Below are 71,816 nucleotides of genomic sequence, written 5' to 3' on the forward strand. Positions count from 1 at the left end.
CTTCCTCTCAGCTGCAGGATTGCTTCGAAAGGACCAACTGGGATATTTTTGAGGATCAGGACTTGGAGGAGTATACATCAACTGTACTCTGCTACATTCAAAACTGTGTTGACAATGTCACCGTCGACAAACGCATCTGGTTGTATCCCAATCAGAAACCCTGGATGACAAAGGATGTCAGGTCCTCTCCTCAAGGACCGTAACACCGCCTTCAGGTCTAGTGATAGAGCTCTATACAGTGCTGCTAGAACCAACCTGAAGAGAGGCATCAAGGATGCCAAAGCGTCCTACAAGAGGAAGATTGAGGACCACTTTACCAACAATGTGTGTGAGTGGGCGGATACATGGCAGATGCAGTTTAATGTAGATAAGTGTGAGGTTATTCACTTTGGAAGTAAGAATAGAAAGGCAGATTATTATCTGAATGGTGTCAAGTTAGGAGGAGGGGGAGTTCAACGAGATCTGGGTGTCCTAGTGCATCAGTCAATGAAAGGAAGCATGCAGGTACAGCAGGCAGTGAAGAAAGCCAATGGAATGTTGGCCTTCGTAACAAGAGGAGTTGAGTATAGGAGCAAAGAGGTCCTTCTACAGTTGTACCGGGCCCTGGTGAGTCCGCACCTGGAGTACTGTGTGCAGTTTTGGTCTCCAAATTTGAGGAAGGATGTTCTTGCTATGGAGGGCGTGCAGCGTAGGTTCACTAGGTTAATTCCCGGAATGGCGGGACTGTCGTATGTTGAAAGGCTGGAGCGATTGGGCTTGTATACACTGGAATTTAGAAGGATGAGGGGGGATCTTATTGAAACATATAAGATAATTAGGGGATTGGACACATTAGAGGCAGATAACATGTTCCCAATGTTGGGGGAGTCCAGAACAAGGGGCCACAGTTTAAGAATAAGGGGCAGGCCATTTAGAACGGAGATGAGGAAGAACTTTTTCAGTCAGAGGGTGGTGAAGGTGTGGAATTCTCTGCCTCAGAAGGCAGTGGAGGCCAGTTCATTGGATGCTTTCAAGAGAGAGCTGGATAGAGCTCTTAAGGATAGCGGAGTGAGGGGGCATGGGGAGAAGGCAGGAACGGGGTACTGATTGAGAGTGATCAGCCATGATCGCATTGAATGGCGGTGCTGGCTCGAAGGGCTGAATGGCCTACTCCTGCACCTATTGTCTATTGTCTATTGTCTAATGACCCACGGCGGGTATGGCAAGGCATCCAGCACATCACCAACTACAAGACCAGCAACCGCACGACTGCCGACGGCGACGCCTCGCTGGCAGAGGAACTTAACTGTTTCTTTGCTCGTTTCGAGGTGAAAGCTGCAGTGGCAGACATAACACCCTCTCCAGCACCTGACAGCCACATCTTCACTGTGCAGGAGAACGATGTTAAGCGCGTGCTCAGAGCAGTGAATCCCAGGAAAGCTGCAGGCCCCGATGGTGTGACGGGCAGAGTGCTGAGGGAATGTGCAGACCAATTAGCTGAGGTCTTCACAACAATCTTCAACCTGTCCCTTTTAAAATCCACCATCCCTCCCTGCCTGAAGTCCGCCACAATCATCCCACTGCCGAAAAAGTCTGTCATCAGCGGCCTTAACGACTACCGTCCGGTAGCACTCACACCGGTCATCACAAAGTGCTTCGAGAGACTGGTCCTGCAGCACATCAAAGCCAGCCTCCCACCCACCTTCGACCCATACCAGTTTGCCTACAGAGCAAATAGGTCTACAGGGGATGCCATCGCCACTGCTCTTCACACTGCACTGACCCACCTTGAACACCAGGGGAGCTATGTGAGGATGCTTTTCTTAGACTTCAACTCTGCCTTTAACACAGTCATCCCGAGCAGACTGGTCACCAAACTTTCTGACCTTGGATTTTCCCAAATCATCTGCCAATGGATCAAGGACTTCCTGACCAACTGCCCCCAGACCGTCAAAATAGGCCCTCACCTCTCCTCCACCATTACACTGAGCACCGGCTCACCACAGGGCTGTGTGTTGAGCCCCATCCTTTACTCCCTCTACACTCACGACTGCGCCCCCACCCATCCCACCAACACCATCATCAAGTTCGCAGATGACACGACTGTGGTTGGACTCATCTCAGGAGGAGATGAGACAGCCTACAGGGATGAAATCCAAAGGCTGGCAGCATGGTGTTCAGTGAACAATCTTGTCCTGAACTCCTCCAAAACAAAGGAACTTATAATAGACTACAGGAAAACCAGTGCAGAACACGACCCACTCTACGTCAATGGGGTCTGTGTGGAAAGGGTACCCGCTTTCAGGTTCCTGGGTACGCACATCGCAGAGGATCTTACCTGGTCTACCAACACCATTACCACAGTGAAGAAGGCACAGCAGAGACTCCACTTCCTGAGGATCCTCAGGAAGACCAACCTGCAGGAGAAGCTCATGATGTCCTTCTATCGCTGCTCCATCGAGAGTGTGCTGGCATACTGTATAACCACATGGTAGCGCAGCCGTAGAGTTGCTGCTTTACAGCGAATGCAGCGCCGGAGACTCAGGTTCGATCCTGACTACGGGTGCTGCACTGTAAGGAGTTTGTATGTTCTCCCCGTGACCTGCGTGGGTTTTCTCAGAGATCTTCGGTTTCCTCCCACACTCCAAAGACGTACAGGTATGTAGGTTAATTGGCTGGGTAAATGTAAAAAATTGTCCCTAGTGGGTGTAGGATAGTGTTAATGTACGGGGATCGCTGGGCGGCACGGACTTGGTGGGCCGAAAGGGCCTGTTTCCGGCTGTATATATATGATATGATATGATGATGATATGCCAGCTGCTCAGAAAAGGACAGGAAGGCTCTTCAGAGGGTCATCACGACGGCCCAGAAGATCATCGGCTGCTCACTGCCCTCCCTGGAGCACCTGTTCAGCCTACGCTGCCTCAGTAGAGCAGGCAAAATAATAAAAGACCCATCCCACCCCGGCCACCGTCTGTTTGTTCTTCTGCCCTCTGGTCGAAGTTTCAGGTCGATCAAATCCCGAACAAACAGACTTAAGAACAGTTTTTACCCCAGGGCCATACGAGAACTGAACACTACTTTCTGCACTAGGCCACACTGTTAAAACTTTTGTATTTAATATATTTGTATTTATTTGTTTTGCATTTATTGCATATATGTTTTTACGCACCGTCAGGATTGCTATTTTTAATTTCGTTGTACTCGTTGCAACGACAATAAATGAATTTTATTATTATTATTACAGAATAGTGAAGATATTGACTAGCAAGTTTGCAGATGATACAGAAGTGGGTGAATTTGCAGATTGTGAAGATGATTGTCAAAAATTGCAGCAGGATCTTGATCGTTTGGCCAGATGGGCTGAAGAATGGCTGATAGAGTTTAATACAGATAAATGTGAGGTGTTGCATTTTGGGAAGTCTAACGTGAGCAGGACCCAGTGATTGGTAGGGCTCTGGGTAGTGTTGTAGAACAGAGGGATCTAGTCGTGCAGGTGCATGGTTTCTTGAAGGTGGAGTTGCAGGTGGATCGGGTGGTCAAAAAAGGCTTTTTGCACATTGCCCTTCATCAGCCAGAGTATTGAGTATAGAAGTTGGGAGGTCATATTGCAGTTGTATAAGTCATTGGTGAGGCCACATTTAGATTATTGTGTTCAGTTCTGGGCACCGTGTTATAGGAAAGATGTTGTCAAGCTGGAAAGGGTGTAGAGAAGATTTACGTGGATGTTGCCAGGACTAGAGGTTCTGAGCTATAGGCAGAGGTTGAGTAGGCTGGTACTCTAATCCTTGGAGCGCAGGAGCATGAGGGATGATCTTATAGAGGTGTAGGAAAATAACTGCAAATGCTGGGTACAAATCGAAGGTATCACAAAGTGCTGGAGTAACTCAGCAGGTCAGGCAGCATCGAGGAGAGAGGGAATGGGTGACGTTTCGGGTCAAGACCCTTCTTCAGACTGGTGTGTAAGACTTATAGAGGTGTGCAAGATCATGAGACGAATAGATTGGGTCTGTTGCTGAGAGTAGATGAATCGCGGTCCAGAGGACATAGGTTTAAAATGAAGGGGAAAAGATTTAATAGGAATCTGAAGGGTAACTTTTTCACCCAAGGGTGGTAGATGTATGAAACAAGCTGCCAGAGGAGGTAGTTGAGGCAGGGACTATCCCAACATTTAAGAAACGGTTAGACAGGTACATGGATAGGACAGATTTGGAGGGATATGGACCAAATGTGGGCCAGTGGTTCGTGTAGCTGCGACATATTGGCCGGTGTGGGAAAGTTGGGCCGAAGGGCACTGTTTCCACACTGTATCACTCGAATGACAATTAAAGGCCTGGATGGAGTGAATGTGGAGAGGATGTTTGCACTCGTGGAAAAGTCTAGGACTGGAGGCCACAACTTTAGAAAAAAAGGCTTTTTAAAAGGAGATGAGGAGGAATTTCTTTAGACAGGGTGCAGTGAATCTGTGGAATTCATTGCCACAAAAGGCAGCAGAAGCCGTCAATTATTATTTTTAAAGCAAAAATTGACAGATTCTTGATCAGCACGGATGTCAGGGGTTATGGGAATAAGGTAGGAGAATGGGGTTGAGAGGGAAAGAAAGATCAGCCATGATTGAATGGTGGAGTAACCTTGATTGGACAAATGGTCTAATTCTGCTCCTATAATTTATGAACTTATGACTACATGCAACACAGGACAGTAATTAGTGACACAAACCCCAACAACCCAGCACTGCCTGTGGGGCCACAGATTCCCAGCACCAACTGCTCTGCTGGACAGATAATGACAGTAACACCCCCTGCACAACACTGTGAAGTCACAGCCCAGGACAGACCATACCAAGCCAAGTGGGAACAGAGAGCTTTGCACCAACCACAACAACACTGGAAGGACACAGACTCGTACAAACCAGCTCTGGACTGCAAAGAGACTGCCCAGTACAGTTCCAGCACTGACAGCAGGGCGATGGACAAGGAAAAAACAACCACAGTCCTGCACCACAGACTGGTGCAACCTCAGCACGGGAGGGGGAGGTGAATCTCTGGAACTTTAACACAAATGGGTTGTGGAGACTGGATCACTGGAGATATTTGAAGAGAGGGGGATACATTGTTGTGGAAGTTCAGTACTAACGTAATGTGGAACTCATTGAGTCATAGGGCCAAACAGCACGGAAACAAGCCTGTCACCCCAGCTTGCTCGTGCACATTATTCCCACTTGCCAATATTTAACCCAGATCCCTCAAAATATTTCTAACCCATGTACCTGTCCGAAAGTCTTTCAAATGTTATAGTTTCTGCCTCATCTACCTCCTCCAGCAGCTCTTTCCAAAGACCCACCATCCTCTAGTGAAAAAGCAGCTTCTCAGATTCCTATTCTTTCCCTTCTCACTTGAAAGCTATGTCCTCTGGTTCTTGATTCCTATGCTCTGGGTGAAAGAACGAGCACAGAAGAGGAGTTGAGGCCTGGGACACATCAGCCATGATCACAGTGAATGGTTGGCAGCCAGATGGACAGCTCCAGCTCCTTGCTTTGTGGTAATGAATGGACACAGGCCTTTATAACACAGTGCGCCGCATTGTGATGACACAGACCTTTACTTTAGTTTAGTTTTGTTTATTGTCACATGTAAAGAGGTACATTGAAAACCTTTTGTTGCGTGTTAAGTGTTGCATGTTGCAACATAGAGCATTGCACTGTGATGACACAGGCTTTTACAACACAGAGCGTCGCACTGTGAGGACATAGGCCTTTACAACCCGGGGCGTTGCACTGTGAGGACACAGGCTCTTAAAACACAAACCATTGCACTGGAGGACACAGGGCTTTGCAGATCGCAGCAAAGTGTAGATATAAATGGCATCATCAGACAACTATAAGCTGAGGACAAAGGCTGATGCGATTAAGATCACCTAAGTGTGAAAGGATAAGGAGTGAGACTTTTGAAGTGCAGGAGATAGTCCATAGATAGTCTGAGTTTGATGGGGGAGTGCTGGACCTAATCCTAAGGAATGAAGTTGGGCAAGCAGATGCAGTCCTGGGAACCGTGGATTTTGAGGGATATTGAGGGATTGATTAAAACAAGAATCAAGTGTCAAAAGTGTTTTATTGTCATATGTCCCAGATGGAACAATGAAATTCTTAATTGCTGCAGCACAACACAATATGTAAACATAGTACACCGTAAACAATATGATAAACGAGAGAGAAAAGAAAAAAAAAAAAAGAATAAACGGAAGTGCACGGTAGATTTAAGAGGATTAGCGACTGGGGAGGTCCTTTAAGGTTACATAGAGGGTGGGGTTCTGTAGCATGAATTTAGGAGAGCAAACTGTCTTGAAATATTAGTGGCAGCTCAGCTTAGGGAAAACCTCACAGAGCCCGAGATATTTTGAAAACAAGAGGGTAGACAAAGAGTGAAGCTGTGAGGTACCAAAGTGGCAACCAATGCGGAGGGGCAGAGGGTCTGGGCAGTCATAGATTAATGGTTAATTTCATGTCATAGGAGCAGAATTAGGCCATTCAGCCCACCAAGTCTATTCAGCGATTCAATCATTGCTGATCCATCTTTCTCTCTCAAATCTATTCTCCTGCCTGGGCAGGAAGCACTAAAGCCTCAGGTTCCACACCACCAGGTTCAGGAACAGTTGCTTTCATACAACTCTCAGGATCTTGAACAAATCTACACAATCCTAATCGTACCTCGAGAATGGAACACTGTGGCACAACTCTTGCACTTTTATAGACTTTTGTTGTTGTTTTGGTTTTGCAGTCATCTTTCTTTAAGAATTTTATTTATTTTAATGTACAATAAATGTGCATTTATCTAAGCCTACTTGATGCTGCTGTAAGCAAGATTTTTTATTGTTCCAACAGCTGATTGTACTCGTGCATGCGATAATAAACTCAAATTGAACTCTATTACGCATGTCCTGCACTGGTTCAACTTTTGTCTTATGTGGATTTATCTCCGTTATCTGAGTTAAACTTCATCTGCTATTCCTTTGGCTACTTTCTCAGTTGATATATATTCAGTTGTAAACTTGTAAGATAACCTTATTCATCACCGATCCCTGCACAGAAAACTGTAGTCGCAACAGAGATAGACTTCCCCTAGTCATTAAATTTCACCCCATCAGCCAATACCTGTCCCAAAGGTAGGAAAAGGGGAAGTACAAAGAGATCTGTGTGTCCTTGTTCATCAGTCACTGAAAGTAAGCATGCAGATACAGCAGGCAGTGAAGAAAGCTAATGGCATGTTGGCTTTCATGACAAGAGGAGTTGAGTATAGAAGCAAATAGGTCCTTCTGCCGTTGTACAGGGCCCTAGTGATACCACACCTGGAGTACTGTGTGCAGTTTTGGTCTCCAAATTTGAGGAAGGACATTCCGGCTATTCAGGGAGTGCAGCATAGGTTCACTAGATTAATTCCCGGAATGGCGGGACTGTCGTATGTTGAAAGACTGGAGCGACTGGGCTTGTATACAGTGGAATTTCGAAGGATTAGAGGGGATATTATTGCAACATATAAAATTAAGGGATTGGACATGCTAGAGGCAGGAAACATGTTCCCAATGTTGGGGAAATCCAGAACCAGGGGCCACAGTTTAAGAATAAGGGGTAGGCCATTTAGAATGGAGATGAGGAAAATCCTTTTCACTCAGAGAATTGTAAATCTGTGTAATTCTCTGCCTCAGAAGGCAGTGGAGGCCAATTCTATGGATGCTTTCACGAGAGAGTTAGATAGAGCTCTTAATTATATCGGAGTCAGGGGGTGTGGGGAGAGGGCAGGAACAGGGTACTGATTGTGGATGTTCAGCTATGATCACATTGAATGGCAGTGTTGGCTCGAAGGGCCGAATGGCCTACTCCTGCAGCTATTGTCTATTATCTATTATCGCATACAATACATAATGTTCCGACGTAATGCTCCATTTCCAATGGGATCCTAACACTAGTCACATCTTCCCATCTCCACCCCTTTCCGCCTTCCGCAGAAACCGTTCCCTTCACAACTCCCTGGTTATCTCATCTCTTCCCACCCAAACCACCCCCTCCCCAGGTACCACCTGAACCTACCTGATCTCCCGGTTGCTAAACACTTTAATTCTCCTTCCCATTCCGACACTGCCCTTTCTGTCCTAGGTCCCCTCCATTGTCAGAGTGAGGCCAAACACAAATTGGAGGAACAGCATCTCATATTTCGCTTGAACAGCTCACAGCCCAGAGGTATATTGATTTTTCTAATTTCAACTAACCCTGGCATTCCCTCTCTCTCTCTATCCCTCCCTCACCCAAGTCGCACCAGCTTCTCGTTTTCACCCAACAAACAGCTAACAATGAATGGCCTGTTTCCTTTATCATCGTTACTCACTGTTCACTGCCCGGCAGGCAGGAAGAGAAGACCCCGATGTCCACAGTGGAGGAGCAGTCAGGCCCACAAGACTCCACCAGTCAGGCCCCAGATCCACACGGGAATGGCAGAGAGCAAGGACCAGCTCGTCTGATACAATCGCCGCTTTCTCCATCTCTCCAAACCAGTCTGCAAACCACAAGAGCATCCGTGAGATCACCTCTCATTCTTCTCAACTCCAGCAAGTACAGACCGACCCCACTTCAGTCCAGTCCTTTACCTCAGGCTCCACCCCCGGGCCCAGGCCCCTCCCCCCCGTGGGCCTCGCCGCCGCCCCGCGCCCCGACCGGCCGGTTGCCGAGGGAACGACGTCAGTGACGCTACAATGTATCTGGACGTAATGGAGCAAATGGCTCGCCGAAGTTGTGTCGCATCACGTGACAGGGGCGGCCGCAACCTGGGGGGAGGGGCAAAGTGAAGTGAGCTGTCTATCAGTCACTTTTTCCAGGAGGGAAACTGATCTGCCAACAGTCATAAAACATGATATTGGATATTGAGTTGACAGAAACTGAATATATTAATAATTGTAAAAATAATACTGTCGTCGGTAGGGGTGCCAACCTCACTCCCAAATGTGGAACAAATGACGTCCAGAGTGTTTGGAGCTAAAATGTCGGAAAACTCGATTGTCTGGACCGAAACTGTCCGGACCTACAACGTCGGGGCCTGCAGCGTCCAGGCTTACATCACCACCACCCCCCCCCCCAAACACCCCCCCCCCGGCCTAATACGGGACAAACCAATTTAGCCCAAAATACGGGATTTCCCGGCTAATACGGGAGAGTTGGCAACCCTACTGCCAACAGTCATAAAACACTAGATACATGAAACATGAAATTAAAGTGATGAGTGGAAAGGGTTGGGGATGTGCAAAGATTTGAGGGTGGGGGGAGGTGAATCAGTCTACCCCACGACAGAAAGGGGAGGAGTTGCACAGTTTGATAGCCTCAGGGAAGAGGGATATCCTGTGGCGTTCTGTACTGCATCATGGTGGAACCAGTCTGTTACATAGTGTGTCATTGAGTAGCATCCTCCCCTCCAAGACCACCTCCTATGAATCCACTTCCGCTCCCAGGATGGAGCCAGATGAGTTTGTGAATTCTGATGGTGTTCGCGGCCTTTGCCCTGCTGCCCCAGCACACAACAGCGAAGAAGGTGGCACTGGCTACCACCGTTTAGTCCAACATCAGGTGATTAAACCGACACCACTCAACAAAGGAATGGAGAGATTTCCGTCCCCTGTGGGGCCCCCGTGTTGCTCACTACCTTGTCCGAGACACAGTTCTGTTGCCTGACATTAGACAATAGACAATAGACAATAGACAATAGGTGCAGGAGTAGGCCATTCAGCCCTTCGAGCCAGCACCGCCATTCAATGCGATCATGGCTGATCACTATCAATCAGTACCCCGTTCCTGCCTTCTCCCCATACCCCCTCACTCCGCTATCCTTAAGAGCTCTATCCAGCTCTCTCTTGAAAGCATCCAACGAACTGGCCTCCACTGCCTTCTGAGGCAGAGAATTCCACACCTTCACCACCCTCTGACTGAAAAAGTTCTTCCTCATCTCCGTTCTAAATGGCCTACCCCTTATTCTCAAACTGTGGCCCCTTGTTCTGGACTCCCCCAACATTGGGAACATGTTATCTGCCTCTAATGTGTCCAATCCCCTAATTATCTTATATGTTTCAATAAGATCCCCCCTCATCCTTCTAAATTCCAGTGTATACAAGCCCAATCGCTCCAGCCTTTCAACATACGACAGTCCCGCCATTCCGGGAATTAATCTAGTGAACCTATGCTGCACGCCCTCCATAGCAAGAATATCCTTCCTCATATTTGGAGACCAAAACTGCACACAGTACTCCAGGTGCGGTCTCACCAGGGCCCGGTACAACTGTAGAAGGACCTCTTTGCTCCTATACTCAACTCCTCTTGTTACGAAGGCCAACATTCCATTGGCTTTCTTCACTGCCTGCTGAACCTGCATGCTTCCTTTCATTGACTGATGCACTAGGACACCCAGATCTCGTTGAACTCCCCCTCCTCCTAACTTGACACCATTCAGATAATAATCTGCCTTTCTATTCTTACTTCCAAAGTGAATAACCTCACACTTATCTACATTAAACTGCATCTGCCATGTATCCGCCCACTCACACATCCTGTCCAGGTCACCCTGCAGCCTTATTGCATCTTCCTCACAATTCACACTACCCCCCAACTTAGTATCATCTGCAAATTTGCTAATGGTACTTTTAATCCCTTCGTCTAAGTCATTAATGTATATCGTAAATAGCTGGGGTCCCAGCACCGAACCTTGCGGTACCCCACTGGTCACTGCCTGCCATTCCGAAAGGGACCCATTTATCCCCACTCTTTGCTTTCTGTCTGTTAACCAATTTTCTATCCATGTCAGTACCCTACCCCCAATACCATGTGCCCTAATTTTGCCCACTAATCTCCTATGTGGGACCTTGTCGAAGGCTTTCTGAAAGTCGAGGTACACCACATCCACTGACTCTCCCTTGTCAATTTTCCTAGTTACATCCTCAAAAAATTCCAGTAGATTTGTCAAGCATGATTTCCCCTTCGTAAATCCATGCTGACTCGGAACGATCCTGTTACTGCTATCCAAATGCTCAGCAATTTCGTCTTTTATAATTGACTCCAGCATTTTCCCCACCACTGATGTCAGACTAACTGGTCTATAATTACCTGTTTTCTCTCTCCCTCCTTTGTGGTCGTCCAGTCAGGTAGTTAGTGATCCAGGACACCAATGGTGCATCCACCCGCATCTCCGTCAGTTTGCTGCCTAGAAGTGCAGGCCGGATGGTGTTATGCACTGGAGAAGTTAAAAAAGATGACTCTCATAGTGCTTCCCGGCTTCCGGAGACATTTTGGTGTCAAATGTGCAACTGGGGAAGCGAAATAGAATCTGTTGTCTCAAGGCAGAAACTTGAACAAAATAAGTTGTTTCCAAGACAGAAGCAGTGAAAAAGATCAGCGAAAAATTAATGAAAGAGATAAAGGGCAAAGTAAGAGGCGAGAGATGCAGCCAGTCAGAATCGTGTAAAGAGTAAGCGTTTCTGGTGAGATAAAATAAAATAGAAATTTATTGAGAAAGTGAGCGGTGATTCTGTGCAAAGTGAGTCTGAGGGGCAATGGTGGTAAATTGTTGACAGCAGAGTGAGTGGGAATCACTGCCAGGTAAGGAAGGCGAAAATTAGACGGGGCCTGAGTATTACACTCAGAACGTGGTTGCAATGTGGGATATGGTGCCTGAGACTGTGGTGGATGCAAGAACAATCACACAAGTGAACAAGTATCTGGGAGAGCACTTAAAGCGTTGCAGTGTTGAAGGTTATGGAGCAAGTATGATAAACTGGACTGGTACAGTGGGGCTCTTGATCGTCAGTATGGAGGGCCACATGGGCTGTCTCTGTACTGCACAATCCCATGAGTCTGTCAGAGTCACTACAGAGGATACAATGAACCTCGCAGAAATGGCTGTAAATCAGGAACTGGAAGTTAGGGGAATCCCTGAAAAATTGCAATCAAAATTGTTATCTAGACAACTGTTGGAGCTGAGGGCAGACAAGTCTCTAGGTTATCTTCTCATCATTCCAGAGTTATAAAAAAAGTTGGTGTTGAGCTGGCATTTTAATTTTTTTTCCAAATATTCCCAAATTAGGGGCAGTATCCTTCCGACAACAACAAAGAGTACAATTCCATACCAACAAAGGTGGAGTGGGTGGGGGGGGGGGAGGTGGGGGAAGCTGGAAACACCAGGCAAATGATCTCAACCACCTGTCACAGGAAAATGTGTCGGAAAGAACTGCAGGTTTAAATCGAAGATAGATGTTTCTCGATCCGAAACATCACCCATTCCTTCTCTCCAGTGATGCTGCCTATCCCGCTGATTTACTCCAGCATTTGGTGTCACAGGAAAATGTCAGCTGCTATTACTAAAGAGATAACATGACACTCGAGTAAAACCCAAATCATTTGGGCAAAGTTAACTAGATGCTGAAAGGGAATCCAGTTTTGACCATTTTGACCAATATATCAGAGTTCACTGAAAGTGACCATCAGGATGAGGGAACCTGGGTCCACAAGAGATATTTGGGCTCTCAAGAGTCAAGGACGCATAATTGTCACTAAACCAAGTGGACCCGTTGGGCCCAAACCTCTCCTGCATTGGTGCAGCACCCTCTCCTCCCCCCTCCCCTCTCCTCCCCACTCCCCCCCCTTCCTCCTCACCTCTGCTCCCCCTCCCCCCCCCCACCCTCCCCTCTCCCCCTCCTCCCCTCACCCCTCCCTCCCCCAACCCCCCTTCCTACCCTTTCCTCCCCTCGCTGCCCCTAACCCCCCTTCTCCTCCCACCCACGCAACCCCTCCTTGCCCCCTCCCTCCCTAGGAGATAGATTTAAACTTCCTACCCTTTCCTCCCCCCTAACCCCCCTCCCCCCCTTCTCCTCCCACCCACTCAACCCCTCTTATCCTCCCTCCTTCCCCCCTCCCACCCTAGGAGATAGATTTAAACTTTTAAAATGTGAATAACTTAAAAAATATAACACCTATTTCAATTAAACTTCTTCCACTAGCACCAGATGGTGAGTAAGGTAGTCCTAAAATTGCTGCACTATCGTGTACCGTTTTGGCTGTAGTTCAGGGACAAACAAACAAACGAGAGTTTTTGTATATAGATATGTACCCGCAATAGAACAATGACATGCACACTTGCTGCAGCTTCAAATGTCATTTAACACAGGAGCACACAGATCATAATTAACAATTAAACATACATTAAATTTGTAACCACATTACTTGGTAACCAAAATTGTGCAACAACTGAAATCCATAATGCAGCTAAAAACATGGTGCACAGCAGATCATAGCTGAGGTTAGTATTGTGTCATGTTCAAAAGCACGATAATTACTGGGAAGGAGCTGTTCTTGAACCTGATGACCATGATTTTCAGATTCCTGTACCTTCTTTCTGATGGTAGGAGTGAATTGTGAGCACAGCCAGGGTGGGGTGGTTTTTTGATAACATTAGCTGCCTCTAAAGCAGTGCTTTCTCTGGATCCCTCTGATGGTGGAGAGGTCAGCACATGTGAGTGACCTGGTAGTGTCTACCTCTCTCTGTAGTCTCCTTCGTACATGGGCCTTTGAGTTGTCAAACCAGACCGTGATGCAACAGTACGCTTCTGTACACCTGTAAAATTTCAATAAAGTATTTGTCAACAAACTGAATTGCTCAATATTTTTAGAAAGTAGAGGAAGGAATAAAAGAAGTATATATCATGTGTAGATAGCTGGGATGAAGCAAATCTCTTGGGGAGTGCAAGTGATGAAGAAGTACACTTACGTCGAAAAGCAGAAGAGCAAAAAGAAGACACGAGATATCTTTAGCAGAGAAGGTTATGGAGATAACCTGGGGATTATTTAAGCATATTGAAAGGCAACGAAGGAGAGATTAGGGTCCCTGAAGGATCAATGTGGAATGCTATATTGGCAGCCATTGAGAACCTCACATAAACTGGGGAATTCAGGGACGAGAACTGTGATGTCTGCAAACATGTCCCATGTTTAGAGGCATAGATAAAGTCGACAGTCAAAACTTTTTTCCCAGGTTGCAAATGAACAGTACTCGTGGGAATAGCTGTAAATTGAGAGGGGGGAAGGAGATTAAGGAGATATGCGGGGCAAGTGTTTTTACACAGAGTGGTGGGGGCCTTGATCGCATTGTCTGGGGAGGTGGTGGAGGCAGATACAATAGTGGTGTACAAGAGGCTTTTAGATAGGCACAACAATGTGCAGGGAATAGAGAGGTATGGATCATGTACAGGCAGATGAGATTTAGGGCTTTGTGGCCAAGTTTGTGGATGATACAGAAATAGGTGGAAAGACGGGTAGTGTAGCTCGGGAGGAACTGCAGATGCTGTTTTAAATCGAAAATAGACACAAAATGCCAGAGTAACTCAGGCGGACAGGCAGGATCTCTGTCTAAAGATCATTTGGAAGAAGGGTTTTGAACCAAAACATCACCCATTCCTTCTCTCCAAAGATGCTGCCTGTCCTGCTGAGTGACTCCAACGTTTTGTGTCTATCTTACTGCAATATGGCACCAGTTTCAGACAGCCAAGCTGAGGAAGAATGTGCTGACTCTGGAGAGGGTCCAGAGGAGATTTACAAGAATGGTCCCAGGAATGAGTAGGTTAACCTACGATGAGTGTTTGTAGGCACTGGGCCTGTACTCGCAGGAGTTTAGATGAACGAGGAGGGACCTCATTGAAACATACAAATAGTGAAAGGCTTGGGTGGAGTGGATGTGTAGAAGATGGTTCCGTTCATGGGAGAGTCTTGCACTAGAGGCGCCTCAGAATTAAAGGACGTTCCTTTAGGAATGAGACGAGGAGAAATTTCTTTAGTCCGAGGGTGGTGAATATGTGGAACTCTTTGCCACAGAAGGCCTTGGAAGCCAAGTCAGTGGATATTTTTAAGGCAGAGATAGATAGATTCTTGATTTGTACAGGTCTCAAACGTTATGGGGAGAAGGCAGGAGAACGGGGTTAGGAGGGAGAGATAGATCAGCCATAATAGAATAGCGGAGTAGACTTGATGGGCCAAATGGCCTAATTCTACTTCTCACTTCTGACCACATGACCTAATTAGGCATCATGTTTGGCACAAACATTGTGGGGTGAGGGACCCACACTGTTCTTTGCACCATTACGAAAGCGTGGTCTTAAAGTGCATAATGTGGAAATCCTTGGAGCCTGATCAAGGGTATCCGAGGACAGTGTGGGAAACCAAGGAAGAAAATGCAGGGGCTCTGCAGAGTTATTTGCATCACTGTTAGCCATGGATGAGGTACTGGAAGACTGCGGGGTGGCTATAGTGGTGCCTTTACTTAAGGACTGCAAGGAAAAGGCACGGAACTACAGGCCAGTGAGCCTAAAGTCAATTGCGCGAAAGTTACTGGGGGGGAATTCTCAGAGACAAGTTCTGCCTGCAATTGTAAAGACAAGGAGTGAGTAGGAACAGTCACGGTGGTTCTGTGAAAGGGAAATTGTGACTCACGAATTTAACTGAGTTTTTCAAACAGGAACCATGAAAATTGGTGAGGGACAGGCAGCAGATGTTGCTACATGGACTTTAGCAAGGCCTTTGACATGGTGTTTTATGGTATGCAGGTCCAGAAGTTAGATCACAAGCGATGCAGAGTGAGGTAGCCAATTGATACAAAACTGGTTTGGTAGAGATGATTCTGTAGGTCTGTTTTACAGTTTGGAGACCTATGACCAGTGGTGTACTGCAGAGATCAGCACTGGGTCCACTGTTGTTTATCATTTATGTCCATCATTTGGATGATTATGCGATTGTCTTGGTTAGTAAGTTTACGGATAATCAATTAGTGGTAGAGTGGACAGTGAATAAGGTTATCTAAGATTGATGCTGGATCTAAATCAGTTGGGCCAGAGGCCCAAGGAATGGCAGAAGGATCTTAACTCACACACCTGCACAGTGTTGCATTTTGGCTGAACAGTAAATGGCACCAGATTGTAGGAAGGATGTGGTTTTAACATAGCAACATAGAAAATAGGTGCGGGAGGAGGCCATTCGGCCGTTCGAGCCAGCACCGCCATTCATTGTGATCATGGCTGATCGTCCCCAATCAATAATCGTGCCTGCCTTCTCTCCATATCCCTCGACTCCACTAGCCCCAAGAGCTCTATCCAACTCTCTCTGAAATCCATCCAGTGATTTGGTTTCCACTGCCCTCTTTGGCAGAGAATTCCACAAATTCACAACTCTCTGGGTGAAAAAGTTTTTTCTCACCTCAGTTTTAAATGGCCTCCCCTTTATTCTAAGACTGTGTCCCCTGGTTCTGGACTCGCCCAACATTGGGAACATTTTTCCTGCACCTAGCTTGTCCAGTCCTTTTATAAATTTATATGTTTCTATAAGATCGCCTCTCATCCTTCTAAACTCCAGTGAATACAAGCCTAGTCTTTTCAATCTTTCCTCATATGACAGTCCCGCCATCCCAGGGATCAATCTCGTGATCCTACGCTGCACTGCCTCAATTACAAAGATGTCCTTTCTCAAATTAGGAGACTAAAACTGTGCACAATACTCCAGATGTGGGCTTACCAGGGCCCTATAAAACTGCAGAAGAACCTCTTTACTCCGATACAGAAATCCTCATGTTATGAAGGCCAACATTCCATTAGTTTTCTTCAATGCCTGCTGTACCTGCACGCCAACTTTCAGTGACTGGTGTACAAGGACATCCAGGTCTCGCTGCACCTCCCCCTTACCTAACCTAACTCCATTGAGAAAATAATCTGCCTCCATGTTTTTTCCGCCAAAGTGGATGACCTCACATTTATCTATATTATACTGCATCTGCCATGCATCTGCCCACTCACTCAACCTGTCCAGGTCAACCTGCAACCTCCTAACATCCTCTTCACAGTTTACACTGCCACCCAGCTTTGTGTCATCCACAAACTTGCTAGTGTTGTTTCTAATTCCCTCTTCCAAATCATTAATATATATGGTAAACAGTTGCGGCCCCAACACCGAGCCTTGCGGCACTCCACTCGCCATTACCTGCCATTCTGAAAAGGACCTGTTTACTCCTACCCTTTGCTTCCTGTCTGCCAACCAATTTTCTATCCATATCAACACCCTCCCCCCAATACCATGCGCTCTAATTATAGTCACCAATCTCCCGTGCGGGACCTTATCACAGGCTTTCTGAAAGTCTAGATACACTACATCCACTGGCTCCCCTTCATCCATTTTACTTGTCACATCCTCAAAAAATTCCAGAAGATTATTCAAGCATGATTTCCCATTCATAAATCCATGCTGACTTGGACTTATCCTTTTACTGCTATTCAAATGCACTGTTATTACCTCTTTAATAATTGACTCCAGCATCTTTCCCACCACCGAAGTCAGGCTAACTGGTCTGTAATTCCCCGTTTTCACTCTCACTCCTTTCTTGAAAAGTGGGATAACATTAGCTATCCTCCAATCCACAGGTCCTGATCCTGAATCTATTGAACATTGGAAAATGAGCACCAATGCGTCCACTATTTCTAGAGCCACCTCCCTGAGGACCCTGGGATGCAGACCATCAGGCCCAGGGGATTTATCATCCTTCAGTCCCATTAATCTACCCAATACTATTTCTCGCCTAATGAAAATTTATTTCAGTTCCTCTACCCCCCTAAATCCTCTGTCCTCCAATACATCTGGGAGATTGTTTGCGTCTTCCTTAATTTTGCTGGAGAGAGTGCAAAGGAGATTCAGCGGAATGTTTAGGAAAGAACTGCAGATGCTGGTTTAAATCGAAGGTCGACACAAAATGCTGGAGTAACTCAGCATCTCTGGAGAGAAGGAATGGGTGACTTTTTGGGTCGAGATCCTTCTTCAGATCAGTATTAAGAAGGGTCTCGACCCGAAAAGTCACCCATTCCTTCTCTCCAGAGATGCTGTACATCCCACAGATTTACTCCAGTATTTGGTGTCTACCTTCAGCAGAATATTGCTTGGACTGGAGGACTTTATCCATTTGGGAGAACCTGGAGAGGATTTTCCTGTTTTCCTTGCTGTGAAGGAAACTGAGGAATGACCTGTTGGAAGTATATGAGGTTAGAATAAATAATCAATATTGTTTTCTCATGGTGAGTATTTCAAAAACATGAGGGGATAGGGTTGAGGTAAAGCACAAGGAGTTTTAAAGGGAATGTGAGGGGTATTTTTTTTACATAGGGTTGGTTGATATCTGAATCATGTGACAGAGAAGGTGATGGAATTGGATGCAGTCACCATGTTTAAGAAACATATAGACAGATGAATAGGCAAGGCACAAAAGATTTCAAGAGAGAGTTAGATTTAGCTCTGAGCGCTAAGGGAATCAAGGGATATGGGGAAAAAGCCGACACGGGGCACTGATTTTGGATGATCAGCCATGATCTTATTGTATGGCGGTGCTGGCTCAAAGGGCCGAATGGCCTACTCCTGCACCTATGTTCTATGTTTCTATGAAGTCTCTATGCCAGAAAATGGGAATAATACAGATGGGCAAATTGATGTGGTGGGCCAAAGGCTCTGTTTATTGGCTGTATTACTCTGTCCATCTGAATACAAAATTATTAAATTTGGGGGGAAAAAGAAGCATGTCTCCAAACATATCACCAACTATTTGTTCTGGTACAACTACATTGATTATACGATGAGGCACCACACCAACGACTACACTTCTTCAGGATACCAAACAATCTAGCGGCTCTCCAATGACTATCAATTTCTGCTGATGCACCACCATGGAAATCATTTATCCAGAAACATCATAGATTGCTGGTCTGTCCTAGTCTGTTCAGGATCTCAATAAATTGCAGAGAGTTGTGGAAATAGCCCAGTCCAACACAAACCAGGCTGCCCCATCAACATAATCGACACTTCATCCTGCCTCGGGAAAGCAACCAACATAATCCAAGGACCACTCACAGGTCTCAAGAAGGGTCTCGATTGTCCCGCTGAGTTACTCCAGCTTTTTGAAAGCGCGTCACCAGATTCAAGATTAGCTATTTGCCCGCTGTTAGCAGACTCTTGAACAGACCTTTCATATGTTTCCAATCTTCCAATCCACCGCGTGACCCCTTGCACTTTGTTTCCTTTTTGTTCTCATGTATTGTGTGAGTGCACGATTTGCCTGCCTGACATGCAAAATAAACGTTGTCACAGTATACTGCTACGTGACATTAATAAACCAACTTCAAATACTGAGATGACAAAGGCCTGAGGTTCACAGAGATCTTCGGGTCCTGCTGCCTGATTTGCAACAACTCGCATGCAGACACAGATACAATGACATTTTCCTCTACTTCTTTCTTAGACCCCCTCGGTCACGGCTGACCATGGGTGATGCATCCTAGTTGGCTGCTTCTTCCATACCTCGGCTGGAGCAGCAGATATAATGTGAATTAGTGATTTTAACAGGTTACCTGATGTAGGGGAGGGGGTTGCAGAAGCCTGTAAGTGTAACAGGATTATACTGGCAGGTGATTTAAACTTCCGTCATGTTGACTGGGACCGCCACAGATTCGAGACTATGGAAGGGGTGGGATTTGTTAAATGCGTCCAGGAAAGATTTCTCAAACAATATGTGGAAGGGCCTGACAGAGAGGAGGCGATACTGGGCCTCCTATTGGGAAATCAGGCGGAGCAAGTGACTGAAGTGTCAGTGGGCATCCAGTGACCATAATACTATCCGGTAAAAATAACAAGTATATAAATTATATTTCTGACGTGCAGTGAGCTGTTGATACCACAACTGGAGTTTGTGTCAGGTGTTCAATACAGGGCCGCTCATGCAAGAGAGAGCCGAGACGAATCCAGGGATCAGAGACTCTGATGAGCGGCGGCGTCAGCGAGTTTAACAGTTACTGAGCTGGGAAACCACACGCAACCCCCGAGAATCCACAGCACGGGTCGAGCGGAGAGGTAATCCCACCCTGGGAACTGTGCAACGGGCCAACTGTCTGAGCTGTGAATGTGTAGATGTGAACATTGTGTCAGAGAGTGTGTTAAAGGGGTGGCCGACTCAGATTGATGTCACTGTGTTTGTGGGTCCAAACATTTCGCCGGATTTCCCAGTCCCTCTGGTGAAAAATGTAAAGATATCAGTGGCACGGGATCGCTCCACTTCCCAGCTCAGTCGTGATGTGGGAATTGACCGGAAAGTTTACGTTGGTTTCGATATTTCTGTCGAAAAACAGCGAGCATGTCAGCGATCGGGACAGAGAACGTGCTCAGTGCATCAGTGAAACGGGTTTAAATGGAAAGCGATGCCTTTAATTCGTATCAGACTTACTCTACAATAAACATTCCGGTCTCAGAGATGTACCGAGGTCAGTCTGTGTCTCCGAAGTGTCTGATTTTAATTGGAATTTGAGGGTTTTTGAAGACAAGGAAACACAGCGAGGCGGAGGGGCCGGGAGCTGACAGCAGGATGTCTCCGCCCCGTCCGCTCGCTGCCTTTAAGTTGCTCTCTGCCGCCGCCACTGGATTCATTTCTCATAGTCTTGAGTGTCAGAGAGAGCTTGTGCAGAGTCGCCGACATGACAGAGACCGCCGCCGCCGAAGCGGCTCCTCAAGCCGTCCCCGCCGCTAAAACCAATGCTCCCAAGAAGAAGAGGGCGGCCGCCCGGAGCAAGGCAGCCGGTCCCAATCTGGGCGGCCGGATCGACCAGCTTGTGGCGGATTCCCACGATCGCCGAGGGATGTCTTTAGTTGCGATAAAGAAGGGTCTGGGGGCCGAAGGCGTCGATCTGATGAAGTCCCGCCGCCTGATCCTGTTGTGCATCAGGAAGAGAGTAGCAAACGGTGTCCTGGTTCAGAACAAGGGCTCCTTCAAGACCGGTAAGGGAGAAGCCGCCGTGAAACCGATAAAGAAAGCGAAGGTTCCTGCAGCCAAGACATCCAAGAGCAAGAAACCGACGGCCAAGAAAACCCCGATCAAGAAATCAGTGGCAAAAACTACCACCAAGAAACCAACGGTCAAGAAACCTCCCGCCAAGAAAGTTGGGGCCAATAAACCAGCGGCTAAAAAAACGGCGGCGAAGAAAGTATCGCCCAAGAAGGCATCGCTGAAAAAAACCCAAAAGGTCGCAGTGAAAGAGGCAGCAAAGAAGCCGGTAAAACGCCCGGCGAAGCCGAAATCGGTGAAACCCAAGAGGGCAGTGACTAAAAAGTGAATTACAAAACGAACATTGTAAGACCTGAACCCAACGGCTCTTCTCAGAGCCACCCACATCTCTCGGGAAAGAGCTGATTCAGACTCAAGCGATCCCTGTCGCGGGACAAGTTCAGTGCCAGGGGGGAAATCATTTAAATTACCGGGGGTCTCTCGCTGACATTCGCTGCATCCCCCACCCCTCCCCCCGGTATGGAGTGTCTGGAATACAACTAAATGGTGTGACCGGGCTCAGCATCACTCGGACTGGGCATATGTTTGGCTTCAAGCTGAATTTAAAGCCTTTCATTGTCAGTGAGACGATAACACTGACAGAATCCCCGTCTCAGCCCAAGCACCAACTCGATATGTTCCCCAAATCATCCTTTAAAGCGACTAAACTGCTGAACCGCGTGGGGTGGGCGATATGGGCACACCGATAATACCACTGAGTGACTTTTACCGCGGAATGCCTGTCTCTGACAGTTTGTCCGGAGCGCTAATTTTCGGATCGATTGGCGACTAACCTTTGGAAATTGGTTTCAGGAATCTGGGGCGTGGAGCTGGAATATGAGAGGGTTCTGTCTGTCACGTTGTCTCTTCCTCTCTCCGCCCCTTTCTCGCTCTCTCTCTCTGCGTATCTCGGGCAGGTCGGGGCGCTGTGTATAAAAGGAGACAACAGCAGTCAGTTTATCATTGAGCAGCGACTCGAGTGAAGCAGCATCATGTCTGGCCGAGGGAAAGGAGGCAAAGGTCTGGGCAAAGGCGGAGCAAAGCGGCACCGAAAAGTACTTCGCGATAACATCCAGGGCATCACCAAGCCAGCCATCCGCCGCCTGGCTCGGCGTGGCGGGGTCAAGCGGATCTCGGGTCTGATCTACGAGGAGACCCGCGGGGTGCTGAAGGTTTTCCTGGAGAATGTGATCAGGGACGCGGTCACCTACACCGAGCACGCCAAGCGCAAGACGGTCACTGCCATGGATGTGGTGTACGCTCTGAAACGCCAGGGCCGCACTCTCTACGGGTTCGGCGGATAAATAACTACCCCTTTATTCGAACACAAAACAAAGGCTCTTCTAAGAGCCGCCCACAGCCTCACAGAGAGAGCAGTGACTCGGGAGTGAGTAGATGCAGATTGTAATGTGCTTTATGAAACGAGTTATTCGACCACTGAACACAAGTGTGACTTGATCACCGCGGTCATTAGAAATGCAAAGAACATCGGCAGCCGACAGTAAAAGATCACACACAAGGCGATGTCAGTTTCCCTTTTACCTTTATACCTCATGATTACTGCAGCAACAGGAGGGTCGACTCGAAACCGTTCTCTGGGTAACCGTCGCTTATTTCCAGTCACGAGCAGAGTTGAATTCCGTCTGCACCGGGATCCGGTCTGTAAATCCGCGCCACATATTCAGTCAATGATTTAAGCGATAAGTTAAAATGGGTTGGTGATAAGTTGGCAGAAACTGAATTTATTCAGAAATATCAATAAAATACCGTCCTCGGTTCCCCGGTGAAATGAAATTGGCGACAATTTAAAATTCAATCCGCAACCAATGATACTGCAGTCCGTGCTCTCTGGTTGGCTGATCTTTCCTCACCCCACCCGGCGAACACAAATCTCTATCATTTACGGGAACACATTGACTGCTGCAGGATTCAATATAATTAGCTGAAAATTTCATCGGCCCCAGTTAACCTTTAACAAATTATAATTAACCAAGTCGGGTGGTCACTGCTCTCTCTGTGAGGCTGTGGGCGGCTCTTAGAAGAGCCTTTGTTTTGTGTTCGAATAAAGGGGTAGTTATTTATCCGCCGAACCCGTAGAGAGTGCGGCCCTGGCGTTTCAGAGCGTACACCACATCCATGGCAGTGACCGTCTTGCGCTTGGCGTGCTCGGTGTAGGTGACCGCGTCCCTGATCACATTCTCCAGGAAAACCTTCAGCACCCCGCGGGTCTCCTCGTAGATCAGACCCGAGATCCGCTTGACCCCGCCACGCCGAGCCAGGCGGCGGATGGCTGGCTTGGTGATGCCCTGGATGTTATCGCGAAGTACTTTTCGGTGCCGCTTTGCTCCGCCTTTGCCCAGACCTTTGCCTCCTTTCCCTCGGCCAGACATGATGCTGCTTCACTCGAGTCGCTGCTCAGTGACAATCTCGCTGTTGCTGTCTCCTTTTATACACAGCGCCCCGACCTGCCGGGGAAATGCAGAGGAGGAGAAAAGGCAGAATCATTGTGACAGACAGAAAGAGGGACGCCTCTCATCTTCCAGCTCCGCCCTTGGTTTTCTTTAACCGCCAATTTCCAACCGTCAATAAACAATACAATTTAAATTTAGCGTTCCCGGCTAATCCCCATGTTGAACTGGTCTAAATAAGGAACTGCAGATGCTGGTTCATACGAAAGATGGACACAAAGTGCTGGAGTAACCAGCATCTCAAGAGAAAAGGGATAGGTGATGTTTTTGCTCGGGACCCTTCTTCAGCCTGAAATTGGGGAGGGGGTGTGGGGGAAATTGAGGAGGCAGTGGAGAGGGCATGGAAAGTTGGAGGTGAGAAAAGACCGGGACAAATCAGGGCCGGCGACAATTTACCTTTCCACTTGGAAATTGGAGGACAGCTGCTGAAGTTTAGCTTGTGGAGGGGTATGAACGGTTAATTCTCTGTGTTTAAATGACTTCTACCAACACTCTCCTCCCCTCCCCCTTTGCCCCCATCACCCTCTAGTCGTTTAACCAGATCCACAGTTTTCCCCATTGTATCCCTCTTGGGATCGCACCTTCCTTAGCCACAACTTTGCAACAAGGTCCAGAGCAGTTGGGAAGGTGGGACTAGGAAGGGCAGATGGCAAATAAGAGATGTTGCATTTTGGCCTATGAAACAATGGACACGACTTGCACGTAAATGGTAGGACCCTGAAGTGTGTTGCAGAACAGAGATCTGAGTGTACAGGTGTATGGCTCCCTGAAAATGGTCAGTCAGGTGAACAGCGCGGTGTAGGCTGTGTTTGGCATGCTTTACTTCACTGGGAAGGATAGAGTACAAATGTTGCCACATCATCATGCAGCTGAGCAAGTCGTTAGTTTTAGAGGGATTTGGGCCAAATGTAGGTAAAAGGGACCAGCACAATATGCCAAATTAGTTGGCATGGACAAGGTTTCCATGCTGCACAGCTCTATGACTTTATGACTGGTATTTATACGATGATAGATGACTGGCACTCACTGTGTGACCTAAAAAGATTTAAGTTTATTATTATTGTCACGTGCACCAACGGGAAACAATAATACTCCCCTGCACTGTACTGTAGGGAGACTGTGTGACCATCACACAGCACAATAATATAAAGACAAGGAACCTCAAACTGCTCTGTGGGGCAACAGATTTCCAACACCAATCCCTCTGCTGTACAGATAAAGACAGGAACACCCCCTGCACTGCACTGTGAAATCACAGCCCAGTACAGACCACACAGCCTGTGGACAGAGAGCTTTGCATCAGCCACTCCCAACACTGTAAGGGCACAGACCGCACAAACCACCCCAGGAATGCATGGAGACTGCCCAGTGCAGCTCCAGCACTGACAGTAGGGAGATGGACAAAGGGAATCCAACCACAGTCCTGCAGGGACACAGATTGGTGCGATGTCAGACTGTAACACGGCGTTCCATACCATTATCCCCTCCAAACTGGTTACCAAGCTCAAGGAACTGGGTCTCTGCACATCCTTATGCAACTGCATCAAATTCCTGGGCATGCACATTTCTGAACATCTGTCCTGGCCCGAGCACATTGATGCAATCATAAAGAAAGTGCATCAATGTTTATACTTCTAAGATTCAGGAAATTCAGTATGTTAACAAACACATTATTGAACTTCTACAGGTGTACAGTAGAGAACATATTGACTGGTTACACCATGGCCTGGTTCAGCAACTTGAAACGCCCAGGATCAAAGATGATTGCAAAAATGGATGAACACTGCCCAGTTCATAGGCACAAAAAGCTGGAGTAACTCAGCGGGACAGGCAGCATCTCTGGAGAGAAGGAATGGGTGACGTTTCGGGTCGAGACCCTTCTTCAGACTGGTTAAGGACAATGGAAACAAGAGATATAGACGGTGATATGGAGAGGTAAAGAATAATGAATGAAAGATATGCAAAAAAGTAACAATGATAAAAGAAACAGGCCATTGTTAGCTGCTTGTAGGGTGAAAATGAAAAACTAATGCAACTTGGATGGGGGATGGATAGAGAGGGAATCTCAGGGCTACCTGAAGAGAGAAACATAGAAAAATAGATGTAGGAGTAGGCCATTCGCCCTTCGAACCAGATCAATGTGATCATGGCTGATCATCTAAAATCAGTACCCCGTTCCGGGTTTCTCTCCATGTCCCTTGATTCCTTCAGCCCTGAGAGCTAAATCTAACTCTCTCTTGAAAACATCCAGTGAGTTGGCCTCCACTGCCTTCTGTGGAAGGGAATTCCACAGATTCACAACTCTCTGGCTGAAAAAGTTTTTCCTCATCTCAGTCCTAAATGGTCGCCCCCTTATTCTTAAACTGTGACCCCTGGTTCTGGACTCCCCAACATCGGGAGCATTTTCCTGCATCAAGCCTGTCCAATCCCTTAAAATTTTTATATGTATCTACAAGATCCCGTCTCATCCTTCTCAATTCCAGTGAATGCAAGACCAGTCAACCCATTCTTTCATCATATGTCTGTCCCTCCCTCTGGGAATTAATCTGGTGAACCTTCTCTGCAGTCCCTCAATAGCATTAATGTCCTTCCTCAAATAAGACATAAATTGCACACAATACTCCAGGGTTGGTTTCACCAGGGCCCTGTACAACCTGCTTGCTCCTAACTCAAATCCTCTCGCAATGAAGGCCAACAGCTTTCTTCACTGCCCGTTGTACCTGCATGCTTACTTTCAGTGTTTGATGTACAAGCACACCCGGGTCGTGTTGCACCTCCCCTTTTCCGAATCTGACACCATTCCGATAATAATCTACCTTCCTGTGCACCACCAAAGTGGATAACCTCAGATTTATCCACATTATACTGCATCTGCCCACTCACCCAACCTATCCAAGACACCCTGCAGCCTCATAGCATCCTCCTGGCAGCTCACACTGCCGCCCAGCTTTGTGTCATCCGCAAACTTGGAGATGGTACATTTAATTCCCTCGTCTAAATCATTAATATATATTGTAAATAACTGGGATCCCAGCACCGAACCTTGCAGCACCCCACTGCCTGCCATTCTGAAAAGGACCCGTTAATTACTAATCTTTGCTTCCTGTCGGTCAACCAGTTCTCTATCCATGTCAATACACTAACCCCAATACGATGTGCTCTAAATTTGCACACTAATCTCTTGTGTGGGACCTTGTCAAAGGCTTTTTGGAAGTCCAGTTACACCACACCCACTGGCTCTCCATTATCCATTCTACTTGTTACATCCTCAAAAAAATCCAGAAGATTAGTCAAGCATGATTTATTTCCCCATCATAAATTCATGCTGACTTTGACCTATCCTGTTACTGCTTTCCAAATGCGCAGATATAACATCTTTAATAATCAACTCAAGCATCTTCCCCACTACCGATGTAAGGCTAACTGATCTATAATTTTGTTTACTCTCTCCCTCCTTTCTTAAAGAGTGGAGTTACATTGGCTACCCTCCGGTCCACAGGAACTGATCGAGAGTAGAAAGAACATTGGAAAATGATCACCAATGCATCCACGATTTCTAGGGACACCTACTTGAGTACTCTGGGATGTAGACCATCAGGCCCTGGGGATTTATCTGCCTCCAGTCCCAACAGTCCTAACACCATTTCCTGACTAATGTGGATTCTCTTCAATTCCTCCCTCCCACTAGATCCTCCGTCCCCTAGTATTTCTGTCTTCACCAAGGAAGACACAAATAAAGTACTCAATTAACTGTTCTGCCATTTCCTTGTTTCCCATTTTAAATTCACCTGTCTCTGATTGTAAGGGACCTACATTTGTCTTCACTAATCTTTTCCCTTTTACACATCTAAAGAAGCTTTTACTGTCAGTTTTTACATTCCCCGCAAGCTTTCTTTCTTGTGTAGGAAAGAACTGCAGATGCTGGTTTAAATCGAAGGTAGACACAAAATGCTGGAGTAACTCAGCGGGTCAGGCAGCATCTCTGGACAGAAGGAATGGGTGACGATTCGGGTCGAAACCCTTCTTCAGACTGATGTTCAGTGAGGGGGTGGGAGAAAGAAAGAATGTAGTCGGAGACAGTAAGACTAGTGTTTTTTTGTTTCATGCTCTTTTCCCCCCTTTTAATTAACCCCTTTCTCCTCCTCTATTGTGTTCTAAATTTCTCCCAGTCCTCCAGTTTGCTGCTTCCTCTGGCCAATTCATATGCCTCTTCCTTGGATTTAACACTTCCCTTGATTTCCCTTGTGAGCCACTGTTGAGCCGCCCTCCCCGTTTTATTTTTCGCCAGACAGGCATGAACATTTTTTGGAGTTCATCCATGCGGTCTTTAAATCTTTGCCATTGCATCTCCACTGTCAAACTTAAGTATAATTTGCCTGATTATCCAAGCCAATTCCCATCTCATACCATCAAAGTCCCCTTTCTTCAAGTTCAGGACCCCAGTCTCTGAATTAACCGTCTCACTATCCATCCTAATGCAGAATTCCATCATATTATGATCACTGTTGCCCAAGGGGCTTTGCACAACAAGATCGTTAACTAATCCTTCCTCATTATACAATACCCGGACTAGGATGACCTGCCCTCTAGTCGGTTCCTCAACATGTTGGCTTAAACAACCATCTTGTGTACATTCCAGGAAATCCTCCTCCTCAGCGATGTTACCAATTTGGTTGGCCCAATCTATATGTAGATTAAAGTCACCCATGATATCTGCTGTACCTTTACTACACACATCCCTAATTCCCTGCTTTATGCAACCCCCAACCTCCCTGCTGCTGTTTGGTGGTCTGTCTACAACTCCAACAAGCATTTTCTGCCATTGGCTATTTCGCAGTTCTACCCACACCGATTCTACGACATCCAAGCTAATGTCTCTCCTTGTGATTGCATTCATCTCCTCTTTAACCAGCAATGCCACCCCATGTCCTCTTCCTTTCTATCTATCTTTCCTGAATATTGAATACTCCTGCATGTTTAGCTCCCAGCCTTGGTCACCTTCAAGCCATGTCTCCTGGTTGCCGGACACTTTAATTCTCCTTCCCATTCCTACACAGACCTTTCTGTCCTTGCTGTCCTCCATTGTCAGAGTGAGGCTAAACGCAAATTCGATGGGGCAGCTTGCATCTCAGTGGTATGAATAGTGATTTCCCTCACTTCAGGTAGCCCCGGCATCCCTCCCCCACCCAAGTCACACTCTCCATTTCACAGTCTATATCTCTTGTTTCCCTTATCCCTAACCAATCTGAAGAAGGGTCTCGTCTCGAAACGTCACCCATTCCTTCTCTTCAGAGATGCTGCCTGTCCCACTAAGTTACTCCAGCTTTTTGTGTCAATCTTCCGTTTAAACCAGCATCTGTAGTTCCTTCTTCCACACTGCCCAGTCCATAACGGCTACTGACCTCCCCACTGTCAAAGTAATCTAGCGGAGTCGCAGGCTCAAGAAGGCAACCAGCATCATCACAGACCAACATCAACCTTGCCATGCACTCATTTCACCAATGTCATTGGCAAGGTGGTTTCGGTGCTGGAAAACTCTAACGTCCAGGTTTTGGACCAGGTTATTCCCAACATCATCTGGCTATTGCACACTACAAACTCCAAATAAGCCCCATAGCTACATTGACTTGGGACAATTAATTTTTGCTTTGCACTATTATTGTTTGTTCTTTTTATCTACTGAACTTCACAGTTGTCGGTTATTATGACGTTTGCACAGTACAATGTTTACATATCTGTTTTGGTGCTGCAGGAAAGAATTTCACTAATAACATATAACATATATAACATATAACAACTACAGCATGGAAACAGGCCTGTCCGGCCCTACCAGTCCACGCCGACCATTCTCCCTGACCTAGTCTCATCTACCTGCACTCAGACCATAACCCTCCAATCCCCTCCTATCCATATACCTATCCAATTTACTCTTAAATAATAAAATCGAGCCAGCCTCCACCACTTCCACCGGAAGTCCATTCCATACAGCCACAACCCTCTGAGTAAAGAAGTTACCCCTAAACCTTTGTCCCTCAATTCTGAAGCTATGTCCCCTTGTTGGAATCTTCCCCACTCTCAAAGGGAAAAGCCTACCCACGTCAACTCTGTCCGTCCCTCTCAAAATTTAAAAAACCTCTATCAAGTCCCCCCTCAACCTTCTACGCTCCAAAGAATAAGACCCAACCTGTTCAACCTCTCTCTGTAGCCTAAGTGCTGAAACCCAGGCAACATTCTAGTAAATCTCCTCTGTACCCTCTCCATTTTGTCGACATCCTTCCTATAATTTGGCGACCAGAACTGCACACCATACTCCAGATTCGGCCTCACCAATGCCCTGTACAATTTCAACATTACATCCCAACTTCTATACTCGATGCTCTGATTTATAAAGGCAAGCATACCAAACGCCTTCTTCACCACCCTATCCACATGAGATTCCACCTTCAGGGAACAATGCACAGTTATTCCCAGATCCCTCTGTTCCACTGCATTCCTCAATTCCCTACCATTTACCCTGTACGTCCTATTTTGATTTGTCCTACCAAAATGCAGCACCTCACACTTATCAGCATTAAACTCCATCTGCCATCTTTCAGCCCACCCTTCCAAAAATCTACCTCACTATCAACTACTCCACCTATCTTAGTATCATCTGCATATTTACTAATCCAATTTGCCACACCATCATCCAGATCATTAATGTAAATGACAAATAACAGTGGACCCAACACAGATCCTTGGGGCACTCCACTAGACACTGGCCTCCAACCTGACATACAATTGTCAACCGTTACCCTCTGGTATCTCCCATTCAGCCATTGTTGAATCCATCTTGCAACCTCACTATTAATACCCAACGATTTAACCTTCTTAATCAACCTTCCATGTGGAACCTTGTCAAATGCCTTACTGAAGTCCATATAGACAACATCCACAGCCTTGCCCTTATCAATTTCCCTGGTAACCTCTTCAAAAAATTCAAGAAGATTAGTCAAACATGACCTTCCAGGCACAAATCCATGTTGACTGTTTCTAATCAGGCCTTGATTATCCAAATAATTATATATATTGTCCCTAAGTATCTTTTCCATTAATTTTCCCACCACAGACGTCAAACTAATAGGTCTATAATTGCTAGGTTTACTTTTAGAACCTTTTTTAAACAACGGCACAACATGCGCAATGCGCCAATCTTCCGGCACCATCCCTGTTTCTAATGACGTTTGAAATATTTCCGTCATAGCCCCTGCTATTTCTGCACTAACTTCCCTCAATGTCCTAGGGAATATCCTATCAGGACCTGGAGACTTATCCACTTTTATATTCTTCAAAAGTGTCCGTACCTCCTCTTCTTTAATCCTCCTAATTTCCATCACTACTCTACTTGTTTCGCTTACCTCACATAATTCAATATCCTTCTCCTCGGTAAATAACGAAGAAAAGAAATTGTTTAATATCTCCCCCATTTCTTCCGGCTCAGCACATAGCTGTCCACTCTGACTCTCTAATGGACCAATTTTATCCCTCACTATCCTTTTGTTATTGACATATCTGTAGAACCCCTTGGGGTTTACTTTTACATTACTTGCCAAAGCAGCCTCATATCTTTTTTTCGCTTTTCTAATTTTCTTCTTAAGATTCCTTTTACATTCTTTATATTCCTCAAGAACCTCATTTACTCCCTGCCGCTTATATTTATTGTATATCTCCCTCTTTTTCCGAACCAAGTGTCCAATTTCCCTGGAAAACCACGGCTCTTTCAAATTATTATTCTTTCCTTTCCACCGAACAGGGACATAAAGACTCTGTACTCTCAAAATTTCACCTTTAAATATCCTCCATTTCTCTATTATATCCTTTTCATAAAACAACAATTTCCATTTCACTCCTTTTAAATCCTTTCTCATCTCCTCAAAATTAGCCTTTCTCCAATCCAAAATCTCAACCCTTGGTCCAGATTTGACCTTCTCCATAATGATATTGAAACTAATGGCATTATGATCACTAGACCCAAAGTGCTCCTCAACACATACCTCCGTCACCTGACCCGTCTCATTTCCTAACAGGAGGTCCAACACTGCCCCTTCTCTGGTAGGCACCTCTACGTATTGCTGCAAAAAACTATCCTGCACACATTTTACAAACTCCAAACCATCCAGCCCTTTAACAGAATGTGATTCCCAGTCTATATACGGAAAATTGAAATCACCCACAATCACCACTCTGTGCTTACTACTAATATCTGCTATCTCCTTACATATTTGCTCTTCCAATTCTCGTTCCCTATTTGGCGGTCTATAATACACCCCTATAAGTGTTGCTAAACCTTTCTCATTTCTGAGTTCCACCCAAACAGCCTCCTTAATCGAGCCTTCTAGTCTGTCCTGCCACAGCACTGCTGTGATATCCTCCCTGACAAGCAATGCAACACCCCCACCTCTTGCCCCTCCGATTCTATCACATCTGAAACAATGAAATCCTGGAATATTTAATTGCCAATCGCAACCCTCCTGCAACCATGTTTCACTGATCGCCACAACATCATACTTCCAGATGTCAATCCAGGCTCTAAGCTCATCCACCTTTCTTACAATGCTCCTAGCATTAAAATATACACATTTAAGGGACCCATCATTTCTTATTCTCAGTTTATTTCTTTTCCCTTCTTTCTCTCCTACATATTGGGTCTGAGTGTTTCCCTTTTCTGCCTCCTGCCTCACACACTGCCTATTAGCTATCTGTGTTTGAGTCCCTCCCCCCAACCGTACTAGTTTAAAGTCTCCGCAGTTATTTTAGCAAATCTCCCCGCCAGGATATTGGTTCCCCTCGGGTTCAGATGCAACCCGTCCTTTTTGTACAGGTCATACTTCCCCCAGAAGAGGTCCCAATGATCCAGAAACTTGAAACCCTGCTCCCTGCACCAGTTCCTCAGCCACGTATTTATCCTCCACCTCACTCCATTCCTATTCTCACTATCGCGTGGCACAGGCAGTAAGCCTGAGATTATTACTTTGGAAGTCCTTTTTTTTAACTCTCTTCCTAGCCCCCTGAATTCTCCTTTCAGGACCTCTTCCCTTATCCTACCTATATTGTTGGTACCTATATGTACCACGACCTCTGGCTCCTCTCCCTCCCCTTTCAGGATATCCTGGACACGCTCAGACACATCCCGGACACCGGCACCAGGGAGGCAAACCACCATCCGGGTCTCCCGACTGCGTCCACAGAAACGCCTATCTGACCCCCTCACTATAGAGTCCCCTATTACTACTGCTCTCCTCTTCCTTTCCCTACCCTTCTGAGCAACAGGGCCGGACTCCTTGCCAGAGGCCCGGGCACCGTCGTTGCCCCCAGGTAGGCTGTCCCCCCCAACAGTACTTAAACAGGAGTACTTATTTCCAAGGGGTACAGCCACCGGGGTATTCCCTAGTCCCTGCCTCTGTTCCTTGCCCCCCCTAACAGTGACCCACTTGTCTACCTCCCGTGGTCTAGGAGTGACCACCTCCCTGTAACTCCTATCTATAACCTCCTCACTCTCCCTGATCAGACGGAGGTCATCAATCTGCCGCTCCAGGTTCCTAATAGGGTCCCTTAGGAGCCCCATCTCGTCACACCTGGCGCAGATGTGGATGTCTGGAAGACTATCAGACTCCCAGATTCCCCACATCTGACACCCAGAACAAAAAACTGCCCTGGCAGTCATACTCTCCAAACAAAGCCCCGCGCTCGGTTACTAAACCTACCGCCCGGCCGCTACTCCAACCGCTCCAACCGCCCACCCAAAAGAACTGAGTGATCTCCTGGGAGAGGCGAAAAACCGGATAAAAAACCCAGGCCAATTTGGGAAAAAATCTGGGAAATTCCTCTCCCAGTATATTCCTTTATTCGTCCCACACCGGGGAAATTTACTGTTCTGTTTCAGGATACAGTATCTGACAATAAAACACTCTTGACTTGACTCTTGAGGACACAGGCCCTTACAACACGGGCCGTTGCACTGTGAGGACACAGGCCTTTATAACACGGGCCGTTGCACTGTGAGGACATAGGCCTTTACAACACGGGCCGTTGCACTGTGAGGACACGGGCCCTTACAACACGGGCCGTTGCACTGTAGGATTTTGCAATGTGAAGATACAGGCCAACAAACAAAACACCAGTGGATTTTACGGGTACAGGCATTTAAATACCCACATTGCATGGACTTTGTATCTCCCAGCATGATGCAGACATAGGTGTCACCATCAGACCACTGTATGAGCTGCACTACCAGGACAGAGAATATACAAACCACAGTCCTGCAACTTGAGGATACAACCAAATAAATATCGCACACTGCATTGCGGAGAAACAGTCAGCAGTGGACAATAAGGACAATCAACTTTGCAGCACTGAGAACTTCACAAGAAGATCTATAAATACACATAGCACTGTAGAGAGCACACAAATCTGTTCATACCCAGCACAGAATTACCATGGTTGATCATTGCAACATCCACAATATTAACTGGATTCCCTTTGTGTGAAGGATCAGGGGTAGGGTTTTTAAAAGTGCATCAAGGAGAATGTTTGTTTCAGTACATTAATCGTCTCACTGGGGATGGGGCATTGCCTGTCCCAATCCCAGGCAATGAGGCTGGGGAAGTGGATAAAGTGTCAGTGTGCAATCACTTTTGGGATATTGAGGGCAACTCAAAGTTTCAAAGTAGTTAGGGAAAAAGAAGTATTGTCTGGAAATGAAGTGTCTGAATTGGAGAAAGGACCATTTCATTTTCATTATAAAGAACCTGGCAAATGTGGATGGGGAGAAGTGACTTGCAGGGAAATGTACATGTACAGAGAAGTGGGAGTTGTTTCAGAGTTCATGGCCAACATGCTCCATTGGGGCAGAAAGTCCAGGGATTCCTGAATCTCGAGGGATGTTGAGGGATTGATTACATATATTAAGAAAAGTAGCAAAGAGAGAAGTGGTTCACATGGACATCAAACAGCCTTTGACAAGATCCCGCGCAGAGACTTCATGAAGGGAGAGAGGGGGCTGGGGAGAGAAGGTGGTACTTGTGAAATAAATTAAGAAGGGAAAGAGGAATCTGGAAAATTAGTGGCAGCTCAGATCAAGGAAAATTTCAGGAAGATTGCTAGGTAGATTATGAGCAAAAGTGTTACCAGGGAAAGAATCAGGCCTGTTTGTTCTCACCTGTGTTCACTTAAAATTCATTGTGGCAGGAGATTTTAAGTATGAAGTGAATTTCTGGAGAACACTCAGATATCTTAGCAGGCACAAAGGTCGATAATTCCCCAGGACGACTTTGTTGGGCATGGAGATGATTACTGGGGCACTGACGGGGAGATTTAAATCTTTACTGGCAACAGCTGAGATGCTAATTGACTGGAAGACAACAAATGAGGCACCTGCCAGGGTTAAACAAGAGTCATATGTACTCTGAGGAGATATTGTGGAATAAAGAGATCTTGATCGGCTTGCAAAATACTCCTGAACGTGGCGGCACAGTTAGGATGAGTGGTGAAGAAGTTCTGTGGGATACTTGTCTTCGTCAGAACACACGTTTTACTAGAACCTTTTAAAACTTTGGTAAGGGCACAGCTGGAACAGTGTGGACTTTTCTGGTGCTGTATTGTAGGAAGAACGAGATTACACTGGAGAGGAGATTCACCAGGATGTTTACTGGGGTGGAATCATTCCGTTATAAGGAGAGACTGGACAGGCTGGGCTTGATTTCCTTGGAGCAGTGGAAGCTAACCAGGTGAAGATGAATAAGATTGTGTGTGATCATTGTGTACTCCTACCTGGTTTAACTTTCAAAATGCATCACTACACACTTGTCCAAATTAAATTACATTGCCATTCCCATGCCCGCTTTCCCAGTTGATCAGTCTTCAGTTGTAAACATAGATACCCTTCTTCACTCTCCACTCTACCATAAACTGTGGAGAGAGCTGTAAACTTGATAATTGTGCGACTTATTTATAGTAATATGCATGACACACAACAGCAACCAACATTGATCCCTGCAGCATTTAAAAAGAGAAGAACATAGAACAGCGCAGGAACAGGCCCAAATGATTCCAACTACGGGTATTGTCTGTACAGAGTTTCTACGTTCTCCCCATGACAGTGTGGATTTTATTCAAAATCTTTGGTTTCCTCCCACACTCCAAAGACGTACACAGGTATGAAGGTTAATTGGCTTGGCTTGGTGTCTGTGCAAATTGTCCTTAGTGTGTTAAATCAAGTTCTTTACCTTCAGTCTGAATAATCACACGTGATACTGGATTAGCACATCAGATTTATTCCACCATGGGGTTCTTCCCCAAGAGGATCTCCAGACTCAATACTGGTGTCTGAAAAGATCTCAACTCAGGGGAGGGGAAGAACAACTTCTCCACGATTGTTTACTTATTATACAGAAAAAGAGAGGTGTGACAAAAAGAAATCAAGGACCAATTACACATACCTGCTGTACCTGCATACTTTCTTTCAGTGACTGATGGTCAGTACAATTCCCATGGTTACAGAGAAGACAAAATCATTGATACAGGTCACATGCTCAGAAACGAAACCATTAATATAAGTCACATGTTTTTAGAGAAACGCATCAATTTACCTAGAGTGGATTCAAAACTTTTCCTACTTTCACACGCACCCAAATAAGGAGTTGTTACTAAGAAATAAACTTTCTTATCTCTATAGACGAGCAATCTCGTAGCTGCATGACCTTGCTTTACTGTTTCAATACACAGCACTCGCAGTCAGACAGAGTTGTGGGAGAGGACAATAGCCCATCTCTTCTGTACACTCCTTATCATTCGTAAAGGGACAAACACATTCTGTTCCCAAGGATAACATTTCTGCCACAAGCATCCATCTTACTGCTTTCCACTAAAATAAGCATTCATTTTATATTAGCTAAAACAACAAAATAAACCATCTCTACTACAACAAAATATAATATCCCTAATTGACTATATCAGCTAATAGCATAGATTCTCAAGTGTGTATAGGATAGTGTTAATGTGCAGGGATCGCTGGCCAGTGCAGACTTGGTAGGCCGAAGGGCCTATTGCCATGCTGTATCTCTAAACTAAACAAACATGGCAAGACCACATGTGGAGTATTGTGTGCAGTTTTGGTCTCCTAATTTGAGGAAGGACATCCTTGTAATTGAGGTAGTACAGCGTAAGTTCACGAGATTGATCCCTGAGATTACGGGACTGTCATATGAGGAAAGATTGAAAAGTCTAGGCTTGTATTCACTGGAGTTTAGAAGGATGAGAGGGGATCTTATAGAAATATATAAAATTATAAAAGGACTGGACAAGCTAAATGCAGGAAAAATGTTCCCAATGTTGGGCGAGTCCAGAACCAGGGGCCACAGTCTTAGAATAAAGGGGAGGCCATTTAAAACTGAGGTGAGAAGGAACTTTTTCACCCAGAGAGTTGTGAATTTGTGGAATTCTCTGCCACAGAGGGCATTGGAGGCCAAATCATTGGATGGATTTAAGAGAGTTAGATAGAGCTCTAGGGGCTAGTGGTCAAGGGATATGGGGAGAAGGCAGGCACGGGTTATTGATTGTGGACGATCAGCCATGATCACAATGAATGACAGTGCTGGCTCGAAGGGCCAAATGGCCTCCTCCAGCACCTATTTTCTATGTTTCCATGCCAAGTTTAATTAATCCTCTCTGCCTGCGTGTGATTCATATCCGTGTATATCCAAGTGTCTATCCAAAAGACTCTTAAATGCCACTATTCTATCTGCCTGCACCATCTCCCACGCAGCACATTCCAGGCACCCATACCACCCTGTGCAAAACAGCGGTCACACACATATCGTTTAAACTTTGTGTCTCAAACCTTAAAGCTAAGCCATCTAGTTTATGACAATTTCAGCCAGGGACAAGGATCAGACTATCCACACTTTCTATGCCCCTCCTAATTTTATCTACTTCAACCTCAGCCTCCGATACTCCAGAGAAAACAATCCAATTTTATGCAACCTTGCCTTGGACCTAATGTCTTCTAATCCAGACAACATTCTGGTAAACTTCTTCTGCACTCTCACCAACATTCCTGTAATGGGGTGACCAGACAATACTCCAAGGCTGCAACATGGGTTCCCGACTCTTTTACGCAATACACCGACCCACAAAGTATATCATGTGCCGTCTTTACCATACTATCTACTTGTGATCTCACTTTTAGGTTGCTGTAGTGTCCCCCAAAATCCCTCCACATGTCAATGCTTTTGAGGATCCAGACATTAACTGTATACTTTCCCCTAACATTAGACCTAACAAAGTGCAACCCCTTTCATTTGCTCCAATCAAACACCATCTGCCATTTATCCACCATTTCTGTAGCTGATCTGTATCCTGCTGTATACTTTCACAACCATCTTCACTGACCGCAACTTCATCAATTTTGGTGTTGTCTCCGAAGTTACGTACCAACTCTTTATGCCGTGTGCTGGAAGAACTCAACAGGTATATGCTGCATTTAGGGAGGGAATGTTTCAAGTCGGGACTGGAACAAGGGAATTAAGTTGTTTAGACAAAAGAAAGGACCAAGTAATAATTCCTGCAGCACACCTGTAGTCAGAGTCCTCCAATCTGAAAAGGGAAGGGACATGACGTTGCCATAGGTGGAGGAGAGCAAAGATTTCAGAGCGCCAGAACAGTGAAGGAGGTTACAGAAAGGGTGAGGGCAAAGAAGGGATTTGAACACGAGGATGGCATTGTTAAAACTGAGGCAGGGACTGGTGGAGTAGATACCAACATACACTCACTGTTCACTTGACGGCAGTCAAGAAGAGAAGACCCCAATGTCCACGGTGGAGGAGCACTCATGTCCACAAGATTCCACTTGTCAGGTCCCAGATCCACATGGGAATGGCACGTTTGATGCAATCGCCATCTTGTTCATCCCTCCAAGTCAGTCTGCAAACACAAGAGAAGCCGTGAGATTACCTCTCATTCTTTGAAACTCTAGCAAGTACACACCAACCCCAGTTCAGTTCTTAACCTCAGCTTCCAATTGTTTGATGGGAAGAAAATAAAATCTGCAGATGCTGGAAGTCCGAGATGAACATAACACCTGCTGGGAATTCTCAGCAGCCCAGGCAGCGACCGTGGTGAGAGAAACAGAGCTGAGACCTGGAACCGAAACTCTGCTTTTCTCCCCGGAGATGCTGACCGACCTGCCGAGTGTTTCCAAACTGTTCTACCTTTATTTCTCAGTGGGAGCGCCTGTCGACCGCTCTCAGATTTACCTGCTGCAGGGAACAGTTTCTCTGCATCGACCGTTTCAGTTCAGTCGAGTCAATGCTTCCCCTTCCCAGCCCACGACCCCTGGTCCCAGGACGTGGAATAAACCCCATGGTCCTGCATCCTCAGGCCGGAGATCAGGACCAGGGCCCACACTTCCATCCTGGGGCAGCCTCGGCCGGACCCATTTTGAATTCGGTTCCTCTTCTCCGCCGCGCTGATGAAGGCGAGGCTCCATCCGCCTCTTCTCACCCTGACTCCCTTCAGTGCGGCCCCGGGACCGGGACGAGCTGGAACCGCGCTCCAGCACTTTGGACACGGGCCCCCGGTCGCCACAACACCTCCTGCCCGGGGAATCTCTCGCGTCCACCCCCGGGCCCAGGCCGCTCCTCCTCCGTGGGCCTCGCAGCCGGTTGCCGAGGGAACGACGTCAATGGGGACGTGACGTCAGGTCGCAATTAGCTCCGTGACCTCTCCTCTCATCACGTGACAGGGGCGGCCGCAGCCCGAGGAGGGGCAGATGGAGCTGTCAATCAGACGAGCAGCATTGCAAAGTGATACTGTGTAAAGTGAGCCGAATGATGGAGAATTCGGAGACAGCAGAATGGGTGCGAAGTATTTTGAGTGAACTGTAAAACGTTGCTGAGGCCACAGCTGGAGTGCTGTGTGCATTTCTGGTCACCACACCATAGGAGGGGTGGGAATGCACTTCAGATGGGCAAAGGAGATTGACCAGACTGTTCCCTGGGACAGAGCGTTTCGGACATGAGGGGAATCTGGTCAGAGCGAGCTGTGGGTTATGTGGGTAGGAGTAGCGTGGATAATGAGAAACCTTTCCCCATAAACGAAGATATTTGAAACCAGTTTACATCATTTTCAGGCGAGTAGAGAGAGGGTGAGAAAAACCTAACGATTTTTCTTTCACCAAGGAGTGGGTTGCAATGAGGGACCACCCCGAGAAGGTGATGGATGCAAGGACACTCACAAAATGTGAGAAGTATGTGGATGAGCTCTGGAAGCGTTATGGTGTAGGTGTTTGCAGACGAAGTGGCAGAACAGTAGCTTTACAGCTTACTGACTGTAGATTAGCCTGCAGCAAGGTTGTAGGGTTACTGAAACTCCAGAAATTTCACTGCTTAGTCCTGTGCTTGATTGTGGTCCTGCCAAGACTGGATAGGACATGTTTAGAGGGAATATGGCAGGTGGGACTAGTGTAGATGGGACGTGAAGCATTATGGTGTAGATGTTTACAGACCAAGTACCAATGAACTGGTTTGGTACAGTTGGGTTTTTTGTTAGTCAGTATGGTGGATCACAGTGACTGTCTTTGTGCTGCGCACCTTCAGGAATCTACTAGGTATCACTGCAGAGGATACAAACAATCTCCCAAAAAATGTTTTAGTTCAGGTTCCCATCTGCTTTACTTTTGGCGAAGACGAATATGGTGACGTGCCTCAGTGACTAGGTATATGGTGATGAAGTGCTTTGAGAGGTTGTTTATGGTGCATATGAACTCCTTCCTCAACAAGAACATGGACCCGCTACAATTTGCCTCCCATCACAACAGGTCAACAGAAGATGCAATCTTGCTGACTCACCGCTCTGCACTGGACTGATTGAATGATAAAAACACATACATCAGGATGTTTAACACCACGATCCCCTCCAAGCTGGATACTAAGCTCATGGAACTGGGTCTCTGCACAACCCTCTGCAACTGGTTCCTAGACTTCCTTGTCAACAGACAATGATCTGTACGAATTGGCAGCAACACTTCCTCCTTGATAACCATCAGCATTGGAGGACCTGCGTGCTCAGCCTGCTCATGACTGTGTAGCCGGAAACAGTTTGAACTCCATCTTCAGGTTGGCCAATGACACCACTGTTGTTGCATGAATTATAGATGACGATAAGTTGGAAAATAGGAGGAAGATCGAACAACTGATCAAATGGTGCCAGAACAACAACCTTGCTTTCAACGTCAATGTTGTGAGGCAAATGAAAATTCTAATTAATTAAACTTTATTTAAGCTTTAAGCAACTCATTTCTGTCATACACATCTTCAAAGCGCCTGGAAATTATCGCTGATTCAGCAGGCCTCGCCAGCCCAAGCCCCGCACATGTGCACACTTCATTCTCCCCTCCTATTTATAAGTTGAGACGGTCAGGAGGTTTAGTATGTCTTGATGACCGTCGCAGCACTGGAGCATCAGGAGATAATGGTGTTTCAATAGCTGGTGGTACATATATTGCTTGGTCATCAACTTCACTCATATTGTTATTTACATTTTCAATTTTAGAATTACTTATAGAAGTTTTCATTGGGGACAGTGGGAGTGTTGAAGGAAGTTCTTGATTAATATTATAAAGGAGTGATGGAGCTGATGGACATGGTGCAAGGTCATGAAATGAGACAGTTGACTGACATCCATCCTGATACTTGCATAAGAAGGGTTGACATCAGTCAGTTCAACTTCAACAACTAAGTGCTCATTCTTATTTGATCGGACATACCAACGAAGCAACACAGTCCCAGGGCTAGTCAACCATGATGACAGAGAAATACCACTGGAAGAACGCCATTTGAAGTTAAAGTACCGCTCATGTGGAGTAGTATTGGTAGCAGTTGACAGTAGAGATCTAATGGAGTGTAATGCATCTGGTAGAACACATTCCCACTGCTGATCTGGTATGTCATTTGACTTTAAAGCCAGTTTCGCTACTTTCCAAATGATTCCGTTATACCTCTCAACCTGACCATTTCCAATAGTATGATATAGTGTTGTTTTACTTGTTGCAATTCCTCTATTAGAAAGGTAGTCTTTTAAATCGTTTGACATGAATGAGGTGCCCCTATCAGAATGTATGTAACGTGGAAATCCACATAATTAAAACAGTTGATCTGAACATTTGATAACCGTAGCAGCTGACATATTTGGACAAGGAAAGGCAAATGGAAACCTCGAATATTCATCAACTATGGTAAGTATATAAACATTTTGAGAGGAGGATGGTAAAGGCCCTTTGAAGTCAATACTTACACGTTCCATAGGTTGAGTAGCTTTGATCAATCTTCCTTCTACAGAACGGAAGAACCTTGGTTTTAATTCAGCACAGATTCTACATGAAGCACACATCACCTTCGCATCTTCTGTAGAGAAAGGTAAGTTTTTGGAACGAACTTGGTGTAACATACGAGTGACTCCAGGATGACACAACCTTTTGTGAGGATCAGTGACTGCACAAAATGCTCGAGTTAATGTATCCAGACCAACATTATCCTTACCAAGGTGGTACTCAATTGAATAACTATATGCAGATAATTCAATCCTCCATTCATGAATTTTACTGTTTTTTAATCTTCGTTCGTTTCCAACTATCTAGCATAAAAGCTACTGAATGCTGATCTGTTATTAAAGGGAAGTGCTGGTGAGCAAGGAAAGGACTCAATTTTCTCACTGCTTCAATAATTGCTGTAGCTTCCTTTTCGACGGGTGGGTAGTGCAATTCACTACCTTGGAGAGTACGTGACATGAAAGCCACTGGTCGTCCTCCTTGATTTAATGTTGCTGAAAGTGCTAAATCAGAGGGATCACATACAACAACAAAGGGGAGATCCTCGTCGATGGCGTGTAATGTCGCAGATTCTAATTGTTTCCTTAAAGAAAAGGCACCAATTGCTATAGAGTCAAGAGAGAAAGATTTTGCTCTAATCAAAGGCTGAATTTTGTCAGAAAAATTTGGTATCCATTTAGCATAATATGCAAACATACGAAGAAGCCTTCATAGAGAGTTTAATGTAGCTGGAACAGGTATTTCTTGGAGTGGGTGGAATCATTCTGCCAGTCTCATTTAATGTTAGATTTTTAGAATGTACAACTTCTAAAAACCATTGTACATTTTTGTCATGTTCAGCTTGGACTTTTCCTGCAATAGTTATATTATCAAGATAAGGGAAAGTATCTTTAAGGTTTTCCTGTTTAACAAGTTTGTCCATCTCTCTCTGAAAAACAGCCACACCATTAGTTACACCAAACGGAACTCTGCAGTAGTGGTATAATTTTCCATTTGCTTCAAATGCAGTGTATTTCTTTTCTGATTCTTTCAAAAGAATTTGGTTGTAAGCACTTTTTAGGTCAAAAGTAGAGATTATCTTATACTTGGCTCATGTATTGATAATATCTTCTATACGAGGTAATGGATATGCATCAAGCTCCATGAACTGGTTATAGTTTGAGAATAATCAATGCAGAGTCTCTTTCTATGTCTCTCCAAGGGGTACTTAACCACGACAACTTGTGCCTTCCAAGGGGGAGAGCTGGGTTTTATGATACCTTTGTAGTGGCCTGGCGGAGGCCAGAGAAAAGGCAAGACGCCAGGCAGTGTTTAGTAAGATTCTTTTATTAGGCTGTGAGCTCCTGCCCACAGCGTAGTTCTCCTAGGGATAAGATACGCCTTCCCTTGGTCTGGCTTTTAACCCCTTTCGCCTGTCCGTCACGTAACGAGGGGGCTGACCCAAGGAGTGGCCTGATCCGCCACAGGACCCCCCCCAAGAACCGGAGGTACAAAACGGACAGGAGGGCGCACGAGGCGACCAGCCCGGGTGCGCACCATGACCGGCGCAGGGACCGGCGACTGACCGACAGGTGGAGGGGTCGTAGCAGACACTGGAGGGGGTAGCTTGGACGGGGGGCGACCGCGCGGGCAGGGCTGTGCAACCGGCACCGGCCGATCAATGTCCACGTGTGCCGGCTTCAGCCGTGCGACCGAAACAGTCTCTCTGCGACCCCCCATGTCCAGAACGAATGTGGCCGAGCCGTGTTGCAGGACCCGGAAGGGGCCCTCGTACGGCCGCTGGAGAAGTGATCGGTGTGCGTCCCTAGGAGAACTACGCTGTGGGCAGGAGCTCACAGCCTAATAAAAGAATCTTACTAAACAGTCTTGCCTTTTCTCTGGCCTCCGCCAGGCCACTACATTGGTGACCTCGACGGACATCACACGTAGTGATGTCAAACGATAATGTGCAACCCGGTCCTGCCGCCCTCGGCCCTGCCGACCTCGAGGCCGTCTCCCTCAAACTCCCGACCCTGTGGACCGAAGAGCCTGAGGTCTGGTTTCAGCAGGCAGAGGCACAGTTTGCTGTGCGAGGGGTAACCGTCGACTTGACGAAGTACTTTTATGTCGTCGGAGCCCTGGACCAGGCGACAGCAAGGCGAGTAAAGCCCTACCTTAATGACCCCCCGTTCATGACAAATATAAGGGCCTTAAAGAACTCCTTATCAGGAGGTTCGGCCTCAGCGACGCCGAGAGGGCAACTCGCGTTATGAGCCATGGGGGGGCTCGGGGACCGACGGCCGTCGGCCCTTCTGGAGGACATGCTCGCCCTTATGGGCAACCACCCGCCCTGTTTCTTATTTAAGCAGGCCTACCTGCGGCAGCTCCCGGTTGACCTCCGTTCTCAGCTCGCTGAGGACCCCTTCACCGACACGCAGCGGCTGGGCGAGCGCGCTGATCAAATCTGGATGTCCCGTCGGGAGGACCTGGCAGCCCTAGCCGTCTTTTCCGCGGCGTCGGAAGGCCAACAGCAAGCTGGGGCCGCCGTCCATCCCGTTTCAGGGCGACCCCCGCGGCGAAATCCGGCCGCCATCGGGCACGCCGGTGCCGGCACGCCCTTCTCGCACGGCCCGCCGACAATTCAGCCAGACGCCACCAGAGGTCGCTGGTGGTCGGCCCAAGCAGCACCACCTCCAATACCGCTGGAGACCACCGGAGGTCGCTGGTGGGCATCCCAGTCTGCACCACCACCAGACACCAGCAAAGGCGGCTGGTGCTATTATCACCGTCGTTGGGGACCGAACGCCAAGCAATGTCGCCTACCCTGTGCCTTTCCGGGAAACGCGAGGGCCGGCCGTCAGTGATCCCTTCGGCGGCCGGCCAGATCCATCGTGTGTTCGCCCGGGATCGCCGCACCGGGGGTCGGTTCCTCGTCGACACTGGAGCAGAGGTGAGCGTCCTACCTCCTTCCACCGCCGATATCCATACGGGCAAACGCGGCCCCCTCCTCACTGCGGCGAACGGTAGCCCCATCAACACTTACGGGGTCTGCCAGCTCGCCCTTAACTTCGGCGACAGCTGGTTCACGTGGCGGTTCATCATTGCTGATGTTTCCCAGCCGCTGCTGGGCGCCGACTTCCTGCGGGCGCATTCCATGCTCGTGTATGTCAGGCGGCAGGTGCACTCCAGCACGCTGAGGCCGGTCTCCCCCAACGTCGGACACCTGTCGTCCGTGGATGCGACGTACGCGCGCATCCTGGCGGACTTCCCGGACATTGTGGAAACCCACTTCTCCTCCTCCGCTCCCAAGCACGGGGTGCAACATCACATCCCCACCACCGGGCCACCCGTGCACGCCCGAGCGCGGCGTCTCGCTCCAGACAAGCTCCGTCTAGCTCGAGAGGAGTTTCGTCAGATGGAGTCAATGGGCATCGTGCGCCCTTCCGATAGCCCGTGGGCATCACCACTCCACTTGGTCCCCAAGGCGGACGGGGGTTGGCGACCGTGCGGGGACTATCGGTGCTTAAATGACGCGACCGTTCCCGACAGGTACCCGGTTCCGCACATCCAGGACTTTAATGCCCACCTGGCCGGAGCATCCGTGTTCTCCAAGGTGGACCTTGTGCGTGGATATAATCAAATCCCGGTCCACCCCGATGACATCCCCAAGACTGCCATCATCACCCCGTTCGGCCTATTCGAGTTCCTACGGATGCCGTTCGGGTTGAAGAACGCCGCACAGGCCTTCCAACGGCTTATGGACTGTGTGTGCCGTGGCCTGGAATTCGTCTTTGTGTACTTGGACGACGTACTCGTGGCCAGCCGCTCGAAGCAGGAGCACTGCACCCACCTACGCCAGAACTATGCGCCCACTCTTCCACCTCATGGCTGGTCGCCGCAAGGAGGTCGAGTGGGACGACGAAGCAGGAGCGGCCTTTGAGCAGGCTAAGGAGGCCCTAGCCAGGGCCACGATGCTCGTCCATCCTAAGGAGGATGCCCCAACCGCCCTGACCGTGGACGCTTCTGAGGTGGCGGTCGGCGCGGTGCTAGAGCAGCACATCGACGGGTGTTGGCGGCCACTCGCCTTCTTTAGCAGGCACCTCAGCGGGGCCCAACGGCATTACAGCGCGTTCGACCGGGTGCTCCTCGCCCTCTATCATGTCGGGGTCACCAATGTAGTGGCCTGGCGGAGGCCAGAGAAAAGGCAAGACGCCAGGCAGTGTTTAGTAAGATTCTTTTATTAGGCTGTGAGCTCCTGCCCACAGCGTAGTTCTCCTAGGGATAAGATACGCCTTCCCTTGGTCTGGCTTTTAACCCCTTTCGCCTGTCCGTCACGTAACGAGGGGGTGACCCAAGGAGTGGCCTGATCCGCCACACCTTCTTGTAAAAGATTAGTTGCTTCTGTGTTGATAATTTTTTTGTCATCTTTACTAAAATGTCTTGATTTTGTAGCAATTGGCTTACAGGATAGATTTGTGAATAATTAAGGACATTCAACAGATGCAGTAGAAAAATCACACAATACTGGAGGCTTTGACAATACAAGATCAGACATTGTTCCTTCATACATGATTTGAAGTGATCTGTGCTGTTTCTGAAAATCCTGACGTAGAATTATATCGCTACACAAATTTTTCAAAATACCCAGACATACAGATTTATAACTAGTTTAGTTCAGAATAAAGTCCACAATACAAGATCCAATAATTTGAGTATTGAGAGTTGTCAGAGCCATCGAGATTTCTCTATTTGAAGGAATTATAGTTAGATTTAGTCGAGACACAACTTGTTCACTTATAAAACTTTCTGAACTGCCAGAATCAAGTAGTACATTAAGTGTACGGCCGTTGATGAATACCGTTGCAGCTGCATGAGACAAGCTCTGAGGAAATGCAGTTGTGATTGCACATAAAGAAGGCATATACGTGGCAGCAATCACACTTTTAGTAGTTGCTTTGGACTTGCATACTCTAGAATAATATCCCTTCTTGCCACAACCATTACAAGTTGCCTCTCGAGCAGGACATATCACTCTCTATTATGAATATTACCCACGCAAAAGTAACACTTCTTTTTTGAATAAGTACATGCTGCAGCAAGGGCACATTCATCAGTAGAAATTGTTTCAGCTTGCCCCATATTAGTATTTGGGTTAGATTATTCTGTAGTAGTTGCAGCAGAATACACATTAGATGAGCTATAAGCATCTGAATTTCTCTGAGCCAAGTCTAATGAGTAAGCTTGATTGAGTAACCTCCCCATCCCCGGGCACTTTCCCCAGCAACCCGCAGGAGATGCAACACCTGTCCCTTTACCTCCCCCCTCAACTCCATCCAAGGACCCAAACAGTCTTTCCAGGTGAGACAGAAGTTCACCTGCACCTCCTCCAACCTCATCTATTGTATCTGCTGCTCTAGATGTCAACTTCTTTTCATCGGCGAAACCAAATGCAGCAACGTGATCTCCCGGTGGCTGAGCGCTTCAACTCCCCCTCCCACTCCTAGTCTGACTTTTCTTTCATGGGCCTCCTCCAGTGCCATAGTGAGGCCCATCGGAAATTGGAGGAACAGCACCTCATATTTCACTTGGGCACTTGCAGCCCAGAAGTTGGACTTCTCCAACGTTAGACAGTTCCTCTGTCCCTCTCTTCCCCCCCCCCCCCCCCTTCCCAGTTTTCCCTCTATCTTCCTGTGTCCACCTATATCCTTCCTTTGTCCCGCCCCCGACATCAGTCTGAAGGGTCTCGACCCGAAACGTCACCCATTCCTTCTCTCCTGAGATGCTGCCTGACCTGCAGAGTTACTCCAGCATTTTGTGAAATAATTACCTTCGATTGGTACCAGCATCTGTAGTTATTTTCTTACACTAATTATACAAGCTTGATTGTAAGCTGACTGTAGATCCAAGGTCTTGTTTTCTAATAGTCTGTCATATTAAAGGCGATGCCAAACCATTGATAAAAGAGTCTCGAATAATCTTCCTGTTGATATTGATCGGCTGTAACTGCTTTGAGTTAAAAACTCATCAAGTGACTCACCAGGTTTTTGTTTACGAGTAGCAAGGAGGTGTCGAGCAAATATTACATTGGGTGTCTTAACGGAGAGTCTGCTTAGTGCATCAATAGCAGAATCATACGTTGTACATTACTCCATGTAATCATATACATCATAAGAGATAGAGCTTATCAATGTCCTGAATTTGTCTGGTGCATTGTCACTACACTCAAAGAAGTTATTTAGTGCATGAAGCCAGTGCTTCCATTCCTTTGCTGCAGTAAGTGAGTTGAGATCCAGATCCAAGCATTGTGGTTTCAATGGTTTCTGCATCTCGATGTCACACTGCTTAACTTCTGAGATTGAGTTGCTTAAATTGTTGTGAGGCAAATGAAAATTCTAATTTACTTAAACTTTATTTAAGCTTTAAGCAACTCATTTCTGTAATAAACATCTTCAAAGCGCCTGGAAATTATTGCTGATTCCACAGGCCTCGCCGGCCCGAGCCCCGCACATGTGCACACTTCAGTCAATAAGACCAAGGGAACTGATTGTGGACTTTGGAATGGAAAAATAAAGATCCATGAATTTGCCTTCATCGCAGGACAGTGGTGGAGAGTCAAAGCTGGACATTCGTGGGACTGGACATCTTTGTAGGTCTGACCTGGGTCCAGCACTTAGATGCAATCATAAGTAAAGCCTATCAATGTTTCTACTTCCATAGAAGATTGAGGAGATTCTGTATGTCAATGAATAATCTCATGAACCTCTACAGGTGTACAGTAGAGAGCATATCTCTATCACTGGCTGCATCACTGCCTAGTTCGGCAAATCGAACGCCCAGGAATGAACAAGATTGCAAAAACTGGTAAACACTCCCAGTCAATCACCTGCCCCATCAAAGGAATCTACAACAGTTGCTACCTCAAAAAGGCAGCTTGCAAATACCCACACCACCCTTATTTCACACCCTATGCCCTTATTTCACACCTGCCATTAAGAAAGTGATACAGGAGCCTGAAAACTGTAATATCTAGGTTCAGGAGCTCCTACATCCCAAAAACCACACACTACCCTTCCGTACACAACAACCTCCAAATAGGCTGAACTATAGATTAGGGGACATTATTGTTGTAAGAATATCTGCCAAAACTTACCTTTCCGCATCAGTCAACCGCTGTTTCATGTTTAGTTTAGAGGTACAGCGCGGAAACAGGCCCTAAGGGCCAGCTAGTCAGCAGCGAACAGCAATCCCCACATGAACACGATCCTACACATGGGATTTTTTTGTACATTTACATTATGCCAATTAACGTCTTTTGAATGTTGAAGAAAACGGGGAGAATGGACAAACTGCGTACAGGCAAGCAACCCTAGTCAGGATTGAAACCGGGTCTCTGGCGCTGCAAGGCAGTTGGTCTACCGCTACCTCACTGTATACACAACTCAATGTGCAGGGTCGGTTTTCGACAACGACAATGAACACTTCTCCCGCTCGAAGCATAGTCGCGAAAGATTAGCCCTTCCACAGACATGGTGAGTGGCTCTGAAAAGAGCCTTTGGGTTACTATGTTCAATTTCTCCCGCTTACTTGCTCGCTCCGCCAGTTTTCTTGGGTAACAGCACGGCCTGAATATTAGGCAGCACACCGCCCTGAGCGATGGTCACCCCTCCCAGCAGCTTGTTGAGCTCCTCGTCGTTGCGGACAGCCAGCTGCAGATGTCTGGGGATGATGCGGCTCTTCTTGTTGTCCCGGGCCGCATTGCCGGCCAGTTCGAGGATTTCTGCCGTCAGATACTCGAGCACAGCAGCCAGATAGACCGGGGCTCCGGCACCAACACGCTGAGCATAGTTGCCCTTTCTCAGGTGCCTGTGTACACGGCCAACCGGGAACTGCAATCCGGCCCGGGAGGAGCGAGACTTGGCCTTGGCCCGAGCTTTGCCGCTGGTTTTTCCTCGTCCAGACATCTCCCGAATCTTGCACACGCAGAATGAGAAAATGATCACAGACTCGCCCTTCTTGTACATTTTTGAGGAATCCAGTGAACCGCTGATGATTGGTGAAAAAGCACCTGATCTCATTGGTCAAAAGAATAACCCAATCATTGAACTGTTTTTTCTACCAATCAAAACCCGCAACAAAAGCGATGAAAATAACTGCCACTCCCTCTAAAACCAGAACTTTGAAATAGCCCGCCAAACTATAAATCTGGATGTCAATACAATTTGTTACATCACATAATCATTGCTTTTCTGTTTATCATTTTTTATGTAAGTGTATTGTGTTAAGATGTTAATTATACTGCTGTGAGTAAGAATTCCATAGTTCCGTTGACGGCATATTTGATAATTAAACATTCTTGATTATTGACCACCTTGAACCCCGAGCAATACGGCACAACCCAGTAAATTTACGATTTATTTGGGCCGGCAACCGATCACAAAAAAAGATTTTCGGCATCAATTAGCGATCGGTCACCTGGTAAACGGTGTCGGATTATCGTCTGGTCCCTTTTCACAAAAGTCGGAGCTTGGGCTACAGTGTGAAAAGTTCCTCCTTGAAAGACTATGAACGAATTGCCAAGTAGAAATGCAATTTGGAACAGTTACAGAGATGAAGACAGGAGTTAATAAACCGTAATACCCATAATAAATAAAACAACAGCACTAATCAGCTGCCCGTGGGCACAACTTATGGTGACTGGGACAAGCAAACGTGAAGTAGTTTTACTTCTGTTTAATGGACAGGAACGTAACGTGGATACCGGGAATATCCCGCGTATTGTAACATTTCATCACTAAACATAATGTGAAATAATTTGCCTAACAAAAATATCCTGAAACAATTCTGCTGCGATTCAATGTCGAAACATTAGGACAACTCTTTCTGCGAGAATGTGGGTGGCTCTTAAAAGAGCCGTTGGGTTTTCGGTATTTTGTCAACAATGTGTGGATCTTTACTTGGAGCTGGTGTACTTGGTCACCGCCTTTGTCCCTTCCGACACGGCGTGCTTGGCCAGCTCCCCGGGAAGAAGCAGGCGCACGGCGGTCTGAATCTCTCGGGAGCTGATGGTAGATCTCTTGTTGTAATGGGCCAGGCGGGAAGCCTCGCCTGCGATGCGCTCGAAAATATCGTTGACGAACGAGTTCATGATACTCATGGCCTTGGAGGAGATGCCAGTGTCGGGGTGAACCTGCTTCATCACTTTGTAGATGTAGATGCCGTAACTCTCCTTCCTCGACCTCCTGCGCTTCTTGCCCGCTTTCCCTGTAGGTTTCGGCAAAGCTTTCTTTGCGCCCTTCTTGGCAGCTGCTTTCGACGTCTCAGGCATTTCCTCGGTGGATTTCAAACACAGAAGTGACCAGAAGCCGCTCGGAGCGCGGATTAAATAAGCAGCGCGTCGCCCTATGCTAATGAAGGATGGAGCAGGAGCGGATCGTCATTGGATGGTGGGAGACATGAATAATTACACCTCCCCTTAACCGCTCTGATTGGATATCTGAGGGGGAACGTCACAATCCCTCGCTGCACCAATCAGAGGCCGCTCCCACTGCCCCGCGTCCTGTCCGGATCACTCTGCGGACTGGGAATTGGCGCCGATCTGGTGCAGTGGCCGCTGCTGTTTAATACAGCAGAAAGCCCCGAATGCTGTCGTTTGTCGTCCTTTCCGGTGCTGAGTGCGGGATGCTGACGTCCCGTGGGATAAAACATGAGAAAGGAAAACACCTTGCAATTAAAGGTCAGCTGGTACAACTTCATTAGTGGAGCAATTATTGGAATATGAAAGTGCCGGAATAACTCAGCAGGTGAGGAGGCATTCCTGGAGAACATGGATATGGAACCACAGGTAGACAAAAAATGCTGAAGTAACTCAACGGTTCAGGCAGCATCTCGGGGAAGGAATGGGTGACGCTTCGGGTCGAGACCCTTCTTCAGACTAATGTCAGGGGAGTGGGCGGGACAAAGATAGAATGTAGTCAGAGATAGGAAGACCGGTGGGAAAACTGGGAAGGGGGAGGGGAAAGAGAGCAAAAACAGGGACTATCTGAAGTTAGAAAAATCAATGTTCATACCACTGGGGTGTAAACTACCCAAACGAATTATGAGGTCCTGTTGTACTTCGTGATCTGGTATCTGTTATACCTTTGTTATGACCCTGGAAGGACCACAAGTACGTGTTTAAAAGGTTTGAAAACTGGAGTTATAAAAGTTGACAGTCCTGATGGCGTGTGGGAAGAAACTCCGTCTCATCCTCTCCGTTTTCACTGCGTGACAGCGGAGGCGTTTGCCTGACCGTAGCATCTGGAACAGTCCGTTACTGGGGTGGCAGGGGTCCCTCATAATCTTACTTGCTCTGGATCTGCACCTCCTGATGTATAGGACCTGCAGAGCCTACTCCTGATGTATAGGCCCTGCCGAACGCACTACTCTCTGCAGGGCCATCCTGTCCTGGGCAGAGCGGTTCCCAAACCAGACTAATGTTGCCGGACAGGATGCTCTCTACAGCCCCAGTGTAGAAGCAATGAAGGATCCTCAGAGACACTCTGAATTTCCTCAGCTGTCTAATGTGATTACCCACCAGTGCGGCAATGTGCATTGCCCATGTCAGATCCTCTGTGATGCGGACTCCCAAGTATTTAATACTGCTCACCCTATCCACAGTAGACCCATTTATCTCCAGTGGCGTGTACGTCCTTGGATGTTTAGCCCTTCTAAAGTCCACAATCAGCTCCTTCGTTTTAGTGACATTCAAGGAGGCTATTGTCCTGACACCAGAGTGCCAAATCAGCCACCTCCTCCCGGTAGGCCTTCTCATCGTTGTCGGAGATCCGGCCCAACACCACAGTGTCATCAGCAAACTTGATGATCGAGTTTGAGCTGAACCTGGCCCCACAGTCATGTGTGTACAGGGGTACAGTGGGGGGCTAAGGACGCAACCCTGGGGGGATCCTATGTTCAGGGTGAGGTATCAACAACGTCTTCTACAACTAACGACGTCCTAAATTCCATGCTAATTGCCTCGAATGTTGAAGGCCAATGTACGGAATGCCTTCGCCCCAGCAACAGAGATAGAATGAGCGCAACAAATCTGGAATTTAATTGTTTCATTGCCCATTGTTTGCTAGAACAGTCCAGTAACCGCGCATTCCCGATTATCAAATCCAGTCCACATACCATTTCTAAACTTTATTCGCTCTCTAACCACATATGTGAACCACTGCCGTCATTGACCCGAAAATCTTGACCGCCGGGAAAGCCGATGCTCAGTGTACTAAGATGACAGAATGCAAAGCCATTTAGCAAATATCTCCATGATCTCAGATGGAGCCGCCATCAAACGGCCCGACCAAAGAGTAACCCTCAGTCAGGCAATTGCCCGACACACTCCGACAAGTGGAACAGAGTTCGACCGACTGAATTCTGATGCAATCGGAGCCGAAAGTTTGGTGCTGATCTGCAGACGCTGCCATCGACTATAATCACCAACAACACACTGGAATGCGGAGCAAAGCGCTGCGAATAAAAAAGAAACGAGAGCGGGGGTCAGTGACAGCGGCAGTTTATTCTCCAACAGCCACCTACAGTTCCAGGGAGCTGCCCACACAACCCGCCCTCACACCAATCTCCCGTTTCCATAGAGCCACAGTGCCGACCAATAGAGCCACGGAGAGCAGCGCCGTCACGGCCGCAATTCCAGGAAGGACAAGGGACGGAACATCAGCAGCAGCGTCTGTGGGAACAAGACAGGGTTAGAGCGGCTCCAGGAACTCGCGCCCTTGCCAGTTACAACCACCTCCTTTACCTTCCTCCTGCTGGGGGAGCCCAGCAGTCAAACGCTCCTCGTCTTCCAAGAGAATGATGGGAACAGCGGCCGTCACCAAGATCCCAGCCGGCTCCTCTGCGCTTCTTCGACTTTCTGGGGGATGGGATAAGACAAGAGGGAGCATAGTTTACCACAGTTGCCCGGTCAACGGTCAGTCGGTTCTCCAGGTGGGGGAAAGAGCCGAGGCAGAACGCCGTTTAGGTCTAAAATTAACAGCTTCACAGCACCTCCACACTGCAGAAGACGCTGAGATCTAAGACCACTCTCGTAGTCAATATCGCGAGCCCCGGCCGCCACCAGATTCGGCCACTCCTAGGGCCATAGCTGGACCTTATCTCCGATAATCTACTCCAATGGGCCGAACAGTCCGGCCCGACAGGGAGCGAGTGCGGGTACAAAACATCACCCGATCGTCCGACCAACGTCTGGGGCGCTGTGAATGTTGGTTCATTCACCGACGTTACCTCCCGCCACCAACAAACGCGAGGCTGTAAATTCTACCCGAAAACTGTCATCTTAGTCTTTCCACCGCCCGCCATGGGTAACCAATTGCATCGAATAACGTCCTCACCAACAAAAAGAAGGCTGTCAGTATCTCCGGCAACTGACCGCGGGCCTCAGACATTCCCTCAACCACCGCGCACGCTGGTCACGTTGTGCATCGGCGACGCAGTTGCTGACCCCCGGTACGCGAACAAAAGCCACCAGTCAAGGAGTAGGTTCCCGCACTGCTTCCGCCCCATTCCTATTTACCAATATCGCAGTTCCTCCGAGGACCGGTTTAAACCCTGAACAGCCGAGGGAAGCGGACGAATCACGACCGTTCACTGCACTTGAGGGGGAATAGGGGCGGGCAATCAACGAAAACTGATCAACGACCCCCTCCCGCCGTCAGATGTACTTACTGGGGCTGCAGGAAGCCGCGCAGTTCTCACGGTGGGAGGGAAAGCAAACCTCAGCTCTACAGTGGAAGTAAACCTGGAGAGGGAGAGTGTGGGATGGTCAGTGCCACGGCCCAAGGTCAATGCTTCTCCAGTCAATGGGGAACAGGGGCCGCCCCACTGTTCCAAAGACGCGGGAAAGCAGCGCAGCCAAGTGAGCGCCCGCGCAAAACCGCCGGAAACTCACCTCTCCGCATAGAGCCCGGGCCGAAACGCGGTCCCAGAAAGTAAAACTGCTGACTACAAACTGCTGATGGTGCGTTGGGAAGCGCAGGTGGGAAGCGGCGCTCACGGGGACCAGGCGGGTTTTGTAGTTGTCACCAACAAACGGGCACCTGCGACAGAGGAACAGAGGGTTCAATAGAGAAAGACAGCGTGAGGATCCTCAGCGGGCCTCACTCACCAATGGCTTCCCCAATCTGACTCACGGTCCCTGACCCTCACCTGTTCACCAGGAGGTCCCAGCGGAGCCCCGGATAAGGCTCGGGCCCTGGGGTCGCCCAGCAGTCATCGAGAACCACCACAAGGGTCGGGTCGTGGGTCGGGTCGTTGCGGTTCAGCTCACGAACCTCCACAAACACGGGGTCCCGCAGCACACTGACGATCGGGTAGTCATTGGCCACGTACCAGCTCCGGTATCTGCCATCTGCAGAGAGAAAGAGAAAGGGCGGCCAGTATGTATTTGCAGAGAGCCTGGAGTTGGATACTGAGCAACAGAACACTCGCTACCTCTCGCTATTCGCAGCTCCAGAAGAAGGGGGGCGGTCTCATTGGCAGGACGTGGCGGAGTAAGCGAGTCTATACGGGGCGTCACCTGCAGCTCGGACTCCTGGCTTCCCCCGTAACTGCACTGCACGTGGAGCCTGAAAGAGAACGGACACTTGCCGACCCGGCTCCTCACCACCCACTCGCCGCATAAGCCGTTCCCAAACTCACCTGAACGGACTTTCCCGGCTCACCGAGGACAGAGCTCCATGCACGATCTCAAACTGTCCCAACACGTCCGTTTCATAAACCACCTCCCCTCCGTACATCTACATGAAACAAAAGACCATCAGTGCCTGCGCTGGCGCCTGTCATGACCCCCACCCCAACACCTACCCGCTGCGTGGTGCCACACTCGGTGAGCGCGAACTGGAAGAGCACAACATCTGCAGAGACGGCGGTGGGACGGCACTCGGCTCCGGACCCATTCTTCACGTACACCGTGCTCAGGTTTACAGGGGGCAGCGTCACATCCTTGGCGATAGCGACCAGAATCTGCCCGTCCTTTGTGCACACTGTGGAATGGGCAATGAAAGGCTGTTAGATAATGCACGGTAGAGTCGAGACCCGGGACAACAAGTCACAAACCATAGCTCCCATCTACACGTTCTCCAATGTAAACCCATGTGACCAGCTCCCTGCCCCGCAGAGATGCGGTTGGTCTGCCGGTGTCTATTGATTTGGGGCTGGGGGCTGGCGTGTAGTAACAAAGGGGCGCTCAGCCCCAGCCCCTCCCTTTCCATCCTCCACGGTAACATGACTGATCCCAAACAGCGGGAAAGCACCGGCACAGAATGATTAAAATACGATCAGAATTCTACGTTTCAGCGGTGAACAATGTAACCCGCTCCAGACGGGAGGAGTCTCGATCAACTAGTGATTGACTTTGATACCCGCGAGTATCAGGATTAAAGAGATCGGCGAATCCCCGGAACACAGTAACCAGAAAGATACGCACCCGGCAGGTTGTCAAGTGAATAGAAACACGGCTGAATATGCGCACTATCTGCATCTAAGCAGCAGCCTCTCTGCACGCACTCGCGGCCAGAAATCCCCACAAACCCGCAGTCTTTGCGGAATTGAGGAGACAGTCAACATTTATCGGCCGGGAGATGCAGAGAGGGCGGCTGCGCTGAATAGATTGCAGTAAAAGCCAAACAAAGTGCCCATAACCCGTCCATCTCAACGCGCCAAGTCTCCGGGTCAGTGATTCACTAGAGCCAACTCCTCCTTTTTCACCCGGCGCTGTTTTACCGCCACTCAATGAATGACCCAATCAGCCGCAGGCCCAGAGTCCGCCGCCCACCGCTTCCCGCGTGGATCTCGTGGATGGGCCTGGTTCCAATCAATCACTGAAGGTGCCTCTGTCTCCAGCGAACGCTCAGAAAATTCCCCTCTTAGAGGCACCGCGGGTCTATATTGCAAGTCATTGTTTGATTAAATAATCAAAGTTGTTTAAGACAGAATCAGGCCCACCGCATCCAGTGTCCAGTGATCTAATTTAGCAGCATCTATTTAGATTGAGGTTCGATGATGAAGGGAAGTAATGGCATCAAATTCCTGGCGTTAACATCTTGGATGCGATACATCCGATACGATACGATAAAACTTTATTCATCCCCGGAAGGAAATTGGTCTGCCGACACTCACAACACACAAGGTGCACAATAACTTGAAATTCAAAGTGAAAACAAAAAGACAAAGACAAGCGCCTTCACCGGAACAAATGAACAAAGAAACAAACCAATGCAGACTTATCCCATGGGCAGAGGAATCTAAACTAAAGTTCCCCCCTCCCCCACACCGGGTCCCCCTTGTTCTCCCACCATCCCTCACGGCGGTCCCCCCAAGCCGGGTCCTCATTGTCTTCCCCTCCCCCCTCACGCTCATCCACCGCGAGCCTCACCTGTTCTGGGCCCAGCAAGTCGATACCACCACGATAAAGGTGCGCCATCGTCTTTGCTTTCTCCGATGTTTAAATCAATCTGACATAATTCCGAACACTCTCGCAAACTTCTCCAGATGCATTGTATTCTGTCTTATTGCGTCATGGTCAGGTGCCGCATTTATAACGCGGAGCAACACGGTGCGGAGTGATAGTTTCAGCACGGTCCACACAACGGTCCAACTCCGTACAAAAAGCCTTGGGATTTTCTTTAATCCGACGTCAGTGACATTTCACGGGAACTTTTGACCCTTCTAACTGCTGACTTGTTTTTTTCTTGCTTGCTTCCTAATCAAGTTACCCGTCTGAATTCATCTGTCTCTACATTATATGAACATTCTTTGACGTATTGATCAAATTTGCACGGTCCTTGGTCATTTAAAGTTCCATTAACTTGCCTCCTCATCCTTCCTCCTTCCAGGACTATACTGGAACTGAATTCTGGACAACTACACTTTAATCGACTCGCATGTGGACCTATCTAATAATATTCTCTCATTTTGTTTCTCGCTAGCTCCTGCTCTTAATGGCTTACCCCAATACCTTACCCCAAGATCCAGACTTATCTTTACTCATGACTATCTTAAAGTACGTATGTGCTGACGGTACGGACAATATTATCCACTGAAACACCAGTCATCTGGCCGTATTTGTTTCTCCGTACATGGTCCAGTCTGATCCCTCCTCGAGTTGCACTATCCAGATACTGTTTCAGGAAACTTTCTTGGATGTATCAAATAAAATAAATACATTCTACCCCTTCCATGTCTTTTGTACTGAGCATGTCTCTTGAGTATTGGGGAAGTTACATTTGCCCACTACGCCAACACTGTTGCTTTACCATCTTTCTGTAGTTTGTCTTCAATGATATTGTCACGATGGGAAGAGTGCAGAGAAGATTCACGAGAATGTTGCCAGAGGTTAAGGGTCTGCGTTGTACAGAAAGGTTGGGCAGGCTCGGGCATTTTACATTCGAGAGCAGCAGGAAGAGGGGTGATCAGGTGCCGTGGTAGTCTGGCGCGCTGACCTCTACCGGACTGACGCCAGACGACAACTCTCTGACACCTCCTCCTACTTCTCCTTGGACCATGACCCCACTGACGAGCACCAGACCTTAATCACTTACACTATCACTGATCTCACCAATTCCGGCGCTCTGCCCTGTAATAATAATAATAATAATAATAATGCATTACATTTATATAGCGCTTTTCATATACTCAAAGACGCTTTACAGGGATTTAGAGAACATAGGGAAGTGAATAAATAGATAAATAAGTAAACGAACAGAGAAAGGAGACAGAAGGTGAGGTGACCTTCAGTGGTTGAAGGCAGTACTGAACAGGTGAGACTTCAGTGATGTTTTGAATGTGGTGAGTGTGGAGGAGTCTCTGACGGTTTGGGGTAGTGAGTTCCATAGGGTGGGAGCAGCGATGGAGAAAGCCCTGTCCCCCCAGGATCTGAGTTTGGTCCGGATGTGGGGGGATAGGAGATTGGCAGCGGCAGAGCGGAGGGTGCAGGTGGGAGTGTGCCTGTGGAGGAGGTCAGTCAGGTAGGATGGGGCCAGGTTATGGAGGGCTTTGTAGGTTATGAGGAGGATTTTGTACTGGATTCTCTGGGGGATGGGGAGCCAGTGGAGTTTGTAAAGGACGGGGTGATATGGTCACGGATCGGGGTGTGGGTGAGTAGACGGCCAGCGGAGTTTTGAATGTATTGAAGTTTACTGATGATTTTTGAGGGTGCGCCATAGAGTAGTAGTTGCAGTAGTCCAGACGGGAGGTGATGAAGGCGTGGATGAGGGATAATGCCTCCAGCGTTATCATTCCCCAGCCCCGCACCGCCCGATTTTACCTTCTCCCTAAAATCCACAAACAGAACTGTCCTGGCAGATCCATTGTTTCTGCCTGTTCATGTCCCAACGAATTAATTTCCACCTATCTCGACTCTATCCTATCCCCCCCCCCCCCCCTCCCCACCGTGAAATCCCTACCCACCTATGTCCAAAACACCTCACATGCTCTCCGTCTCCTCAATAACTTCCGGTTTCCAGGCCGCCACTCCCTCATCTTTACCATGGATGTCCATCACTCTACACCTCCATCCCGCACAAGGATGGTCGTGAAGCCGTCCGTTTCTTCCTCGACCATAGAACTAGCCAATCTCCATCTACCAATACTCTCCTCCGCCTAGCAGAGCTGGCTCTTACCCTCAACAACTACTCCTTTGACTCCTCCCACTTTCTCCAAATCAGAGGCATAGCTATGGGCACTCACATGGGCCCTAGTTACGCCTCCCTAGGGTACGTCGAACAATCCCGGTTCCAGGCGTACACTGGCCCCATCCCGAACTCTACCTCCGCTACATTGACGACTGCATTGGTGCTACCTCTTGTACCCATGCAGAACTCACAGACATCGTAAATTTCACCACTAATTTCCATCCTGCTCTTAAATATACTTGGACTATCTCCGACATCTCCCTACCGTTGCTGGATCTCGCCATCTCCATCACAGGAGACAGACTAGTGACTGACATCTTCTACAAACCTACTGACTCCCACAGCTATCTTGATTACACTTCTTCCCACCTTGTTTCCAGTAAAAACTCTATCCCCTTCTCCCAATGCCTCCATCTACGCCACATCTGCACCCAGGTTGAGATGTTTCATACTAGGCCATCAGAGGTACACATTCTTTAAGAAACGGGGGTTCCCCTCTTCCATTATAGATACGGCTCTCACTAGGGCTTCCTCTATATCCCGCATCTCCGTTCTTGCACCCCCTATCCCCATTCGTAACAAGGATAGAGTCCCCCTTGTCCTCACCTACCACCCCATCAGCCAGCGTATGCAACAAATTATCCTCCAAAATTTCCGTCACCTCCAGCGGGATCCCACTACTGGCCACATTTTCCCATCTCCTCCTCTTTCTGCTTTCTGTAGAAACTGTTCCCTCCGTAACAACCTGGCCCCCTCGTCCGTTGCCAACCCAAAACCACCTCCTCCCCAGGTACTTTCCCCAGTAACCGCAGGAGATGCAACACCTGTCTCTTTACTTACCCCTCGATTCCATCCAAGGACCCAAACAGTCTTTCCAGGTGAAGCAGAGGTTCACCTGTACCTCCTCCAACCTCATCTATTGTATCCGCTGTTCCAGGTGTCAACTTCTCTACATCGGCGAGACCAAACGCAGGCTCGGCGATCGTTTCACTCAACACCTTCGCTCAGTCTGCCTTAACCAACCCGATCTCCCGGTGGCTGAGCAGTTCAACTCCCCCTCCCACTCCCAGTCTGACCTTTCTGTCATGGGCGTCCTCCATTGTCATAGTGAGGCCCACCACAAATTGGAGGAACAGCATCTCATATTTCGCTTGGGCAGCTTATACCCCAGCGGTATGAACATTGATTTCTCCAACATCAGATAGTTTCTCTGTCCCTCCCTTTACCCTCCCCCTTCCTAGTTCTCCCACTGTCTTCCCGTCTCCCACTACATCCTATATTTGTTCCAACCCCTCCCCTGACATCATTCTGAAGAAGGGTCTGGACCCGAAACGTCACCCATTCTTTCTCTCATGAGACGCTGCCTGACCCGTTGAGTTACTCCAGCATTTTGTGATACGTTCGATTTGAACCAGCATCTGCAGTTATTCTTCAATAGAAAATTACAGCAGTACCTTACCAGTTCGGCAATTGGGCTGGGGAATTATTATTTGAGTTTAATGCAGGAAAGTGCGAGCTGGTGCATTTTGGTAAGTTAAACTAGCGCAGGTCCCGAACAGTGAATGGCAGGCCCCTGGGGAGTATTGTAGAACATAAGGATCTAGGATTGGAAGTACACAGTTCCTTGAAACTGGGATGTGTAGGAAGGAATTGCAGATGCTGATTTAAACCGTGGACACACAATGCCGGAGTAACTCAGCGGGACAGACAGCATTTCTGGAGAGAAGGAATGGGGGATGTTTCGGGTCGAGGCCCTTATTCAGACTAATCAGGGGAAAGCAAAACGGGAGATATAGGCAGTGATGTATAGAACAAATGAATGCAAAAAAGTAACGATGATAAAGGAAACAGGCCATTGCGAGGTGACAACGGGAACCCGGTGCGACTTCCGTGGGGAAGGGATGGAGAGAGAGGGAGTGCAGGGGTTACTTTGTTAGAAAAATCAATATTCATACAACTGAGTTGTAAGATGCCCAAGGGAAATATGATTAGCCTCACTCTGACAATGGAGGAGGCCTAGGACAGAAAGGTCAATGTGGGAATAGGAAGGGGAAATTAACGTGTTTGGCAACCCGGAGATCAGGTAGGTCCAGGCGGACAGAGCGAAGGTGTCCAGCGGAACGATCGCCCAGTCTACTTTTGGTCTTGCCGATGTATAAGAGTCCACATGTTGAAAAACGGATACAATGGATGAGTTTGGAGGAAGTGCAAGTGAACCTTCGCCTAACCTGAAAGGACTGTCGGGGTTCCTGGACAGAGTCGAGGGAGGAGGTATCAGTACAGCTGGAACTGCAAGTGTGAGAAATGATCCGTCAGGAAAGAGCGCGGGGACTGATCATCAAGACACAAAAGCCATATGGTGCTGGAGACCATTCGGCACCCGAATATCCTGCGTCACCTCACAGCGATGGTGGTATAGTGGTGAGCATAGCTGCCTTCCAAGCAGTTGACCCGGGTTCGATTCCCGGCCATCGCAATTTGAGCAATTTTACTTCTCTAACATTGGAACTGATAGAAACGAACTTCATACAGAACACGATTTGTGCAGAGCTCGATGGGCAGAGAGGACTGTTACGGCAAATTCACGTGCAACTGCTTAAATCCTCTAGGATCTTTCGCTCCCTTTGAATGCGATTCCATCGCCATTTGGTAAATCCATCAGCGGATCAGCGCAGATTCCTGTTCTCATTCTGTTGCAGATTCCCAGAGCAACCTCGGACACATCCCAACACGACAATGCGATCAATTCACACCGAGTAACGCTAATCTCCTCCTCGCTAGCTGTCTTTCTAAGTTTCGCCCGTGGAATCTCTCCCCTCGCTCCCCCTTCATTCCGACATAGACTTCTGCACTGAGAAATGTAGCATAAACAGCGCAGAAACAGGCCTTTCGGTCCCAAATATCCATACCGACCATCAGGTATCCATCCGCACTGAACGCGTTTAACAGTACCGACTCCATCTTCAATGCCTTGGTGATTCAAGGGCGAGAGATACATAAACACTGTGAGAATTCCCACCACCCACACATCGGGTCAATAGACAATAGACAATAGACAATAGGTGCAGGAGTAGGCCATTCAGCCCTTCGAGCCAGCACCGCCATTCAATGCGATCATGGCTGATCACTCTCAATCAGTACCCCGTTCCTGCCTTCTCCCCATACCCCCTCACTCCGCTATCCTTAAGAGCTCTATCCAGCTCTCTCTTGAAAGCATCCAACGAACTGGCCTCCACTGCCTTCTGAGGCAGAGAATTCCACACCTTCACCACCCTCTGACTGAAAAAGTTCTTCCTCATCTCCGTTCTAAATGGCCTACCCCTTATTCTCAAACTGTGGCCCCTTGTTCTGGACTCCCCCAACATTGGGAACATGTTATCTGCCTCTAATGTGTCCAATCCCCTAATTATCTTATATGTTTCAATAAGATCCCCCCTCATCCTTCTAAATTCCAGTGTATACAAGCCCAATCGCTCCAGCCTTTCAACATACGACAGTCCCGCCATTCCGGGAATTAACCTAGTGAACCTACGCTGCACGCCCTCCATAGCAAGAATATCCTTCCTCAAATTTGGAGACCAAAACTGCACACAGTACTCCAGGTGCGGTCTCACCAGGGCCCGGTACAACTGTAGAAGGACCTCTTTGCTCCTATACTCAACTCCTTGTTACGAAGGCCAACATTCCATTGGCTTTCTTCACTGCCTGCTGAACCTTCACGCTTCCTTTCATTGACTGATGCACTAGGACACCCAGATCTCGTTGAACTCCCCCTCCTCCTAACTTGACACCATTCAGATAATAATCTGCCTTTCTATTCTTACTTCCAAAGTGAATAACCTCACACTTACCTACATTAAACTGCATCTGCCATGTATCCGCCCACTCACACAACCTGTCCAAGTCACCCTGCAGCCTTATTGCATCTTCCTCACAATTCACACTACCCCCCAACTTAGTATCATCTGCAAATTTGCTAATGGTACTTTTAATCCCTTCGTCTAAGTCATTAATGTATATCGTAAATAGCTGGGGTCCCAGCACCGAACCTTGCGGTACCCCACTGGTCACTGCCTGCCATTCCGAAAGGGACCCATTTATCCCCACTCTTTGCTTTCTGTCTGTCAACCAATTTTCTATCCATGTCAGTACCCTACCCCCAATACCATGTGCCCTAATTTTGCCCACTAATCTCCTATGTGGGACCTTGTCGAAGGCTTTCTGAAAGTCGAGGTACACCACATCCACTGACTCTCCCTTGTCAATTTTCCTAGTTACATCCTCAAAAAATTCCAGTAGATTTGTCAAGCATGATTTCCCCTTCGTAAATCCATGCTGACTCGGAATGATCCCGTTACTGCTATCCAAATGCTCAGCAATTTCGTCTTTTATAATTGACTCCAGCATCTTCCCCACCACTGATGTCAGACTAACTGGTCTATAATTACCCGTTTTCTCTCTCCCTCCTTTCTTAAAAAGTGGGATAACATTTGCTATCCTCCAATCCACAGGAACTGATCCTGAATCTATAGAACATTGAAAAATGATCTCCAATGCTTCCACTATTTCTAGAGCCACCTCCTTAAGTACTCTGGGATGCAGACCATCAGGCCCTGGGGATTTATCAGCCTTCAGTCCCATCAGTCTACCCAAAACCATTTCCTGCCTAATGTGGATTTCCTTCAGTTCCTCCATCACCCTAGGTTCTCCGGCCCCTAGAACATTTGGGAGATTGTGTGTATCTTCCTCAGTGAAGACAGATCCAAAGTAACGGTTTAACTCGTCTGCCATTTCTTTGTTCCCCATAATAAATTCCCCTGCTTCTGTCTTCAAGGGACCCACATTTGCCTTGACTATTTTTTTCCTCTTCACGTACCTAAAAAAACTTTTGCTATCCTCCTTTATATTATTGGCTAGTTTACCCTCGTACCTCATCTTTTCTCCCCGTATTGCCTTTTTAGTTAACTTTTGTTGCTCTTTAAAAGAGTCCCAATCCTCTGTCTTCCCACTCTTCTTTGCTATGTTATACTTCCTCTCCTTAATTTTTATGCTGTCCCTGACTTCCCTCGTCAGCCACAGGTGTCTCTTACTCCCCTTAGAGTCTTTCCACCTCTTTGGAATAAATTGATCCTGCAACCTCTGCATTATTCCCAGGAATACCTGCCATTGCTGTTCTACCGTCTTCCCTGCTAGGGCCTCCTTCCAATCAATTTTGGCCAGCTCCTGCCTCATGCCTCTGTAATCCCCTTTGCTATACTGTAATACCGACACTTCCGATTTTCCCTTCTGCCTTTCCATTTGCAGAGTAAAACTTATCATGTTGTGATCACTGCCTCCTAATGGCTCTTTTACCTCTAGTCCCCTTATCAGATCAGGATCATTACACAACACTAAATCCAGAATTGCCTTCTCCCTGGTAGGCTCCAGTACAAGCTGTTCTAAGAATCCATCTCGAAGGCACTCTACAAACTCTCTTTCCTGGGGTCCATTTCCAACCTGATTTTCCCAGTCTACCTGCATGTTGAAATCTCCCATAACCACCGTAGCATTACATTTTTGACACGCCAATTTTATCTCCTGATTCAACTTGCACCCTATGTCGAGGCTACTGTTTGGGGGCCTATAGATAACTCCCATTAGGGTCTTTTTACCCTTACAATTTCTCATTTCTATCCATACTGATTCAACATCTCCTGATTCTATGTCACCCCTTGCAAGGGAATGAATATGATTCCTTACCATCAGAGCAACCCCACCCCCTCTGCCCACCTGTCTGTCTTTTCTATACGTTGTGTACCCCTGAATATTCAGTTCCCAGCCCTGGTCCTCTTGTAACCATGTCTCAGTGATCCCTACAACATCATACTTGCCCATGACTAACTGAGCCTCAAGCTCATCCACTTTATTTTTTATACTACGCGCATTTAAGTACAACACTTTAACTTCTGTATTTACCTCCTCTCTCACATCGTTCACAATTGGCCCTGCCCTTAATTTCTTTTCCGCTCTAGAACTTCTGTTCCCATTCTTCCGAGAGTCTTTTGCAATATCTCCTGTATTCCCTTTGACCTCATCTTCATATTCACAATTTGTTAACCCCTCCCCCCCACTACTTAGTTTAAAGCCACAGGTGTCACACTAGCAAACCTGCCTGCCAGAATGTTTGTCCCCCTGCTGTTAAGATGCAACCCGTCCCTTTTGTACAAGTCACCCCTAGCCCAGAAGAGATCCCAGTGGTCCAGAAATCTAAATCCCTGCTCTCTGCACCAGCCCCTCAGCCATAAATTCATACCCTCTATCTCTCTGTTCCTGGCCTCACCAGCACGAGGTGCCGGTAGCAGTCCAGAGATAACCACCTTCGACGTCCTACTTCTCAGCGCTTTTCCCAACTCTCTAAACTCCCGCTGTAGCACCTCCTTCCTCTTCCGCCCAACGTCATTCGTGCCCACGTGCACAACGACTTCAGGTTGATCGCCTTCCCTCACTAGGATTTTCTGAAGCCGGTCTGTGATGTGTTGAACCCTGGCACCAGGGAGGCAACAGACCATCCTCAAGTCCCTCCTGCTGCCACAGAATCTTCTGTCCGTCCCTCGGTCGGATCCAGATTTCAACTTCCGTGGACGCGGCGTGGGGATGGAATGACCTTCCGAAGCCCCTCGTCAGTAGGTGAACCCCAATCAGGTCTCTCGCACACTCGGCTCCCTGGAAAATAAACCCAATCTTTCCAGTCTCGCCTTTTGACCGATCCGCGCCACCTCGGGCAACATGTTGGTGCATCCCCTGCACCCTCCCCTTTGCACTCTGAGACCCATTCATTCCCTCTGCTCCTCGGGAATATCCCCACTGTTATCCGCGCGGCTGTCATTGGTTTATCATCGTTTTAACCATCTTTACCGGTTTTATTTGTGGATCTGAAAGAAATGTGGATTCCATTGGCAAATGCGGAATGGAAAATAAAAGCCGAGTTAAATAGCAGAGGATAGTTTCGATCTATCGCCCTCTGGGTTATGGGCCCAGCACGCTCCCGCTGCGCCACTCTGCTAGTGAGTATCACGTAAACGAGTGCGTTATGTTGTTCTGTTGTGAACGTTACGTCTTCCCTTGTTTTCTTTTGTCGTTTACTCTCCCGGCATCATATGGTCCCCCTTGCTAGCCTTGTCTTTTTTTCCTGACCTAGTTCCCTTCTACTGTATTGATCCGCAACTATGACAATTCATTCCCTTCGCAGATGCTGCAGGGCTTGCTGAATTTCTCCAAGTCACGGCGGTGTGCGGCTTGGGCGCAGGTGCTGAGCGCGATGCCTGATGTTGTTAGTGGCTGTGGTCGCAGGTTTGGGGGATGTTATTCCAGTGGTCCTGGACAGGAAATGCCATGTTTATAATAGGCAATACACACTGATATACACTGCACCACCTCATGCCAAAGGTGCGCGGTGAATATATTGTGAACTTGATTGGATGCGAATCAAGGGAGCAGCTTTCTCCTGGATGGAGTTCAAATTTCAAATTTTATGGCGGAGCGTTTTGTGCAAATTAGGCGTGTTTTACTTAAGATCATGAAAATGCCTTGTGATAAGAATGTGTCGGAAAGAACTGATGATGCTGGTTTAAATTGAAGGCAGACACACAATGCTGGAGTAACCCAGCGGGACAGGCAGCATCTCTGGAGAGAAGGAATGGGTGACGTTTCGGGTCGAATCCCTTCTTCAGACTGATGTCAGGAGGGTGGGCGGGACAGAGATAGAATGTAGTCGGAGACAGTAAGACTGGTGGGAGAACTGGGAATGGGGAGGGTGATGGAGAGAGAGGGAAAGCAAGGGCTATTTGAAGTTACAGATGTCAATGTTCATACAGCTGGGGTGTAAGCTACCCAAGTGAAATATGAGGTGCTGTTCCTCCAATGTGCGCTGGCCTCACTCTGACAAAGGAGGAGCCAAGGACAGAAAGGTCAGATTGGGAATGGGAGCGGGAGTTAAAGTGTTGAGCAACCGGTAGATCAGGTAGGTTCAGGCGGGCTTAGCGGAGGTGTTCAGTGAAACGATCGCTGAGTTTGCGCTTGGTCTCGCCGATGTACAGAAGTAGAGACCCGGAACAGCGGATACAGTAAATGAGGTTGGAGGAAGTGCAAGCGAACCTCTGCCTCGCCTGGAAGGACTGTCGGGGTCCTTGGATGGAGCTGATGGGTGAGGTAAAGGGGCAGGTGTTGCGTCTCCTGCAGTTGCAGCGGAAAGTACCCAGGGAAGGGGTGGTTTGGGTGGGAAGAGACGAGTTGACCAGGAAATTGCAGAGGGAACGGTCTCTGCGGAAAGCAGAAAGTGGTGGAAATGGGAAGATGTGGCCGTTGGAGGTGTTGTAGGATTATATGCTGTATGCGACGGCTGGTGAGGTCAAGACCTTGTTGCGAATGGGGGGGGGGGGGGGGCAACAGTGGAGCTGCGGGATATCGAGGTGACCCTAGTGAGAGCCACATCTATAATGGAAGAGGGGAACCCCCGTTTCCTAAAGAATGAGGACATCTCCGCCGTCGCCAATTTATATTCAAACTACTGTATTATGCAAAATAATTCGGTCAAACAAATATATAGCCAAAGAAAACAGGAAACATTCTTGAATTTTCATCGGACTGAACTAATTGCTTGGGTTCGCGCCCGTAGGAGCGACCTGATACGTGAAATACGTGCGACTGTTTATCCCCTTTACGTGGTCGCTTATTTCAAAATTCAACTGAGCATTGGCAAACCGAGCACAATTGTGCGCACATTAATATTGTTGTGTGTTGGGACCTCTCCATTCACGGCATTCTAACGTATCCGTAGAATTTGGAGCAAATTCTGTATTTTTATTTTGAGTACGAGTGTGTGAACATTTTGAGGCACTGACCCAACTATTCTGCTGCCCAACAACTCCTTCAGCGAGGTTTTAAATCGAATTTTCATGAATACATGAATTATTTTTATGGAGACGAGAAAATATTTTATACTCTGGATAGATACATTTCCGGCCAACATCCATTCCACGGACCGAGGAACGCATCACACACCAATTCAGCACAACTAGTCGGGTAAAGACGGAATTTCGGCTTGGTAAACGGCTTCACCTATTCCAGTCACTTTGCACAGTACTTTTGTCAGGGGTTTTGCTTCTCTCGGAGGAACAGTGAAAGTGATCGTCACTCCGTTCCGTACTTGTACTGATGGAATCATTTGGGCTTCCTTGGACTAAGTAATGCGTTGGAGTTACAAAGAGTGCCGATGGGGGAAGGAGGAATGGTTGGGTTGGAGAAACCGAGCACTTGGAGAACTACTTCCGGAAACAAAGGCGCTGATGATGTACTAACTCCACTTCTTTTTAACAGAATTTTGCGGTGGCCCTTCCTGTGTCCGATGCCATTTCAGTAACCGGACTTTAAACTTGATGCTTTATCGGTAGCTGAAATCTCCGGCAACACTTGCAGCGTGTGACAGCTCGGATGACCAGTACTGTCTGACAGCGGCCCGCATCCTGCTCGTATTTGCCGCTGTTTTGCGTCTCACTCCGCGTTTTAGTTCACTGAGATCTGCAACCGTGTAATTGGCATCCATTCAGCCTAGTAGCGATGGGCTTTCGATAAAGCATTGGATACAGAATCTAATGACAGTCCCCCATGAAGTCGCGGATTCCTTCCTCCTAGGGGGCAGAATCAGAGGGGAGCTCCTGGATTGGGGTGGGTTCAGTCAGAACTGCAGACGACCAGGGCTAAAAACAGTTCAGTGACAGGAGCAAGGTGAATCTACCCCCTACCTTTTGTACACGAGGTTCAGCGGCTGATATGGCGTTTTATTTTCCTTTCCGTCTTATTTAGTCATTGAATTTTGAATAAGATGACGGCACCAACCCAATGAGCAACAGCTCGTCCCCCCACTAGGAACGTTTTGAGCTTCATTCCGCTCTCGAAGGGAATCTGCGCCACATATATCGACAGCACAATTATCTCAGCTCCCATCACTTGAACAGCGAAGGTAAGCGACTGCCCAATTCATAATCGCCAAAACCAAACAGGGTGACCCGGTGAGGAATAGATGAGGCATCATGAGACCTGAAAGTCAAAGTCAAAGTCAAAGTCAATTTTATTGTCAATCCTCAGCCAGCTTACACAGACAGAAAATCGAAATACCGTTTCCCACAATCCCGAGGAACAAAGTGCATAAAACTAAGTTAAAATTAAAAAGGCACAGCAAACAACAATCAACATAAAATATAAAATATAGTCACTTCAAATGCGTTAAAAAAATTTTTTTAAAGTGTCTGGTGCTGGATGTGCGTGTGTGTGGGGTGTTAAAGTCCAGGTCCAATAGGGGCAGGGGAGAGAGGAGGAAGGGAGGGGAGAGAGTTCAGCATCCTGACAGCCTGGTGGAAAAAACTGTTCTTTAGTCGGGTGGTGCTTGACCTCAGGCTGCGAAACCTTCTCCCTGAAGGCAGGAGGGTGAAGAGGCTGTTGGAGGGGTGGGAGGGGTCACCCACAATGCTCAATGCTTTGCGGGTGAGGCGGGTGGTGTAAAGGACCAGGAGTGTTGGGAGTGAAGTAAAACTGGGAGTAGTAGTCGGTCGTTCAGCACCAGGCGCTGAAGATGCTGTCGCTGCGAGCAGGGTTCGAACCTGCGTGGGGAATCCCCATTGGATTTCGAGTCCAACGCCTTAACCACTCGGCCATCGCAGCTCTCTTGATCTCATTTGCTGCACCGCGATTCAGAAAAAATAGCGCTGTGAGAAATAGTAATTGGTGTATATGCTGGTCTGGGTTTGAAATGTTGTCTCCTTTGTTGTTTGTACACAAATAAAACGGCAGACGATGCTAAGCAGCGTTCCAATGGCAATTGAATAATTGGCCGATATTGCATTGTTTTCGCTCGGTTAGCAAGGAAAACGTGTGGACACTAATTCGTCCCTGCCTTCTGTACCAATTATGAAGAGGTTTCGTACGGCCCAAATTTTGTCTATTCCCAGTTATTCTCCGTCATTAATATGTACAATGGCGCTCAGCCGAGTTGTTCAATTTTCCTTATTTTCTGCTATTGTAACACTTTGATATCTGAAGAAGGGTGTCGACCCGAAACGTCACCCATTCCTTCTCTTCAGAGATGCTGCCTGTCCCGCTGAGTTACTCCAGTTATTTGTGTCTACCTTCGGTTTAAACCAGCATCTGCAGTTCAATCTTACACACTTTTATATCTCTCTTCCTTTTGTATCAAAGTGGCCCGCAGCCGGATTTACCGATCCCACGGCATTTCATCCGCCTGATGGCTATTCAGTCGTCTCGGCAAGTTCCTTCATTGCTCCCTAAATTACTCCATATGCGTGATTGTAAATGATTCGTTTTCCATTACTCCTGAGAAGTCCAAATGCCCAGCCAGTGGAGAAACGACGCGTCACGTCACGAGGAACGATGAACGAAACTGCAGTCGTTCAGGTGAGCACTGATGAATGCTTAGTTTTGAAGCTGTTACCTCAGACGGTTAATTCACCCGATGCACAAATAGGACATGGCTCATTTGAGTGATATCACGTCACTTCACACAATGGGTGAAAGCAAACGTCCATCCGGTGGCATGCGTACGTTTAAATCCATTAATCCTGATAGGTATTATTCGCACCAGGTTCACCGTAAACACATCAAACCGCTTTCTATCAGAAACTGACGGCTGGTGTATGATGTCACCGCGATGAGTATAAACGAGGGACCTGCTGCAAATAAAGATCCTCGTGAGTTAACGGAAGTAATTGGGAAAATGATACATTAACAATCTTTGCAAAAGGACGCCGCTATTATTACTTTCGTCTAAATATCATCGGAATGTGTTCTTTCAGCAGAGAGGCAAGCGATCAGCTCTGCCGCTGAGCATCATCTAACAGGGCACGGTGACGTGTTCAGACTAATAATCAGATCAGCAGGTCCTCAGTTCTCGGGTGGGGCGGAACAGTCCCACGCTCCTTCGTGACGGATCATTTCTCACTGTGCTGCAGGTCTACATTCACTATACCTCCTCCCTCGATTCTGTCCAGAGACCCCGACGGTCCTTTCAGGTTAGGCAAAGGCTCACTTGAACCTGCTCCAAACTCATCTACTTTATCCGTTGTTCAACATGTGGATTCTCATACATCGGCGAGACGAAACGTAGACTGCACGATCGTTGAGCTGAACACATTGGCTCAGTCCGCCTTTACCTACCTGATCTCCCGGATGCCAAACACATTCATTCCCCTTCCCATTCTCACACTGACCTTTATACCCTCGACCTCCTCCCTTGTCAGTGAGGCTAATGGCCAATTGGAAGAACAGCATCTCATATTTCGATTGGGCAGATTACAATCCAGTGGTATGAATGTTGATTTCCCTAACTTCATGTAACCCTTGCACTTCCTCTCTCTCCACCTCTCCCCCACTCAAATCGCACCAG

General features: G+C 47.6%; 4 protein-coding genes, 3 non-coding genes and 1 pseudogene across 7 annotated transcripts; 3 read left to right on the forward strand and 5 right to left on the reverse strand.

Moving 5' to 3' along the window:
- The first annotated feature begins 16,639 nt into the window (after positions 1-16,639).
- On the forward strand, positions 16,640-22,192 carry LOC144609452 (histone H4). Its single transcript, XM_078427931.1, has 2 exons — positions 16,640-16,656; positions 21,877-22,192. The coding sequence occupies exon 2, from the start codon at positions 21,881-21,883 to the stop codon at positions 22,190-22,192; it is 312 nt and encodes a 103-aa protein (XP_078284057.1). The 5' UTR covers positions 16,640-16,656; positions 21,877-21,880.
- Positions 20,433-21,177, forward strand: LOC144609519 (uncharacterized; annotated as a pseudogene).
- Positions 22,193-22,966: 774 nt separating the features above from the next.
- Positions 22,967-23,278, reverse strand: LOC144609456 (histone H4). The gene has a single exon (XM_078427937.1). The coding sequence runs from the start codon at positions 23,276-23,278 to the stop codon at positions 22,967-22,969; it is 312 nt and encodes a 103-aa protein (XP_078284063.1).
- A 25,998-nt stretch (positions 23,279-49,276) lies between these two features.
- LOC144609376 (histone H2AX-like) lies at positions 49,277-49,684 on the reverse strand. The gene has a single exon (XM_078427833.1). The coding sequence runs from the start codon at positions 49,655-49,657 to the stop codon at positions 49,277-49,279; it is 381 nt and encodes a 126-aa protein (XP_078283959.1). The 5' UTR covers positions 49,658-49,684.
- A 962-nt stretch (positions 49,685-50,646) lies between these two features.
- Positions 50,647-51,069, reverse strand: LOC144609375 (histone H2B 1/2-like). The gene has a single exon (XM_078427832.1). The coding sequence runs from the start codon at positions 51,019-51,021 to the stop codon at positions 50,647-50,649; it is 375 nt and encodes a 124-aa protein (XP_078283958.1). The 5' UTR covers positions 51,022-51,069.
- A 10,718-nt stretch (positions 51,070-61,787) lies between these two features.
- Positions 61,788-61,859, forward strand: trnag-ucc (transfer RNA glycine (anticodon UCC)). The gene has a single exon. It is a non-coding gene; the product is annotated as a tRNA-Gly (tRNA).
- A 4,494-nt stretch (positions 61,860-66,353) lies between these two features.
- trnam-cau (transfer RNA methionine (anticodon CAU)) lies at positions 66,354-66,425 on the reverse strand. The gene has a single exon. It is a non-coding gene; the product is annotated as a tRNA-Met (tRNA).
- Positions 66,426-69,996: 3,571 nt separating this feature from the next.
- Positions 69,997-70,078, reverse strand: trnas-cga (transfer RNA serine (anticodon CGA)). The gene has a single exon. It is a non-coding gene; the product is annotated as a tRNA-Ser (tRNA).
- Positions 70,079-71,816: the final 1,738 nt, after the last annotated feature.

The sequence above is a fragment of the Rhinoraja longicauda genome, chromosome 34 (genome assembly GCF_053455715.1).
Source record: "Rhinoraja longicauda isolate Sanriku21f chromosome 34, sRhiLon1.1, whole genome shotgun sequence".
NCBI lineage: Eukaryota > Metazoa > Chordata > Chondrichthyes > Rajiformes > Arhynchobatidae > Rhinoraja > Rhinoraja longicauda.

What these genes read in the sequence shown, in the direction of transcription:
- LOC144609452 (XM_078427931.1), top strand. Translation starts at nt 21,881, where the DNA reads ATGTCTGGCCGAGGGAAAGGAGGCAAAGGTCTGGGCAAAGGCGGAGCA.
- LOC144609456 (XM_078427937.1), bottom strand. Translation starts at nt 23,278, where the DNA reads ATGTCTGGCCGAGGGAAAGGAGGCAAAGGTCTGGGCAAAGGCGGAGCA.
- LOC144609376 (XM_078427833.1), bottom strand. Translation starts at nt 49,657, where the DNA reads ATGTCTGGACGAGGAAAAACCAGCGGCAAAGCTCGGGCCAAGGCCAAG.
- LOC144609375 (XM_078427832.1), bottom strand. Translation starts at nt 51,021, where the DNA reads ATGCCTGAGACGTCGAAAGCAGCTGCCAAGAAGGGCGCAAAGAAAGCT.